Source organism: Salmo trutta, chromosome 21, assembly GCF_901001165.1.
Source record: "Salmo trutta chromosome 21, fSalTru1.1, whole genome shotgun sequence".
NCBI classification, from domain to species: domain Eukaryota; kingdom Metazoa; phylum Chordata; class Actinopteri; order Salmoniformes; family Salmonidae; genus Salmo; species Salmo trutta.
In genome coordinates, this window is record NC_042977.1 from 16872570 (window position 1) to 16944658 (window position 72089).

Below are 72089 nucleotides of genomic sequence, written 5' to 3' on the forward strand. Positions count from 1 at the left end.
GGAATGGTATGAAACACAAATCCTTAGAGATTCAACTTTTGAACCTGAGACCTTCGATTTCTTAATTGTTTCTGTAGAAATGACTACGGAAACAATGGGTGCAACGAGGATCATAAAATATCAACCGAACACTGGTATTGCCTACCTCCCATGGTTCACATGACTTGCTCACCTGTTGGCAAAATACCATATAACTAGGACCTTGAGTTTTGCCTGGCCAGTTCATTTGATCAGGCAGAACTCCTGGCTCCACTTACAAGATGTCTATTTATATGGAGCCTTGCCAACAGTTAAAACCTGACTGAGTGACTGCGGCCCTAAAGTGATAGTGCAGGGAACCTCATAATGGTTAACATTGGGAATAGTAGACTTATCGAAAAAACAGACCTTTTAGGCCTTTTCCCCCTCCAGTTAAGTGCTGCCTCACAGAAAGCTCCATTATTTTCACCACTTCACACACAACTGCGGCTCTGAAGCTCAGTGGAGGAGAGTCCACGATGGTGGTGGTGACAGAGCGTTTCTGAGTTAAGGAGTCTGTCAGCTCTTTACTCAGAGCTAAACGTCTCCTCTCTGTTTCGCACGGCGAATGGGCTTCGGCTAAGCTGCCGCAGTTGAGTAGAATGACTCAAAGGCTTAAAAGGCAGCACAGGCAGTTCTCTACTGTGTGTGGAGGAGTGCAGGAGGAGAGAAGCTTCCAAATCCAATGCCAAATCCAGAGATGTTAGAGTGAAGTCCAAAGTTCACTTTTTATCGGGCTAGTTGGCCAAAAATCTACTGTTCCGCACACAGACATGGTGTAGTTTTTAAATGCATTGGGGTCATGCGGGGCCTATACGTTGGCATGCTTCTCTCTATATTAAGCTATTAATAGGCTACATTTGGTTATTATGATATCAATATATGTACAAAAGTATGTAGACACCCCTTCAAATTAGTGGATCTGGCTATTTCAGCCACACATGTTGCTGACAGGTGTATAAAATCGAGCACACAGCCATGCAATCCCAAGAGATAAACTTTGGCAGTAGAATAGCCTTACTGAAGAGATCAGTGACTTTCAATGTGGCATCGTCATAGGATGCCACCTTTCTAATAAGTCAGTTTGTCAAATGTTTGATCTGCTAGAACTGCCCCCGGTCAACTGTAAGTGCTGTTATTGTGAAGTGGAAACGTCTAGGAGCAACAACGGCTCAGCCGCGAAGTGGTAGGCCCACACAAGCTCACAGAATGGGATCGCCGAGTGTTGAGTAAAAACCGTCTGTCCTCGGTTGCAACACTCACTTCCGAGTTCCAAACTGCCTGGATGCAACGTCAGCACAAGAACTGTTCGTCTGGAGCTTCAAGAATATGGAGTTGTCGAGATTGGCATGGAAGAACTTGACTGGCCTGCACAGAGCCCTGACCACAACCCGATTGAAGACCTTTGGGATGAATTGGAATGCTGACTGCGAGCCAGGCCTAATCGTCCAACATCAGTCCCCGACCTCACTAATGCCCTTGTGGGTGAATGCAAGCAAGTCCCCGCAACAATGTTCCAACATCTAGTGGAAATCCTTCCCAGAAGAGTGGAGGCTTATAGCAGGAAAGGGGAGACCAACTCCATATTAATGCCCATGATTTTGGAATGAGATGTTTGACTAGCAGGTGTCCACATACTTTTAGTGTATGTATTAAAAAGCTGTGTAATATAATTTAGCAATGTACAGTGCATTTGGAAAGTATTAAGACCACTTGTGTTTTTCCACATTTTGTTATGTTACAGCCTTATTCTAAAATGTATTAAAATGTTTTTTTCTCCTCATCAATCTACACACAATACCCCATAATGACAAAGCAAAAACAGGTTTTTAGAAATGGTTGCAAATGTACTAAAATGTATCACATTTACGTAAGTATTCAGACCGTTGTCTTGGCTGTGTGCTTAGGGTAGTTGTCCTGTTGGAAGGTGAACCTTCGCTCCTGGAGCAGGTTTTCATCAAGGATCTCCCTGTACTTTGCTCCATCCATCTTTCCCTCAATCCTGACTAGTCTCTGAGTCCCTGCCACTGAAAAATATCCCACAGCATGATGCTGCCACCACCATGCTTCACCGTAAGAAAGGTGCCAGGTTTCCTCCAGACGTGACGCTTGTCATTCAGGCTATAGATTTCAATCTTGGTTTCATCAGACCAGAGAATCTTGTTTCTCATTGTCTTAGAGTCTTTCGGTGCCTTTTGGCAAACACCAAGTGGCCCTCATGTGCCTTTTACTGAGGAGTGGCTTCCGTCTGTCCACTCTACCAAGCCAGCCTGATTGGTGGAGTGCTGCAGAGATGGTTGTCCTTCTGGAAGGTTCTCCCATCACCATAGAGGAACTCTGGAGCTTTGTTAGAGTGACCATCAGGTTCTTGGTCACCTCCCTGATCAAGGCCCTTCTCCCCCGATTGCTCAGTTTGGCCGGGCCGCCAGCTCTAGGAAGAGTATTGGTGGTTCCAAACTTCTTCCATTTAAGAATGATGGTGACTTTCAATGCTGATGGGGACCTTCAATGCTATAGACATTTTTGGTACCCTTCCCCAGATCTGTGCCTCGACACGATCCTGTCTTGGAGCACTACGGACAATTCCTTCGACCTCATGGCTAGGTTTTTGCTCTGACATGCACTGTCAACTGTGGGACCTTATATAGACAGGTGTGTGCCTTTCCAAATTATGTCCAATCAATTGAATTTATCACAGGTGTACTCCAATCAAGTTGTAGAAACAGGATGCACTTGAGCTCAATTTCGAGTCTCATAGCAACAGGTCTGAATACTTATGTAAATAAGGTGTTTCTGTTTTAGGTTTTTAAACATTTTCAAACATTTCTAAAAACCTGTTTTCACTGTCATTATGGGGTAGTGTGTGTGGAATGATGAGGATTTAATAAAAATAAAAAAAATATTAGAATAAGGCTGTAACGTAACAAAATGTGGAAAAAGTCAAGGGGTCTGAATACTTTCCGAATGCATTACATACATTACATACATTATTTTTATAAAGTGCGTCATTTTGAGGATCATTTCTTTACATTTCAAAATGGGCGCTGCCCCTTTTAAGACAATTGCGTTCCAGGCTATGGTAGACTAGCCAAGGCTAATGCTACAGTGTCTTTTTGTAGCTTTCTTTTATTGCTAGTATGTTCACTACTGAAAGTTTACTTTTGTAAATCACTTTCCCTAAAATAAATAACCTCAGGGAGTAGATTGTTGGGCACTTCTTTTTGCTCAGGACAGCGCGCACGTGCAGTTTGAATGCATCAACTTCTGGACTGCTAGGGTGCTCGAGAAGTTGTAGCCCAAAGGCTGGCAGTTGGCGATGTTAAAGTCGTTTCATCTTACCTTCCAAAAGCATTGTATGCAACATTTTCCACCACCATGCTAGAGTAGCTAATGCAACTTCCTAATGTTGCGCCTCACGTTCAGCCAGGGGTAAACAACAGATTGCTGCCAACTGATTTTCTGAACGTGACACGCATCATTTGAGACTAGCATTCCTAGATATTAGTCACTCTAGCGAATGCACGCATATTTTCTCTGTTTTTTTCCCCCACCTTCTCGCCATTATATTGAGTTAAAGAGGAAATCAACGCTTTGCAGCCTGAATGGAGAATGTTTTATGTACAAACCGGTCCACGGAAGATACGAGTGTATAGCAGGCTGCATACAATGCCTTTGGACGGTAAGATGAAACGGCTCAAATTCGCCATCTGCCGGCCTTTGGGCTAGAGAAGTTGTGACTTGCGGGAGCATGTTGGTGCATGAATAAACGGCCAATCGTATTGCTCAAATAAAAATACTTTTCTGTGTGTAGTCTTCAATGGTTTTCAATGGTAGACTGCGACAGAGTAGGTAAATTATTGATGCCAATGACTGAAGAGATCCACTAGGAGGAGAACGACTGCCCCCTCTCATTTTAGCTACGGAAGTTTAAGGCCAACCACGGTACTGCCGGCATTGTTAGCAGAAAAAAGGATCCCCCATTTTAGTGAATGGAAAAATTGCAATCTTTGAGCTCAATATTTGTAAAAAATAAATAAATCAAAGTCAAAAATGGTATCAATAATTGCTTCTAATTCACCAGATTTATGTGCTTGAACTGATTATTTTTTCACACACAGAATAAGGTATAAGGATAATTGAGTTGCTAATAACAGCCTGCAGTACCCCGGTGGGCCTTCAAATTGAGTTACTCATTGAGAGGGGGCAGCACTGAGCTAGCCTACAACGTCACTTCCTGTAGTAGCTCAAACTGCTCATGATTTGTCTCCATGAGACACCATCTTAACTGACTTTCTTTGGCTTCAATGTGGTATTGAGTCTTCACAAAAGAATAAATGGTGTCATGTGATCGATGGCTTTTTACATTCCTATATACAGTCACTGGATACACTAGCCGGACACACATTTTTTTACCGGCCCAGGGCCAGCAGGCCCTCGTTAATGTTTTGTATTGGGTTTTGTGAGGTTGTTGTTGTTGTTTGACACCATGGCTTTGAAATAAACTCTACTTTAACTGAATGTACAGTTAAAGCTGCAATATGTAACTTTTTGGGCAACCCGACCAAATTCACATAGACGTGTGAGTTATAGATCTGTCATTCTCATTGAAAGCAAGTCTATGAAGCGGTAGATCTGTTCTTTGTGCGTTATTTATTTATATGCTTCCCGTTCTTATGTTTAATTTTTGCATCTTTTACTTTCGGTTTTGTACACCAGCTTCAAACAGCAGAAGATACAATATTTTTGGTTATGGAAACAACATTTCACAGTGGTTTAGATGTTACAATGATTATCTACACCCCTCAAACTCAACTCTGGACCTCGAAGCCAGTTCCACTGCATTTTTACATTGTTCCCCTCTAGTCAGGGACTGATTGAGACCTGTGACACCAGGTGTGTGTGCAGGGGTACTCTGTTCTACCTTTATTATCAGGTAGACCAGAGTACCCCTGATCTACACTATAATTGCTTGTTTTGACAAATAAACTCATATTTCGCAACCAGGAAATGGCAGAGCGATTTCTGTATAGTGCATATTTAACAGAAATATATATTTTTTTCTGGGAATCCAAGCTCAGGGACTTGTCAAACACTCATATTTACTGTCTTGGCAACTGTCCTGTTCCAGATTCTAGGCCATCTAAAAGGTACCCTAGAAGTATCCTGGCAGCACATCAGCAGACAGACACTAACCATTTGTGACTCAAGGGTGAGGCTAAGGTCATGCTTGGTCTTGCTGGAGATCATGCTTGGTCATGCTGGAGGTCATACTGTTTTTAAAACAACCAGTTGTGGGGGATGAAGACTGGAAATGCTTCTCCTGAGAGCACTGTAGAAACTATAACCATATTGTCTATCTAGCAGTTGTAGATTTATAGTGTGGGTATGTGCGTTCATACTGACCCCTTAGCGAAACATGTTAGGGTGTGGGGACTAGACTTGTAGTTAAAAACCTCTGACAGACCGACCGTCTTATCTTGGAGGTTTCACCACCCAATTACAATAGAGAAATAATCTGAGGGTGAGCACTTTCTTTCATTCAATGCGGGGGGGGGGGTGTCCATCAGTGATGTTTCACTGTGTAACGTGTGACCTTGTGCTTCAAGGGTTGATTAACCCCCTAGAGTTGATTGATGCACCGGTGACAAGTCCTATATCAACATAACCTGAAAGGCCCCTCAGCAAGGAAGAAGCCACTGCTCCAAAACTGCCATAAAAAAGCCAGACTACGTTTTGCAACTGCACATGGGGAGAAAGATCGTACTTTTTGGAGAAATGTCCTCTGGTCTGATGAACCAAAAATAGAACTGTTTGGCCATAATGGCCATCGTTATGTTTGTAGAAAAAGGGGGATGCTTACAAGCTGAAGAACACCATCCCAACCGTGACACACAGGGGTGGCAGCATCATGTTGTGGGGGTGCTTTGCTGCAGGAGGGACTAGTGCACGTCACAAAATAGATGGCATCATGAGGTAGGAAAATTATGTGGATATATTGAAGCAACATCTCAAGACATCAGTCAGGAAGTAAAAGCTTGGTCGCAAATGGGTCTTCCAAATGGACAATGACCCCAGGCATACTTCCAAAGTCATGGCAAAATGGCTTAAGGACAACAAAGTCAAGGTATTGGAGTTGCCATCACAAAGCCCTGATCTCAATCCTATAGAAAAGTTGTGGGTAGAACTGAAAAAGCGTGTGCGAGCAAGGAGGCCTACAAACCTGACTCAGTTACACCAACTCTGTCAGGAGGAATGGGCCAAAATTCACCCAACTTATTGTGGGAAGCTTGTGGAAGGCTACCCGAAATGTTTGACCCAAGTTAAACAATTGAAAGGCAATGCTACCAAATACTAATTGAGTGCATGTAAACTTCTGACCCACTGAAAATGTGATTAAAGAAATAAAAGCTGAAATAAATCATTCGCTCTACTATTATTCTGACATTTCACATTCTTAAAATAAAGTGGTGATCCTAACTGACCTAAGACAGGGAATTTTTACTACGATTAAATGTCAGGAATTGTGAAAAACTGAGTTTAAATATAGTTGACTAAGGTGTATGTAAACTTCCGACTTCAACTGTAGATACTTTGGTACTTGTTCCCTCCAGCATCTTCACAAGGTCCTTTGCTGTTTTTCTGGGATTGATTTGCACTTTTCGCACCAAAGTACATTCATCGCTGCGTGGTCCCATGGTGTTTATACTTGCGTACTATTCTTTGTACAGAAGAACGTGGTACCTTTAGGCGTTTGGAAATTGCTCCCAAGGATGAACCAGACTTGTGGAGGTCTTGGCTGATTTCTTTGGATTTTCCCATGATGTCAAGCAAAGAGGCACTGAGTTTGAAGGTAGGCCTTAAAATACATCCACAGGTACACCTCCAATTGAATCAAAATATGTCAATTAGCCCATCAGAAGCCTCTAAAGCCATGACATAATTTTCTAATTTACCACACTGTTTAAAGGCACAGTCAACTTAGTGTATGTAAACTTTTGACCCACTGGAATTGTGATACAGTGAATTAAGTGAAATAATGTGTTTCTAAACAATTGTTGGAAAAATGACTTGTGTCATGCACAAAGTAGATTTCCTAACCGACTTGCCAAAACTATAGTTTGTTAACAAGACATTTGTGGAGTGGTTGATAAACGAGTTTTAATGACTCCAACCTAAGTGTATGTAAACTTCCGACTTCAACTGTATGTGTGTGTCCAGGACTGCTGCTTTCTTTTATCTCCTAGACATAGGACAAACACTTCAAAACCTTGTTTCTTATGATGTCTTTTTTTGCCATTTATGAATGCGTTTCTCTGGGCTTTAGTAGTAAAGGCCAAATCCAATATTTTATACCTAAAGGGGTCCTACAATTCAAACTCAAATAGCTAAATGATCTATTGTATGAACGTCTAAACTGTATTTGAAAGATGAGAGAATCTGTCCTTTCCACATTGGTTTTAGATTAGGTCACTTCGTCTCTGAGCTCAGAGAGGAACAATTTACATAAAGAAACTGCGTTACCCACAATGAATCACTCTCCTGACATATCCCACAGCCTTTTAAACCTGGAACATGAACAGTGGCGATAGGAGTAACTGTAAACAGACTCTTTTTCAGTTTTACATACTAGCTCAGGTTCATTGTACAGTCAGTGGAGCGATACATAGAAGCATGGAAAATACATCGACAGCTTTTTTGCTTTATAGGACCGCACAAGGAAGGTGATATTGGTGACCTCTGATCTATGAGCTAACATCAACAGACTACACTCACATGGGTATTCTTCTGATCCTCCAGCAGTTAGATGGGTGATGTAACAGTAATACAGTAACCATAACTATTGTAGTAAAGAAAATGAACAGAGCTCAGTGTTTCCTCATCAAATATAATTTTAATGAAATAATACTCACATTTTTTCGACGTAGATGGCAGATGGCAAAACAAGCCATTTATTGAAATAATGCAAAATAACTAACACTGAAAACAATTAATTGCCTTAATTTTTAAGTACTGTAACAGTTCCAACTCCCATATACTGAACCATGTATGTCATCATAACAACGTCATACACATTTGATCATGAACAGGGCTTGACGCGGTCTCACAGTCAAGCCCAGAGAGAAGACTGAACAATGTAGTAAGTTACCTTGACAGGCGTCCTCTGACAAAAATCAATAAAAGAAAAATTATGTATATACATTTTCTTACAGCATTTACACACATCTTAAAGAAAAGCCAGTATCACAAAATCCAACTGTCAATAAGAACATTATGGACAACAAACTAAACAGAAGCAAAAACCACGTAATGCTGAATGGTTTCATGATGCTGCCTGAACGTTATCGCCATAGTAATGCTGAGAGAGGGGTTAAGCTGGGGTTTCCCCAGGAAGGGGGCAGGGACTGGGTCTGGAATGTACCAAACAAACTCTCCTGGTACCAAAGGGGTGAGGCAGGTTTGGACTGTACCATGCTTCCACAGTCCTTTTTTCAGGGGAGTTTTTTTTCACACACAAAGCTCAGATGCATCAGAGAGAATTATCAGACTAAAGACTGGTTACACACTGAAGCGCTGCATTCACACCCGTATGGCTTCCAGGCTTAGTGTTGTTCAGAACGAAAGGACATTAAGAAGACACACCTAAAAAGAGCTGGCATCATAATGCTGGTCTAAACAGAGAAAGCAAAACGATGAGAGAGAGAGCGCTCCGCAGCTCGAAGAGACGGCACTGAACGGCAGCCATCTTGAAAAAGGCAATTTTTTCCTAAACCTGCTGCTTTAGCTGGAGGCCGCACTGGCGGGTTTGGGTGGAAGGAGTCATGCAGATTCAGAGGACAACAAACACTGAACGCGAAAGCGACCGCAAGAGCCATCCACGGGCGCCTTGCCTGATCAATACTTTGACATTCAGAGAGATTCAGTGCGCAAGTGTCCAAAGACCTTCATTGCATCGGTAATATATATTTTTTGTTTCTTCCCTCTCTTTTAGACATGAGATACTTTCTGCGACTCGCGTGCCTGTTTGATGCTGTACAGCCATTTGATGACGCGGGCGTTGCGTTCTACGGCCGAGATCCCGTAAGGCACGCGTTCGCTCGCATCTTCCTCCTCGTCCGTCATGTCCTCGTTGCTGTGCCGTGATTGGTCGCAGTCCGAGCTGATCATGCTGGCGCTGCGGAAGTTGAGGGAGATGATGTCGGAGTTGGCACGGGCGAAGCTCTCTACGCCCACACTCTCCAGCTCTTCGGGGTCCAGCCCACAGTAGTTAAAGAAGCGCTCCACGTCGGCACCGGCTCGTGCGTAACGGTCGCTCAGGTCCGACTTAGAGCGATGCAGGGACGGCCGGCGGGCCACAGAGCTCCCCAGCTCTAGCTCCAACTGCTCAGCTGGGGCGGCAGAGGAGGGCGGCGTGGGGGTGGCCTCGCTCTCAGGGGCCTGGGGGACGTTGTCACAGAGGGGGGCAAGGACTTTGGGGCTGGGCTTAGGGGGTACGGGAGGTGCGGAGCTGCTGCTACTTCGGGCCACCCTTAGAGGCTTACCGTTGCATAGCCTGCGAATGTCGGAAGAGCTGTGGGAGGCGTGGAGGGGTGAGCGGTTAACCTCGCCCCGCTCCTCCAGCAGGCGGCGGCTGAGGTTCAGGTTGCCCCCCTGGGCGTTGCCCCCCTGTGGGCTCCGACGGCCGGGTACAGGGGGAGGCACCTTGAGGGACTCGGAGAAGGAATGGAGGCTGGTGGGCTCAGAGCAGTCCGTAGTGGTGGGGATGGAGCGGTGGGGGGCCCAGCTCCTGGCCCCAGGCTTTAGAGTAGCGCTCTTAGCGTGGCCCTCAGAGGTCGAGCCGGAGCTGTTCAAGAGGTTCTTAAGGATCTCCAGATTGAGGTTCTCTCGTTTGCTGGTGGTGGTGCACGTGTCTGACTTGGAGTTGTTGTTGGATGCCTTGAGGTCCCCCCCACCACCACCGCCCCCATTCGCCCCTCTCTTAGCCACGGCAGGGCAGACAGGCGGCTTGGCCAGCAGCGGGGGCTTAACAGGCTCCTGCTTGGCGTTGATGACCTCCTGGCTCTTGACGTACTTCGACTTGTCCGCCTCCAGCCGCTCCACAGCGCTCAGCCGCTTAGGGTTGGGCTCCACCTGGCGCCGGAAGTAGTCGGGCCCTTTGTTGAGTATGCGCAGTGGGACGGTGGAGGCAAAGGCCGCCCCATGGCCGGGGGGCTTGCTATCTGCCAGCGGCGTCAGGGTCTCGGTGGGCATGTCTGGGTGGCTCGGGGTGGCCGCCGTGGTGGCTGACGCGGGGGGTGGCTCTGCTGCTGCGCGTAGGGCAGCCTGCAGGCACGCACATGAAGCCAGGCGAGCGGAGAATGGGGGCCGTCTCCACTGGCCTTCAACAGCCAGGTCTCATCCCCACAGAGCATCAATCAGCCCCTACTGCTGCCCTGCTCCTACTGCCCCAGAGTCTGCCCGCCCCAGGGTGGAGCGACAGAGACAGAGAGAGAAACAAGAGGAGTGAAAGAGAGGGAGAGTGGGGAGAAGGGAGAGGCAGAGCGAGTGCAGGGGCAGTGGTCCGGATCAGTAGGCCCAGGGGTGTAGGATTGTGGGAAGGAACAACCTTGTCTCACCTCCTTTGTTCGCCCACGACTGGAGGCAGCAGATCTGAAACAAAAAGAGACCAATCGCATTAGGGGATCAGGTGACATCACGGTCATAGCAACAGCATGAAGAACTGGGTCACATGCATGTACTTGACTGTTGAGGGGCACACTATATAAACACACACCTATAGGAACACATGCAGACACACACACACGCAAACGCACACACACTTAAACACAGAGGGAAATATGTTCCTAGTCAAAAGGAGGAAGGCTGAGTAGAAAAGCATACAGTTAGCCATGTCTTTTCCCTGCATTCTGCTCTAACATCGCAAGTGTTATGAAGAACCTCATTGTCTGTCAAAAGTCAGAGGAGTGCGATTATTCCAGCTCTCCCTCAGATACACACGCACACGAGAAAGTGCTGACACAGCCGCCAGTGGTGTGTTTTTCCCACCACAGAGCCAGAGAGAGAAGGGACTACGAGAGTGCGATCAGATACAGGAACAGAATGGCAGAAAAAAGGAATGAGAGACAGAAGAGAGAGATCGAGAAAGTGCAGAGTGAAATATAGGGTGCAGAGTGAAATGTAGACCAAAGAACCTCAAGGCTGTTGGGGGGGGGGGAGAGAGAGATCATAAATAAAAGTAATTACAGTGGCATCAGGGACAGGGCTGTTTGTGTGCCGGCCAATGGACAGGGAAATTGCAGTGACAAAGCAGTTTTATGGCCCCACTGTGTGTGTGCGCGCGCGAGTGTGTGGTTGCTCTGCCTGCGACGTCATACATTACTGAGGGGGAGGGAGGGAGTCTGGGGCGACGCGGGGCAGACGCCTGGACTGATTCAGTAAAACGTAAAACACATGGCTGGCGGTGGCCCTAATGTCTGGCTTACTAAAGAGTAGATTAATGAGTTCATTTCAAAAGGCGCAACCTGTACGTTTCACCCTGCCTGGGACTTGTGTGTAAACTGATGGTGCGATGGGGTCTTGGACCAGGCGGATAATAACCATTTGGTTACAAAAACATCATGCAACACCCAAGTAACAGATGTGATCACCTTCAAATCAGAGTTCAACTTCACACAATAGAACAAACAGTCCATCCAAAGTCAAATAACAACCCTTACGGGGGGGGGCCGGCGACGACTTCAATTAACCGAGGCACCTTTTGACTATTATTATCGTCTCAAAATCAGTGAAATTAACAGGTTTGTTACTGCATCAGCTACAACATAATGTAATCGCATTCTGCAAACATGTGACTATCCCCACCCCATCATATCAGGAATAATTTTTTCATAGAAATGCCTGAATCCAATATCTCTGACTTTACCCAGCCGAATCACTGTGATTATACATGTTTTCTCAAAATCAAAATAATCCACAAACGGGATGGGGGTGGGAAAGGACTAGTCCCAGACTAGATTTAGATCATCCAATACTCACTCCCAATTCCCCCCCGTCGTGCGGTGTAGAAACACACCACTACAGCTTATATCCTGACCCGTCAACCACACAAAGACCTGAAGTGAGCCCGCATCCCTCTATTTAGAAATATAAGTATATTGTTAGGGGCCTGGGGAGTCCCACAGCAATCTACACAGACATATTTGCAAAACTCAATCCAGCAACGGCACAGAGTCCCAGCTCCAGCCGAGACACGCCATTGGCCACGGGGTAACCATAGGGACCCAATTTCACCATCTAACGGTAAGACACTCCAGGTAATAAACCAAATTAGGCAACTGCCTGCCTTGCCCATAGGCCCATTGCCCCACCTACATTTTTTTCAATCAAATTCGTTTCAATGAAAGACATTTGTTTGGTTTAGCCTCGGATACAGATTCAGGGGCCTCAAACCCGGCTATATGAAAACACATAGCAGGACGTCTGAATGAACAGAAACACTGCCAGGCTCAATTTCCTCAAGTCTTTACTATAGATAAGGTCATGCTTAGACCTTAGATCTACAGGACCCTGTAGATCGCCTATATTAGAATGTAAACACAAGAGAGGCATATATAACTATGACCTATGAATGTTACGGGAGACAGAGGACCATGTAAAACAGCAGGACAACAGGCAACTGATCTCTCATTAGAAGGGGGTGGGTCGATGGCAGGGCCCATCCAACGAGGCTGCAATCTGCCACCACACTGTCTGCAGTCACACACACACTTCCCCATACTGTAATTAAGGAGCAGGAGAGGGTCAGAGCCAGCACTATACACAGTAATAACAGTGAATAAAGCCATGCTCTCCTCTACCCAATATACCAAATGACTATGATCCTCCCCCTTGACTACTAGGCTAGTCGTAATAGGATCGGACCCTTTTTTTTTATTTTTATAAATGTTCCTCTAAAATGACATAACCAAATCTAACTGCCTGTAGCTCAGGACCTGAAGCAAGGATATGCATATTCTTGATACCATTTGAAAATGAAACACTTTGAAGTTTGTGGAAATGTGAAATTCATGTAGGAGAATATAACACAGGTCTGGTAAAAGATAATACAAACAAAAAATATGCGTTTTCTATCATTTTTTTTTGTTTCCGTCTTTGGGAAAGAGAGAGAAAGGCCATAATATAATATTGCCGTTTAGGCGGAATTTAGATGTTGGCCACTAGATGGCAGCAGTGTGTGCAAAGTTTCAGATTGATCCAGTGAAGCGCTGCAATACTGGACAAGTATTGCCCAAATGTGCCGAATTGGTCAATTGATACATTTAAGTACATAACTAAAGAGAACATTCAAAAATGATATGGTAATACTCAATTTAAGTTTATACACTCCCAGGAATGTCATACATGGATCATTTGCTTATACACTAACTTTCACACATCTAGATGGCCGGGCAGGGTGGGTATGGAGCCAAAGACAGCAGGGGTTCAAACTTTAGAACCCAGTTCCTACATTTGAATATAAAAAATGATTTTATCAAACAAAACGTTTTATCTCTGGGACCCTCAGGGTGACAAATCAGAGCAAGATTACTGAATGTAAGTTCATTAATTTACCGTCAGAGGTGAATGTATCAAACCGGTCACTGTGATACACTTTTTGTTGTTGTTGTACACTCTCCTCAAAAAATAGCATGGTATTTTCACTGTAATAGCTACTATAAATTGTACAGTGCAGCTTAACAATATTTTAATTTATTAACCCTTTATTCAACTAGGCAAGTCGGTTAAGAACAAATTCTTATTTACAATGACGGCCTATGAACAGTGGGTTAACTGCCTTGTTCAGGGGCAGAACGACAGATTTCTACCTTGTCAGCTCGGGGATTCGATCTAGCAACCTTTTGGTTACTGGCCCAACGCTCTAATTACTAGGCTACTTACTAGGCTACCTGCCGCACCAATGGAATAAGACATGTCTATGTCCTGGAAAGTTTGCCGTTACTTACAATGTCATGCTAATCACATTAGTGCATGTTAGCTCAACCGTCCCGGTAATGGAGATAACGATCCCGTAGAGGTTAACCTCTTACCAGCTGTGGTGGGCTTTTGTCCCCTGCCTGCCCTGCAACACTCTCCTTGTTTAGTGGGGGGGTGAATGAATTTGTATTGTATGTACTGTGCAGTATATGCATGATGTCATCACAGAGTTCAGTACCTTTTCTCCAGGCATTCAATCAGCACCTAGAGAATGGAGAATGGATGATAATTGTTTTCAGTCAGTTACCTACAGTCATGATTCCGGTAATCAAAGAAAAAGTACCTATATCAGATAAGTCCACACACAAACGTGACGCGTACACACAAACCGCTCTCTCCCCCTCTTCCTATGTCTGAAGATGCCGATTCCCCCTAATTAATACCAATGTCTTTCTCCCTAATAGGCTCTCTCTATAACAGACCTATATTCTCCATAGATCGTATTATGATAGAGCAACACAGAGATGCATAGTGTCCTTTGACCAAAATGACCACATCTATAACAGCGGTATGCTCAGAATGTTCGACCCAACGGAATCCTTCATTCTCAGAACCGCATCAGCCTAACATTCCATTCTCCTCCTTGAAAATAAATTAAAGGCCAATAGAAAAAACCCACATAAGCTGAGAGGTCAAATCCATTGCTGGTTCTGGGAGACAATCCTTTTCTCTTTTCACCCCTAGGCCCCAAACACATGACGGTCATACGAGAGGGTGTTACGTACTAGGCAGTCAGGCATTATGGAATGACTGGACTTGTATGGCTAGAGGCCCATGTTCAGTTAAATCATGTTATTGTTGTGACGAAGTGAGACGGAATAAGACTTCAATCCAATATAGCTGCAGGACTAATGCATCATGCACAGGGAAGTACTGAATGCAAAATCCTAACTCATTTCAAAGCAAGGGTGGCCTGGTGGATGCAGACTACAGTGAAGTACACAATGTTACTACTAGGCTACTCAATTATACTGTAACGAGCTAAAGCACCTTCCTCAATCACTTTGGCTTGATAATAAAACGTACGGTCAGCTTTAAGGGGCAAGGGGTTAGACAAATGTTTTGCTATCGCTAATTCTCAAGACTCAGATGTTTGCAAATCTATTGTGTTTTTAATAATAGAAGTTAATAGGTCTCTCTGCAGTCTGATTGTTTTATACTGTTCAATTAAACTTCAACAAAAAAATATTTTTCAGCATTTTCATAAATGTTTGCATTTCCTGCACTCATTTGAGAATTTTCGCACGGCCAAGTAGGGCTGCACGATATTGGCAAAAAATGTAGGCCTTATTTTTAACCAAATGTTGCAATTGCCATTTGACTTGCGATTTAGGTCAAAACACTTGGGTAAACTGTTGGAATCATGGAAAAATAATGATTATTCTAGTTCTATAGTTAGAATATAAGCGGTTACTTTGAATACAGTATTGTTTGACATGACAACAAATGAAAATGCCAGGGAGGAGTTACTGTGACTGGGTAGTAACCAAAGTGTTGGTCAGTGTTTCCTAGCGGACCCTAAAATCTTTGTCAATATTAAATGCTTTCTCTTAGCTACTCCATGTAGCTAACATATTCATGCATTTCCAATTCCTCTTTGATTTAGAAGATACTGTTGCACAAACATGCTGATTTAGGCCTACACCGTTACTGGTATCAGGCTGTATAGCTAGCTACGTTTGCTCTGACTCAGTACATATATTTGCCAGCTAGCTAGCGAGCATGACTTAGCCACAACTTGCTAAGAAAAGACAAACTAGCTGTTTGCAGATGTAAGAAACACAAACTAATGGTGTAATTATAGAACGCTAGTGGATTTATATTAAGAAGCATGTTGCATGTGCTGCATTGAGCATGTAGACTGAAGGCAAGTGTCTCATGGTCGAGGAACAACAAATGTGTTCCTTGAGTGACGGGGCAGGGCTAGCTCGTGTGGAAAAAAGACATTGGGAGAGAGCAGAGAGAGATGATTCAAGTAGCGGAGTAAACTATAGAAATGGACGTTACACATGGCATATCACATTTAACAAACCAAACATTCAAATACTGTTATAGAAGGTAAAGTAAAAACCCAAACCTGTCCGTGCATCAATACCCGTATATTTTGTAATTATTAAGGATCAACCATTAGCTGCTGCTAAGACAGCAGCTACTCTTCCTGGGGTCCAAACACACCAAAGCACCCACATTACCTATAAAACAACATATCAAACACTGAACTATGTTTGCACTGAATGAGCTAAAGACAAAAAAAGTACATCATATAACATCCCTACACCACCACATATCCACAATAAATGTTCAATACCACGATACAACAATATCACAATGTGTGCGCATTCATGTGTCGGTACCTTCGGGTGTATATATATAGTAAAATACGGTATACCGCCCAGCCCTACCCCCACATAATGACAGTCTCTGTGTTGAGTCATTCAACTGGTGGTTGAATTTTAATAGGGTTTGGAACCCTACCCATCTGTCAATGTCTTGTACACAAATCGGCAACAGACAGCGGAGATTGTGGGCCAAAATATGGGCCAGATTATCATGTCATTTTAAATTCATTTAAATTCACTTTAATGCAAAAGACACCCTGTGACCCAAAACATGTGTCCTTATTTCCCCAAAATGTTTACAGATTTATGCAAGCCTTCCTTTTCCAGATATCGGGTTTTATTGAAGATGTGCTGGCACTGCTTCACTGGACTCCTGAGAGAGCTAAGACCCCATCCCCCATCACCTCTGTGTGTGGTTCTCGGAACATGGTTCAAGCCATCTACAACTTCTCTATCTGAAGTTCACATGCAGATGTTGTTACCACAGGAAACAGAACTGTCATTCCCGGGTTTCTCATCTCAGCGAGGTTAAGGGGGACAGTTTTTTTAGAGTGGGAGGGTTGTTATTTCTTGGCTCCAGGCCCAGAAAGGTGCTTTTGGAATGGGGGATTGAGACAACCCTTTTTGGGAGGGGGGGGGGGGGGGTAGTATATGGTAGATTTTTGTGGGTAGAATAGAAAATTGCTTTATTTCCCCCCAAAATATTGCAGTGACAGTTATGAACCGTCAATACTTTTTAATCTCAATACAAGGCTTTGGATGATCTCTATCGCTCTGAGGAGATATTGACGGCAGCCAGGACTTTGTGTGTTCGGCCAACAGACACTAAAATAGATCTGTAATAGATTGGTTGTTCTTGTACACTGCAGCTATCCCGTTACATCTTGGCCAACCCCGCAGCGTAAATAAACGTTCAACCATCCAGTCTGAAAACGCTTTAGAATTTCACATAAATCTTACAACAGGAAAAGACTGTTTCAGGCCGTCTGCTATTTTTAGCAAAAAGAGGAGTCTCAGTCCGTTTAATTTGATGCTCTTTGGAAGAACGGAGAGAATGCAGGCTAAAAACGTTCCGCGAAATGTGCCAGTTTTTCCATTAAAGCATATTTGTGCTGATACGACTACTAGCAGTCCTATGTTACTTGTTTTGGATGTTGAGATAATCGATGTTGATGGTACAGGAGGAGGTAAAGCTATGAATGAATCATCTGTGGTCCGAGGCAAACAGATGTAAAGGGTAGACAGACAGGGTTTCCTAGAGAGACAGAGAATGACAGAGAAAGAGAGAGAGCGAGAAAGAGACAAATACACACGTACCATAGTCTCTATGGGAATAACACATACGCGCGCACACACCCCCACACGCGGTGACCCACTTTAAACTGAGTCTCATGTGGCAAAGTAGTGAGACTATTGTCAACAATACTGTGTACTACACCAAGTTGATGGATAACATTGTCACTCCTAGTCCCACAGGATGTTGAGGCTTGGTCCCACTTTAAAACTAATTTACAAAGGCTTTATATAGCATGCATAAAGTCAACAAGTCCTTGATTAGATTCATCAGCTGTGTTAGTGGTGGGCTACACTCTTAGCACCTTTATATCTAGAACCTAAAAGGGCTCTTTGGCTGTCCCCATAGGAGAACCCTTTGAAGAACCCTTTTTGGTTCCACGTAGAACCCTTTCCACAGAGGGTTCTACGTGGAACCTAAATAGAGTTCTACATGGAACAAAACACAGTTCTACCTGGAACCAAAAAGGGTTCTCCTATGGGGACAGCTGAAGAACCCCTTTGGAAGCCTTTTTTCTAGGAGTGTAAAACCAAGCCTACACACCCTGTAGGTCTCCAGTATCAGGACATAGGACTTTTTAATACGCGTACTGTTTATGTGTAGTGGGGTTGTGTGTACTCTCACCCTGGGTGATTTATGTGTAGTGGGGTTGTGTACTCTCACCCTGGGTGATTTGATGACCCTCTCTCCTAAATGAATGCTGACCATCTCTCCCTCGCCTCTCTCGCACACACAACCCCCCCCCACACACACACAGGCTAGGTGAATGTGATCCCACCATCAGCAGGCCTAATGGCTGCTGACAGATATTGCTAATGGGATTGCAGGGGAAGAGGCTGTTTTGGGACAGTTTGTTCAGCACAGACACTTCTTTACAACGCTGCATGCTGCCAGCACATCACCTTCGACAGCTTTATTCACGCTAGCAGTAATGTTTATTTACTCAAACTGGTCTGGGTGAATGTAGAGACTAGTCGGTGTAAGACTAATGGAATCAAACAGAGCATTGCTTAAACTTTACTGCCACTGTTGGCTAATTCGGCATTGGTTATGGCGGACCAGTCTTCTGGAAAAGCATTGAGAGATATCGTATTCTCTCTCTCACCACGTTGTAAGAGCGTGTAATGGAGTCAATAGCCTAGATAGTCCATTGCTTAGCCATACTGATTTTAAGCCATAAAGATAACTTGAACACAATTATTTTATTTTTTATTTAACCTTTATTTAACTAGACAAGTCATTTAAGAACAAATTCTTATTTACAATGATGGCCTACCAAAAGACAAAAGACCTCCTGCGGGGACGGGGGCTGGGATTTAAAAACAATATAATATAGGACAAAACACACATCACGACAAGAGAGACACCACAACACTACATAAAGAGAGACCTAAGACAACAACATATTACGGCAGAAACACATGACAACATGATAGCAACAACATGGCAGCAGCACAAACATGGTACAAACATTATTGGGCACTGACAACAGCATAAAGGGCAAGAAGGTGGCGACAACAATACACAACACGAAGCAGCCACAACTGTCAGTAAGAGTGTCTATGCAAGTCCCATCCCAATACCTTCAACATCAGCAGACATACTAAGTCTTCTACTGCATGAATACACTCTAAGACACTAATTAACATTCTGTTTTGCAGCTGCTGTACACAGCATAACCTAATCAGCACTAGGAAGCAGACTGCACTGTAGACAGGCTATATAGTAATATAGGCCCAGCCCTACCAAATCACAAAACGGTAGGCTATATTGTGTCTGCCCTACACTAACATTATTCTGTAATTGATAGATCTGGTCCAATAGACTGACTAAGTTGAAGTAGTCTAGTTTGAGGGAGGCTGGTGCTGCGACTCAGGAGGCTGCTGCAGCTGCATACAAGCAGGGGCTGGCAGGCCGGCTGGCTAGACTCAGTTGAATCAGGTGTGTAGGCATGGATGGACATGGAGACGGGGCTCACCTGTTCAGAGCTCAGGTGTTGTCAGACTCTGGTCCATTGGCCAACTCTGAGTCCCCCTTGTCCTCCAACCGCTGCAGGTTGTCAGCAGGGGAAACAGCTGCGATAACACATAAGTCTGGTTAGATCAGGAACCACTCTTAGGTAACACATATAGGCTATATAGTACTAGAGACATACTCCAGCTCTAAACAGCAAGTAGTAGAATGGTTTTTCATTTAGGCTATACAACAGATGGTGTGGGACATGGACTCATGTCATTAGACCATGAGGTCTGGAAAATCATCGGACAAACTGAGTAAACAATCCCTTTAACGAAATCCAAGGGAACTCATTAGGTCTATGGGTACAACCAAAGACAATATGAAGATCGGAAGAAACTGCTTCTCCGATAGAAATCCCTGGTCACGCTTGTGGATGATGTCACGGTGAGGGTGGCTAGCTACGTTCACGCGCAGAAACATGTCACCGGGTCTAACAGTCGTCTCACGCCAACCTGCGCATGTGCAGGCCGTCAAATCAAAGCCACTCCTTCGGTATAACGTTGTTTTTGATGAAAATGAAAACGTGTCAGTTTGTCACTTCCAAGTGGTTGGAGTAATAACATGTTCAACTACTTAAGACATTGGCTGGAATCTAGGTTGAGAAAATGAACAACTAAAAGGAACGTTTCACTTCTCTCACTGACTTCTCTAACCTGGTCTGTTTTGGTCTGCTTCGCAAGCGTTCCCGGAAGTCTTGTGAAGTTGCGCCTCTGGGTATAGAAACTCTGATATACAACTACTGCATCTTCATTATCTCAACTCGGGTCTAGTCAGGTTCAGTGACATAGTCCATCAACCACTCTCCTAGATGCAGATGCTCTCGCTGTGTGAGCAGCACTTGTGCAGACCGATCAGACACTAGCGCTGCAAGCTGTCTAGATGCAGGGAGCACAGAGATGCATCAAACTCCAAAAGGAAGACGAAAATCTCCACTCTCTCATCAGAGGCATTTCAGAAATCAAGTTAGACAACACATTTCACAGGGAATGTTGTGGATAGGTGCTATGGCTTGCGTGTGACATTCTGAAAGCCTGTCACATTTCAAAGCTGAGTGTGAGGCCTCAATCACAGGTCTATAAAAAAAAAATAGATTATTTATCTTTCTGCACTGCTGAAAAACAGGGGAACTAGTGTGCTGGGCTGGAGCAAAAAAAGTGGGCTATCACCAAGCAATGAGGCCCTCGAGGACTTCAGTTGCTTACCCCGCTGGAAGAGAGGAGACATAGCCTGTGGAAGAGTACACTGTGTACTTAGTGCTCTACTCTTGAGAATCTACATCTGGAACGTTGAGTGAAACAGTCACAGTGTAGTTATGTTTATTAGGATCCCCATTAGCTACTGCACAGCCGGTTGCTACTCTTCCTGGAGTCCACAAAAACGTTCAAATACGTGAACAATGTACAGAACAGTTATAAACAAGAAAAACAAATAAAGAGTTATATATTGAAAAGACGCCAAGAGACAACAAAAATACTATTTACAAACAATCGTATATAAATATTCATATTCTTATATACAGTACAGTTAAATTAGATCTTTAGAAAAACGAGAGGCGCTCTGAAACAAAATGTTTATCTGTTTTCTTTAAAGCTAAACTTGCTTTTTGTCTGAGTAACCTCTGGTGGCAGAGCATTCCATGATGACATGGCTCTATACATTAAGTGTACAAAACATTAAGAACACATGCTCTTCCATGACAGACTGACCAGGTGAATCCAGGTGAAAGCTATGATCCCTTATTGACGTCACCTGTTAAATCCATCAGTGTAGATAGATGAAAGGGAGGAGACAGGTTGAAGAAGGATTTTTAAGCCTTGAGACAACAGACATGGATTGTGTGTGTCCCAGTCAGAGGGTGAATGGGCAAGAGAAAAGATTTAAGTGCCTTTGAACAAGGCATGGTAGTAGGTGCCAGGCACACCGGTTTGAGTGTGTCAAGCACTGCCACGCTGGAGTTTTTGTTTGTTATTTTACCCCCTTTTTCAATCTTGTCTCATCGCTGCAACTCCCCCAACGGGCTCCACCACCCAAAGGCCATCCAGCTAACTTCACACAACTGTGGGAAGCATTGGAGTCAACATGGGCCAGCATTGGTGCAACTCAATATTAGGTTGGGTGCAACTTGATATACACATACAGTATACAATGCATTCGGAAAGTAATCAGACCCCTTGATTTTTTCCATATTTTGTTACATTAGACTTATTCTAAAATGTATTAAATAAAAAATGTTCCTCAATCTACACACAATACCCCATAATGACAAACCCAAAACAGGTTCAGACATTTTTGCAAATGTATAAAAAATAGGTACCTTATTTACATAACTATTCAGACCCTCAAAATTGAGCTCAGGTGCATCCTGTTTCCATTGATCATCCTTGAGATGTTTCTACAACTTGGAGTCCACTGTGGTAAATTCAATTGATTGGACATGATTTGGAAAGGCACACACCTGTCTATATAAGGTCCCACAGTTGACAGTGCATGTCAGAGCAAAAACTAAGACATGGGGTCGAAGGGATTGTCCGTAGAGCTCCGAGACAGGATTGTGTTGAGGCACAAATCTGGAGAAGGGTACCAAAACAATTCTGCAGCATTGAAGGTCCCCAAGAACACAGTGGCCTCAATCATTCTTGGAAGCAGTTTGGAACCACCAAGACTCTTTGTAGAGCTGGCCGCCAGGCCAAACTGAGCAATCGGGGGAGAAGAACCTTGGCCAGGGAGTTGACCAAGAACCTGATGATCACTCTGACCGTGCTCCAGAGTTCCTCTGTGGAAATAGGAGAGCATTCCAGAAGGACAACCATCGCAGCAGCACTCCACCAATCAGGCCTTTATGGTAGAGTGGCCAGATGGAAGCCACTCTTCAATAAAAGGCACATGACAGCCCGCTTGGAGTTTGCCAAAAGGCACCTAAAGACTAAGACAAAGAGAAACAAGATGAACTCTTTGGCCTGAATGCCGAGCGTCACATCTTGGCATTCAGCCAGAGCCCGGATTTGAACCCCATCAAACATCTCCGGAGAGACCTGAAAATAGCTGTGCAGCGACACTCCACATCCAACCTGACAGAGCTTGAGAGGATCTGCAGAGAAGAATGGGAGAAACTCCCCAAATACAGGTGTGCCAATCTTGTAGCATCATACACTAGAACACTCAAGGTTGTAATCACTGCCAAAGGTGCTTCTACAAAATACTGAGTAAAGGGTCTGAATACTTACATTTATATATATTTGCAACATTTAAAAAAAAAATGTTTTTGCTTTGTCATTATGGGGTATTGTGTGTAGATTGATGAGGGGAAAAAACAATTTAATCCATCTTAGAATAAGGCTGTAACGTAACAAAATGTGGAAAAAGTCTAGAGGTCTGAATACTTTCAAAATGCACTGTATATACACAGTACCAGTCAAAGGTTTGGACACACTTACTCATTCCAAGATTTTTCTTTATTTTTACTATTTTCTACATTGTATAATAATAGTGAAGACATCAAAACTATGAAATAACACATCATGTAATAACCAAAAAAGTGTTAAACAAAAAAATATATATTTTAGATTCTTCAAAGTAGTCACCCTTTGCCATAATGACAGTTTTGCACACACTAGGTTCTCTCAACCAGCTTCACCTGGAATGCTTTTCCAACAGTCTTGAAGGAGTTCCCACATATGCTGAGCACTTGTTGGCTGCTTTTCCTTCACTCTGCTGTCCAACTCATCCCAAACCATCTCAATTGGGTTGAGGTCAGGTGATTGTGGAGGCCAGGTCATCTGATGCAGCACTCCACAGCCTAGAGGTGTGTTGGGTCATTGTCCTTTTGAAAAACAAATGATAGTCCCACTAAGCGCAAACCAGATGGGATGGCGTATCGCTTCAGAGTGCTGTGGTAGCCATCAAGGTTAAGTGTGCCTTGAATTCTAAATAAATCACTGACAGTGTCACCAGCAAAGCACCCCCACATGTCCTCCATGCTTCACGGTGGGAACCAGACACGCAGAGATCAAAAACTTTGTGATATTATATAGTTGATGTATTCACTATTATTCTACAATGTAGAATAATAGTACAAATAAAGAAAAACCCTTGAATGAGTAGGTGTGTCCAAACCTTTGACTGGTACTGTATGTTAGAACTTATTTTGAAGTTAGTATTTGCAATTCAAAAATAAATGTAATATTTTACAATGGTATATTGTAATTAAGTAATAAGGCACGAGGGGGTGGAGCTGGTATCACTGACAGAGCAATACACTGATCCCCCACGGAGTCAAGAAGCAGGGATACCACGGCTACCATGGCTACCATGGCTCCGCGTTGCTTTGTGCTAAAGAACAGCCCTTAACCGTGGCATATTGGCCATATACCACAAACCCCAGAGATGCCTTATTGCTATTATAAACTGGTTACCAACAACTAGAGCAGTATAAAGAAATGTTTCGTCATACCTGTGGTATACGGTCTGATATACCACGGCTGTCAGCCAATCAGCATTCAGGGCTCGAACCATCTAGTTTATAATTATTCATAACTTATTTTACTTTAGTTCCACATGGAGGACTTTTGAGAGAATACAATTAAATCAAGAGAGTAAAATAGCGGTATGGGCAATTTTGTTGACAAATAAGCCTAATAAGAAATAATTTGCATCAAAATTGAAAGTAAGTAGGCTAAAGCTTTTTCAAATCGGTTCTCTAAATTTTGTAACAGTATGGTGGCATAGCCTCATAATATCTGTTCTTCTTCCCTCATAAGAAACAGCAGATTATCTCACACACTGCAAAGAGCACAGCCTCCACACAATTTGCCTCAGCATCCCACGATGCAGCAGTGTAGGCAGGGCTATTTATAAACAGGGTTCCTGGCAGACGCCCCCACACACGCACACACACGCTGCCTCACCTTGAGTTGCTAACCCGCCTGACTACATCACACCCCAACTCATCCCCATCCCTAACATCTCCCAGAATGCTGTGTGTGTCGTTGGTGTTAATTATGGCCACAGAGAACAGGAGGAAAACAGAGAGGAGAGTAGCCCTCCCCTCTCCTTCTTGACCCCACCTCCACATCCTCCATCGGATATAAGTAGGACAGTGGGAGAAATAAGGTGGCTGAATAATGTCCTTGATGTCGAAAAGCAGGTCCGGGATCTGTATCTCCAAACATTATAGAAAGACCATGACTTTTAGCAGTGGGGATAATGAAACTGGCCCTAGGACTCACCCTTGGGGCACTCCATCTGATAGGTTACAGCTTAACTTTAGCTACTTTGACTCTCTGCTGTTTAGCTACACACAACAGTAAGCCTAGTTGTCGGAGGGTGTGCCATTTAGGTGGTTAGGCCTACACTGACCCTTCCCTAACCAGCAGGCCTCTGTGATCGCTTAATCTAGGCTAAATCTAATCTTGGCCGTAATGATTTTTCAGTGTACAATTAGACAATGTAGGCTAAAGGTTACTGTGACTTATGACTGTTTAGAACCGAGCAAGGCAGTGATCCTTTTGGAGATTCTAGTTTTTGGTTTCACCGTAGCACCGGATTCAACTATTCATGGTCTTGACAGAACTGGTTCAAAACCACAACTAGTTGAGTCAGGTGTTTAGTGTTCTGGAACAAAGGAGGTTGCACTACATGTACCGTATGGCTCTCCAGAATCATTGGCTTCCTCTGTTCCCTGTTCTAAACTCTAAAAAAGGTAGAAGATAAATGGGCCTACCTGATCAAATCCTAACCAAACGCAGAACTAACTTATGAACAGAGTAGAATGCTACTGATCTAACAGCTTTCCTTGTCACAGTTAAATCCATCCTGTTCTTAGCAGCGATAGTCACAGTTGGGATACATTATCTATCTGTTTGTTTACTAACACCAGCAGATGCAGCAAGGTGGGCGTGTTTGAGAATCCCTTTTTCTTGACTCAGTGGGTGATCAGTGTATTGCTCTGTCAGCGATACCAGCTTACGGTACAGATACCAGTTTACGGTACAGATTGACAGGAAAGCCTTCCCAGCCATAGATAGAACACTGTTTCAGATGAAAGCAAATGCATCCCAAATGCAAGAGAACTCAGCTGGCTAAAAGGAGAACTTCCAACCAGCCTCAGTGTCTAACAGTAGAAAAATGTCATCCTCATCACCAGTGGGTGACAAACTTAGAACAGAGGACAAACACCAGTGGACTAACATTAGCCTAAATACACCAGGAGAATGTTTGGGTCTTTGTTCTTTTTCTTCTTCTTCTTCTTCAGAATCATGCTGCTACCTTGCTGCTTGCCTGGTAGCTGCCTGTTGGCCTTTGTGGTAGAGTGGAAAAACACTGTAGCACTGAAGCAGTGAAAACACAGAAGCAAGGAAGGAACATCTGGGATGATGCTCCTTTGGCCAGCAGCACTAGGCCTAGCTAGCTACAGTACTTCAGGGTTTGGCAGGAGAGGGTGTGAACTGTGAGAAAGGAATGAGGGCTGCTTACGATCTCTGAGGGAATGTTAAATCACAACCACTTTTTAAGGTGTTTAGTCCAAGAGGCAAACAGATACGGTTTTCGGGCTGATGGACGACACTGAACAATTTATCCCTGAATCCTGTGTTTTGAATTAGGGAACAGTTTGAGTACAATAGTGGATGGATTTGATAGATTGCTCTTTTTCATGGTTTTGATCAAAGGGGAGAAATGTGGAAAATGGAGTTTGAATAGGCACCAAATCTCCAGTCATTAATATTTTTTTGTGCTGTTTGAGGTCGAGTCGGTTAAAAACAATTTACCAAGGTTTTTGATTTCAATAAAATACATTATGAAATATGACCTTATAATTATTACAAAGCCAAATAGCCCCATGATGGTAGTGACTGCTCGTTACTGTGTACTTATCACCTATAACCATCATTTATTCACATTACTTTAATAAAATATTTCAGTTGTGTATATTCCTTTAATTATTTAAATGACTTTATTTAATTTCTTAAAGTCATCATCTCATCTCTGCTCAGGCGGTAGCAGCCAGCCAACCATCTAACATTAGCTCTCTTCTCCCCAACGACTCATTGTATTTAGCTAAGCTAGTAGCTAGCTAGCAGCTGCCTGTGCAGCAGAGCTGTCTGACTAAATCCCTATTTCAGTGGTTCTTCAGTTGATAAGGCATACTTTTAAGCCTTCTGAATAACAAAAATCAATCAATTAGATGTATTGTCGGGTAGAGATACCTAAGCAACTGCTCACTATCCATCGTGTCTATCACGCTTGCTCTCCTTGTCTGTCTGCAGGCTCCACACAGGCTTGCCCGGGCATGAACCGATGAGAACAGGCAGCTGTAGGCGCAATGGATTCCGGTCATTGCAGTTATTCAATGTTTTCTGCCCTAAAAGCTGAAATATGTAACTTTTTGGGCGACCCGACCAAATTCACATAGAAATGTGAGTTATAGATTTGTCACTCATTAAGAGCAAGTCTAAAAAACAGTAGATATGTTCTATGTGCGCTATTTGTATGCTTCCCATTATGTTTCGATTTTTTGCGTATTTTACTTTTAGTTTCAAACAGCTGAAAATAGAATATTTTGGTTATGGAAAATATATTTCACAGCGGTTTAGATGGTATAATGATCAAAACTATGAAAAAACACATGGCATCATGTGGTAACCAAAAAGTGTTAAACAGAACGAAATATATTTGATGTTTGAGATTCTTCAAAGTAGCGACTCTTTGCCTTGATGACAGCTTTACACACTCTTGGCATTCTCTCAACCAGCTTCATAAGTCACCCTGAATGCATTTCAATTAACAGGTGTGCCTTTTTAAAAGTTAATTTGTGGAATTTCTTTCCTGAATGCACTTCAACCAATCAGTTGTGCTGTGACAAGGTAGGGGTAGTATACAGAAGATAGCACGGTAAAAGACCAAGTCCATATTATGCCAAGAACAGCTCAAATAAGCAAAGAGAAATGACAGTCCATCATTACTTTAAGACATGATGGTCAGTCAATCCAGAACATTAAGAACTTTGAAAGTTTCTTGTAGAGCAGTCGCAAAAACCATCAAGCACTATGATGAAACTGGCTCTCATGAGGACCACCACAGGAAACTACACCTCAGATTGCAGCCCAAATAAATGCTTCACAGAGTTCAAGAAACCACTACTAAAGGTCACCAATAAGAAAAGGAGACTTGCTTGGGCCAAGAAACACGAGCAATGGACATTAGACCGGTGGAAACCTGTCCTTTGGTCTGATGAGTCCAAATGTGAGATTTTTGGTTCCAACAGCCGTGTCTTTGTGAGACGCAGAGTAGGTGAACGGATGGTCTCTGCATGTGTAGTTTCCACTGTAAAGCATAGAGTGGGGGTGCTTTGCTGGTGACACTGTTAGTGATTTATTTAGAATTCAAGGCACATTTAACCAGCATGGCTAACACAGCATTCTGCAGCGATACGCCATCCCATCTGGTTTGCGTTTAGTAGGACTATCATATGTTTTTCAACAGGACACTGACCCAAAACACACCTCCAGACTGTATAAGAGGTATTTGACCAAGGAGAGTGATAGAGTGCTGCATCAGATGACCTGGCCTCCACAATCACCCAACCTCAACCCAATTGAGATGGTTTGGGATGAGTTGGACCGCAGAGTGGAGGAAAAGCAGACAACAAGTGCTCAGCATATGTGGGAACTCCTTCAAGACTGTTGGAAAAGCATTCCTCATGAAGCTGGTTGAGAGAATGCCAAGAGTGTGCAAAGCTTTCATCAAGGCAAAGGCTACTTTGAAGAATCTCAAATATATTTTGATTTGTTGAACACTTTTTTGGTTACTACATGATTCCATGTGTTATTTCATAGTTTTGATGTCTTCACTATTATTCTCTACAATGTAGAAAACAGTAAAAATAAAGAAAAACACTTAAATGAGTAGGTGTGTCCAAACTTTTGACTGGTACCTTGTGTGTGGTACCTGCTAATCTTACTACATTTGCACACACTGTATATAGATTTTACTATTGTGTTATTGACGGTACGTTTGCTTTAGCTTGGCCAGGTCACAGTTGTAAATGAGAACTTGTTCTCAACTGGCCTACCTGGTTAAATAAAGGTGAAATATATATATATTTTGTTAAATACACAAGTCATCAAAATAAGACATGCTGTGGCATGGAAACAGTGCTCGGTCTTATTCAACCAAGCCTTGATACATTTGGCGTATCCTCCAACATGAGCCTGCAGTCAGAGTCACACGTCTAGGGACATTTAAAGGGGCAATCAGCAGTTGCTACATCCATTTTTGGACTTATGAGTGAATGATATGTAGGCCTACTCATTGATTCTTGAAGAATAGAACTTAGAAATGCCTCATGAGCTTAGTTCAACTGTCGTACCCCATCAGAACCCAAAACATACGCTTGTTTTAGTGCCGCTTTAAAGAGGAACAACACGCTCAACTCTGAAATAGCGGGGCAGGTAAAAACATCAATGGTTCAATCCATAAAGTGGTACTCGTATTATGCTATGGCTTCATTACATCATTTATGACAACACTGAAAGAAAGAAAAAAACAACTAGATAAATCCTCAATGAATTTCCATTACACAGGTTCCGCTGCTTTAGATTGACCTCTGCAGCAGTATTAAGTAATACGATTAGGCCTACTCCGCATCCCACCAACACAAACACACAGAAAACATATCAGCACCCTCTGAAAAGCTCTTAGGGTTATTCATCTACAAGCTCCCAGTGCTGAAACACACACGTAAACAACAGTCACTTGACACACACGTCTGGAAATAGGCACCCACTCAGACACGATCGCACACTGATTACATTTCATTGGACACAGTGATGACTCGGGTTAGGCAATCAATGTGGCCCAGAATCTTGTTACGGACCACACACACACACACACACACTTTAGGCATTTAGCAGACGCTCTTATCCAAAGCGACTTACGAGAGCAATTAGGGTTAAGTACCTTACTCAAGGGCAGATAGTCAGATTTTCTTTTTCTCACCTTGTTGGCTCCGGAATTCGAACCAGCAACCTATCAGTTACTGGCCCAACCGTCTAACCGCTAGGCTACCTGACCCTGCTCACACCCACCCCTACCCACACCTCTCTTACTGCCGCCGCTTGCTGCTGAATACTTTTTGCTGACCTTTAGGGAGAGATGAAAACAAAGTCACCCCCCTTACCCTCCCTCCCTCCTGCCCATGGTTTCCCCGCAGGCACCGAGATGGATGGCCTGCACCAGCAGCAAGGACCCGCAGTGTCAGGATTAAGGGAGGGGGGAGCAGTCCACCTGTCAGACCGTGACATCAGCTGACGCGTGCCACTGACACCTGCAGCACCAGGCAAACACATGCTGCTGAGAGTTAAGATGTTGTAGACTGCAGCCAGGCTGGGCTCCCGAGTGGCGCAGTGGTCTAAGGCACTGCATCTCAGTCTAAGAGGCGTCACTAGTCACTGGTTCAATTCCAGGCTGTATCACATCCGGCCGTGATTGGGAGTCCCATGGGACAGCGCACAATTGGCCCAGTGTCGTCCGGGTTTGGCTGGAGTAGGGCGTCATTGCAAATAAAATTTGTTCTTAACTGACTTGCCTGGTTAAATAAAACATTTAAAAAAATGTTTTTAAAAGCCAGACCTAGGCAATATTTTCCACTGATAGTGTTTTCAGTTTTTTCTAAGTAATATGGCCTCTGTTTAATACAATAACTCTTGATTTTACCTTCTCTCGCTCCGTTTCTGTAGGATGTTTATAACCCCTCTTTCACCCCTTTCCCTCTCTCCTCTCTAATCTGATTATAGGCATTCAGTGGACTGTTACTATAGTCAGACATGAGGGTGAGCCAGGCAGGGTATCAGCAGCCGTATTATATTTTTCAGAAATGGAATCATCAGGAGACGACGCGAAGCAGCCATTCTTTTAATAACGCTGCCGAGAGGACAGACACAATGATCTCAATCCAGCCCCGTAGACAGACCGAGCGTGTCCTTACGGTGTGCGTACATGCGTTCAATGTTTATGCGCTACGTGCGGCAGGCTTACTAGTGTTGTTCATGTGATATCAGAGCCTTAGTAGGGTAAGACTTTTTGTTCCTATTTGGGTTTTTGCGTGCTCTGATTCCAGACTATTTTTATTGCACCCAAAAAAGGAATTCAAAACCCAATGTCAGCCCCAGTGTCCCTATATGTAAGTGTGTGTGTGGTGTGTGTGTGTGTGTGTGTGTGTGTGTGTGTGTGTGTGTGTGTGTGTGTGTGTGTGTAGACTAGTCAGCCAAGACATAATGGCGACGGAAAGTGTCTGCCTGCCATGACCTCACGAAGCAGTGAACGCTAGTGTAACAGGCACTCCAGAGCACATGTGTGGGGAGTCGCATGTGCATGGGAGTAAGTGGGGGAAAGATACAGCACGACGATTCAGGATCGGCTAGGTCTACGTAAAAACATTTTTTCCCCCTCTTCTTTTAAGATTTTCATTTTGCACAACATTCTCAAGAGTCATTGCACTAGTTCAAGTAAGCAGTAAGACGTATGCCCAGAACATCTGTCTTAGATTGTCCCTAACAGTAACCGTACCTGATGGTTCAGTTCATTATGAACATGTGTGAGAACTGGGTAGACTTCTGTGCAACAAAGGACCTACAGAACCACAGGAAAAGAACCATCTGTGTAGTAAGAGCCAATACAGGGATCCCTTAGTGAGGTAAGTCATGTTATTTAGACTGGAGGCCCATGCAGGTGGATTATGTTCTCGTGTTAAAAAGGAGGTTAGTCCCGATCAATCAGCTGCATGGTGATTCATCCGTCATGTAAACCAGCGCAGACACTCAACAATAAAAAAGAGGAGCTCAATCTCCGCCTCCGTATTTTATGACGTCTTTAACAGTCTGATTTGATTGAAAACTGAAGGAGAGAGGGACGCCCCCTGTGCTGTGACAGTTGTACTGGTCACATATTTGAGCCACACTGAAATCGAGATCGACACGACAGTCAAGTGGTATCTAGAAGTTAAAAGGGTATGAGAAAATAACACTTCTCGCACATACATAATACAGAATTCAACAATAGGCTGTGTCAATTTCATGCACTTTCTTGCAATGTTGTTGCTATTTTGCCTAAGACTGAAAACCCCTGAATATTGGTTTGAACATGGCCATGAGACTGACATTCTTGGAAAGGGACTTAAGGCTTAGCCATAGATACTGGTACACTGGCAGGAATTCAAGGGTGAAGATAGACCTGTGTAGGGCCTATAGCAATTGCTAAATAGTCACAACAGCTCTACTAGTCTGTATAAAAAGAAAAACTTTCCACACCGTCAAACTATGTGCCACAAAAAAAACATTCCTAACAGGTTGTAGTCCTAACACCTTGCCTGATACAAGAAACAAGCAAATTAGCAGACAAACTTACTGCTTGAGCAGCTCTTCTTGGCAGCCCAAATGTTGACAAGCACTTTCCAGAGCTGCCGTATCAGGAAACACAGAATCACGGTACACATCGTAGACTGGCGTCCTTCATAAGGATGCCCGAATTGGAGCCTTTTACAACCCAAATGGTACAACCACACATAGGAAAATAACTGAGTCGGACATGAGAACCTGCTGTCAGACACCATTAAACTAATACAGTCTGATCTACCTGCCACCTTAATCACAGCTTAACATCCTGCCTCGGGCCAGCTAATGCTAACGTTAGCCAAAGCATGTGGCAAAACCCTTATGACAAGATTCGGCAAGGCCCTTGTTTAACCTCAACAAGTCAACACAGAAAAGACAAGCAAAGGTATCGTATTCTTTATTTTGAGCACGGGAAGGATAAGATCACTTGGACATTCTGATAAGGTGCACGAGAGAGAGATAATCCTCTTGCTGCAGACCTCAACACAGATTAGGCCAATGACTCTCAGGGTAATGTTCTCTCCCAAGTGGGATGATGAAGAGTTAACGACATAACAAAAGGCCAAAACTTCGAGTTAACCTTGACCCTGTCCACAGGTCCGAAAGACTACATGAGGTGAAGCCTGTGGAACACACCCACATCGACAGACAGATAAGAGAACACTCAGACCAGAGAATGAGGATCCCAACTGAGTTAAGACGCACAATGCAAAGCGCTTTCTATTTACACTGGCAAAGTTAGCACGGTTCATTTGAAACAAACTGGTGTGGGCTAATATCATTAGAAAATAACAGAAATCTTCAAAAGTGAAAATGAGAAACTTAAAACGCGGTCATTCAGGCCACCCTGTACCTGACCTCGCTAGCCTAATTGCTTCTCCAAATTCAGCAATCCACTTTTTGCATAACCTGACCCTGCTTTTTTGACTACCCTTCAGAGTCATTTCACTCTAACACTCAGGGTAAATGTTAGCCATAAGCACAGATCTAGCAGCAGCTGGCTTCCATAAAACCTAACCTGAAGCATTTTGGGGGAAACGCTTAAGTCAGTGTCTGTACGAGCAACTGCATCCTACTTAAAGCCCTACTGCGCTAACTATGAGAGACAACCTGATCAACCAAGGTGGACCCACGTACTAATGTACTAGCCTACATTTAGCCTTCCCTCCAGACATAGGGTCCGTTAGCCAAAATAGTTGAGTATTAACTTGGACAGGATCTGTTTTTTTTATGGCAGAGAAACCAATTTGGCTGAGGGGAGCTGTATCCACCAACCTGAATAAGTGTAATCCTCTTGTTTTGGATCCCCGGGAAAGTCTGTAGTCTGGACGACAGTCAGTCTGCATCCCAGGGGACGTCCAAGCAAAACTGAAGATAGGCGTTTTCACATATTGAGGGTGTTGCTGAGCAAAATATACTGTATATGGTAAACCTTTACAGGGAACACTTGGCCTCCAGTCAATTCATATTTTCAACTATTTTGTCGGCGTCGTGCTTGATCAGAACGACCCTTAGCTGTAATCAGTTCCTATTGTCCCAATACACCGGGTTACAGAGTTCACGGAGGAAGATAAGACAAAAATGGCCCATCCACAAATAATAGGCTAACAAAACAACCCTGGCTCAACTCAGAGGGTTAATAACTAGGGACAAATGCACACAAACTCAAAAAGAAAGGTGAGCCTTCCTGAAACACCCGTGGTCTCAGTCTAAAAGTCTTAGAGAGCCAACCGGATCATGGACCCAAAAGGTCTTAAGATTAATAGGTTACGATGCTATACCACAGATAAACATTATGGGTGAAGCAGGGATACTGTAGTGTACCATGACGTGACCTCAAAGTAATCCTACGACAATGTTGGGTACAAGTCAGTTCGGAGGCTGAACAGAAACAGCTCATTTCTTCTTTCTTTTTTTATTGAGTTCAAATGGAAGCCCAATCCTGTCCCAGGAAGACCAGTCTCCATTAAGAGCAGTTCTGTCAAATATTTTGACTAGAGAGGATGCACACTTGTAGGCGGAAGGTGGGTTTTTTCTCCTATTACTGTTATATTTCCCTGGTAAGTACTGCAGAGATCACAACTCATCGTCATAACAACACCAGCAAGAATCTCTTTGTCCCTGCGTTACTGGATATGGGCAGGTGGAGTTGTGACTGGAAAAAGTGAGGGAGGCAACCTTAGGGGGCAGAGATACTGATACTGTTCTTTGGGCATCTTTATTTTACATTGAGGGACGACAGCAAAGCACATTTAAACAAAATAGGTTTATGGAGGAGCAGCCTGCTCCTCCATAAACCTATTTTGTTTAAATGTGCTTTGGAGGGTCAGGGAGGGGGCAGAAAAGAACAAGTTCTAACTGGTTCAAGGTCAAGTGCTCTATCAACTGCAAGTCCGCTACAAGACGGAAAACATGAAAGTCATAGTTAGGACAGGTCTTCAGTTGTCAACGACACCTGGAACGAGAAGACCAGTCCTACTGAAGATAGGAGTCCATTGAAGAGCACCAGGTGTGTTCACCTGTATGCATCCACCTGAACCTCACATGCCACGACAGGCCCTTTTGTTCTCTGATTCGCATCTGAGATTCTGCTGCTACAGCTGAGGTTACAGGATGCCTCAGGTGCTGAAGGAAAACAATAACAACAGATTTAGGTTATTTGCCACAAATTGCAAGTCATTTTCGTCAATGGACAAAACATTTGTAAAATCAGGCACCATTTTTTTCCCTCCTGTATTTCATTTATCTGCAGCAATGTAGAGTCTGGTTTCAGCAAAAATGATAAAGAATGTTCCAACAATTGGACAGGCTGACTTAATTCGAAACCTAAATCAATACGCCCTTACAGGTAGAGAGCAGTTAGTGACTTTATCCGAATACTGTCAATGTCACAATCGTCCGCAATGCTACTGTAGACACAGCTCTTCTCTATCCCTCTGCACTGCTTGTTTGCGTTTGGGAAATAGGGAACTGCTCGTGACCTGGCACCCTTCAACTGTTCCTGTGGCGACCTTTGGTTGAGACCATCTGCTCAGGCTTGGTACAATAGGGCCGTCTCATCAGTACCTTCTGGTGGGTCGTTCACACTCACAGCAGTGCTGCTTTATAATCCCCCTTCATTAGACTTGATGTTGGAATAATCTCACGACTCCGGTAGCAATCCCAGCCATCTGTAAATAAGCCTTTACACCATACCCAGACGACGACGGAGGACAACAAACAAATACACCTTACAGGGTGCAGATAAATAAAGCAGAGTTCAGGGTAATATTGCTACTTCCTGAGGACAGTTTGGCCTATCCTTTGTAAACAAGACGTTTAATTTCAATGGAATCACCATAAAAAGAAAAAAAAAAGCTTACATGAATGTCAAAAAACATCTAAGACAGGGGTTCCCAAACCTTTTCACTCAAAAAAGTGCCACGTCCATTTGGCACAAGTACTGTCGATGACAAACTGTTCACACCCCTCTTGTTGGCGGAGATAATGTTGCCATTTTAAAGCAAACTTCCTGCAATTCTACACATCTTGCCATGTCGTGTGTTCATGTGATATCGGACTCAAAACATAACAACAACAAAATCAATGGGCTAAAAGACCTAGCTAAAAAAACGATAGCTGACATGGACTAGTTGATCTGGATATTTCTGACAAGTTATAAATAGCTCTCCGAGGTCTGCAGTGACAAGATGACCTGATGATGCATTACCCAATTTCAAAATGGCACCTTGTGCATTCTACTATTAGAACGGCAACATTTGTGAACCACTGACCTAAGATAATACACAGCCATGAATGTCACACAAATCGTCCAGCCCTATGTAGGCCTATCAGGGTTTGTTGTTTCTTAGAGGGTGAAAACAGTCGAGAGTGGCATTTGACCTCATGCATATGAACAGGTCTGCCTGAGAGACCTCTAGAGAGACAGCCTGAGACCCAGGAAGGGTTAACGCCAAGCAGAAGCAGGGCAAAGGTGAGGCATAAGCACAACCTCAGCAGGACAAATGTCACTCCGGATCTAATCCTAAGACTATACACTGCCAAGGCTTCGGGACTTTGAAAATCAGTCAGTGTGTGCACAAAGGGCCGTGATGTGCACCCGCCTCACATAACAGCACAGCAGAACTCAAGCAGCTTAGAAGTACACTCACTAAAATGAAAAGGTCTTGGCCTACCTCACAGAAAAAAGGAGGTTCCTGAATCCTGAATGTCCCTGAAAGTATCTCTTCACAATCAAGCACAAACGAACAGACTGCTTCTGCCTAGGAGTCCTTGTACAGGGCTCTACACTAGTCCTGAGCGATTATCCAAAATGTCAAACTACAAACTGACAAATGTGGTTCAATTATTTGAATTGCATTTTGTTTGGGGTTTTTCTGTGAGCTCAATGCACACATTGCACAGTTTCTCTAGAGATAAATCAAATCAAGCCCAAATTGTGCGATGTAGTAGGGAGTTGTAGTTTCCCCACAGGCCAATATTCTACATAGTTTAGCGGAGAAAATGCGGTAATTAACTACACTGACCAGAATCCATTGCGCACCTACTTGTCCGGTCTGTGTGTTTCCTTTATGGCTGCTATGTTAGGTTAGTGAGGGGCAGACAAGGAGAGGGAGAGAAGAGACATCGAGAGGGATAGAGAGCGGTTGCTTCACGAGGTATCTCTACCTGAAAATACATTATCTAAGTGACTGATAGAAGGAATTCAGTCATAAAAGTATACCTTATTTACTTTGAAGGACTACTGAAAATCAGGCAGCATAGGAAGCAGCTCTATAGAGATGAGATGATGACTTGGAGTGAAATAATAAAAGTAATCTAATATACACAACAAATGAAATATTTGATTAAAGATTTGTGAATAAATGATGGTTAATAAGTGATAAGCAGTCATGGGCAGTCACTACCATCATGGGACTTTGATTATTGTTTTATTTTAGAGAATTCAAACCACATTATACATAATGCCTTTCATTTTTACTGTGATCATTTTTGTATAATCTAACCGAATCGGACCTCAAAAAGCACTAATGGCTCAGCACTACTCTACACCAATGTGTTAGTACAATACGCAGATGTTCAGTAGGCCTATTTGCCAGGGCTCAGGTGTGTTTGATTGGCATGTTACAATGTGTTGGATGGTCATTAGAGGTATCTGGGTTTTTGTAGTCAAATTGCCTTCTGGGACACCTCACACTGGTGAGTGTTAGGCCACATGATCAGGCCAGCTAGTTTTCTTGTTTCTCTGGAGGCAGACGCACTCGACTAAAAAAAGATTTTAGAAAAACTGCAGGTAGGGCAACCGTTGACTGGAGGCAAAAGACAGAACAAACAGACATGTTCACCGAGTGTGGAAAAGGCCTGCTGGGTGCACGACGCAGCTGCGTCTCCTCTCCATTGATGTGTCAGGAATCAGACAGATGGGTTACATGCGAATCCTCTGCCTCCAGAGGATTCACATGAGCCGGGAAACATGAGACTAGGGCCACACTATCACAACCGAAGAGACGAAACGACCGCCCCACTATCCCAAACTAGCCTATAAAATGGACAGACTACCATAAACGTGACTTAGTAGGCTACACACGAACATAACAGAAACGTTATCGGAACTGAAACGGCCACACTATAATTAAGCAATAAGGCCAGAGGAGATGTGGTATATGGCCAATATACCACAGCTAAGGGTCGTTCTTAGACACGACAACGCGGAGCAGTGAAAAGTACTTGGTTTGGGTATACGGTCTGATATACCACATCTTTCAGAAAAATCTGTATTCTGGGCTCGAACCGCATGGATTATAATCTCTGATATGATAGGACATACACAACATGACACAGACATAAGCTACGCTATCACAACCAGTAGCCGCAGTACTACAACCCTAACTTGACACTACACAGCCACATTTTCACATAGCTTAACCTTCCGGAAAATTCTAATGATCCAAAATGCATGTGATCACCACCGCAATCTCAGAATTAGCCCAGCTAACTCAAACAGCCCAGACATAAAACAGGCTAGCTGAGATGACATGCACACTCTAACAACTATTACAGTGGTACTATTCAACCTAGCCATTATCATACACTTTAAACAGTACATTTACTCAGGTCTGAGATAACAGCCACCATACTAACTTACAACCAGCAGAGAACATTCCCGAACAGCAGCAGCTGCGAGGTTTTATCACAGCTTGTTTTAATGCATTAAGCATACGCCAGATAGCCGGCATCACACCAGGCCCATTGTAATTAGTGTAGTTAGAGATGATTCTGGTCAACCTTCAAGGCCCCCACCGTCTACAGTAAATGCCCCCCCCCCCAAAGTGTTTGTACTCTCTTCCTCCCCCTCTCCCTTCTGAGAGCCAGCTTTATACCAGTCTCAGTAAAACCCCACTGCTACTTTAAATCCATTCGTGAGAAGTGGGGGTCCAGCTGAAACCTGACATGCTTTATTACATACACCCTCCTCCCTCGCTCTTTACACTGCCCTCTCTCCCCGTTTTTCTGCTCCCTCATGGCTCATATCAGTGGAGCTGTCCTAGTGAACGCTGTCTGACCCAGTCTATCTACTGCTCCTCAGACTGCAAACTAACATACCTCAGCCACTGTACCATGTAGGCCTACTCGTGTACAAGAGTGCACTATTGTTTGAGTACAGAAACTGAGTTTTTTTGGGGGTTAGCAGGATTGACCCCCACTGTACTTACACTGACAGAACATAACTTCTCTAAGAGATGCTGCTATGCCTGTAATTTGTGTACATTTCCAGGAACCTTGACTATTTAATGCCACTGCTAGTGGCAACCACACTTTGACTCCAAATGTTCATGACACAAACATAGCCAGCTGCACACTCAACAAGTAAGGCCCAAATAATTAAGTCTTAACAAATGTCCTCATCAAAACGTGTGACGTCTCGCTGACCACCACATCATGTCTGATTAGTCACGGCTGACTTGGTCTCAAACATGTCACTGCCAACCTCCAGTCCTGGGGCAGAGAAAGGACCTGCCTACATTATAGAAAAGAGGAAATGTGGTATAGGTGCTGTCGAACATAGCAATCCACTAGCTATTTGATGTCTGATATGTATTTCAAGGACCCCAGACTAACCTCCGTACCAGTCACCATAAGCTGCTTTGTGTCCCTTGAGATCAGTAGTAGATGGAATGGACCACCATGTACATCATAGATTTACCTCTGCTATTTCATATAGCCAAGGCATAATCTGTTAGGCCTAAACCTTATTGAGTGGCAAGTGATTGTGCTACAATAATTTGTTCCATTTTTTGTTTAATAACCAAAATCACCACAGGCAAGTCTAAACTTCAGATGGCTACTATGGTCTTTGGTCCTGATCTGAAAGCTCTGGACTGGTGAAAGATAATTTCCAGTAGGCATCCAGCGTCTTCCTTTCACGATTCACCTACCCTATCTTTTCAGACTAGTGCAGATGAAGAGGAGAGTGAGGGGGAAAGGAAGCTTCTTACAGACCATTAACATGCACCCAATTTTACATCAGACAAGCAGGATGAGGGGGATCATGGGGGATACAAGTAGTGATGGAGAGAAAAATAAATGTTTACATATCGCAATATTATTTTGGATGACATATCGATACTTTGACTCCATGTCAATTATTATAATATTGTTTTTCGCTAAGTAGCGTTAGCTAGCGCTAGTCGGCTGTACCGGAGACAAAACTCCGGTATTTTTCATCCTATAGCTTATCCTCCATCTTCTTTTTAAATTGTGAGCCAACAGGTTTTCAGCGCTTTTATTTCCATGACTGATCAAAACTCATTTTATCGTGCTCTCTGGTCCCTCTGCAGCAGACATATATAGTGAGCAATATGTTTGGAACATCGAATCGCAATACATACAGAATCGTGAGAATCGTAATACACATCGTATGGGCACCTAAGTATCGTGCTAATATCGTTTTGTGAGGTCCCTGGCAATTCGCAGCCCCAGATACAAGGCCTGGCTGTCTCTGTTCAGGCTGTCTCTCAAAAAAAACAGCAGAAACGCAACCTTTTACAGCTGGAGCAGATCTTACTACTCAGCAGGACGCCAAGCAATAAAACAGAATGTTGAACATAAAACATCAGCATCCCAAAAGACCTGCCCCTCTCTTCTGAGGAAGAATATGAACTTTGGGAGAAAAACAAAAAAGGAAAAAAAAAGTGTCTAACTAAGGTTCTCAACCCTCTGGTCCGTTGACCAGCGCCGATCCTTGTGATGTTGCTTAGGGAGCTGACGTTATTTCATCAGCTCTCAAGAACTAGGTTTAATCTCAGCTACAAGGTTGTGAACCAGAGTTTGCCGGTCCCTGGCACAGAAAAGGTTGATAAACACAGGTCCACTCAGCCCCTCGTTGGAATGCTGGTCTTTTACATAATACTCATACTCTCTGCTTTAGTAGTCTGCTGATTCTCAGAGTAATATGATGTAAAGATTCTCATGTGACTTGCAGATTGTTCCAGGTCAGGCATTTGCAGCAGCTGAGAGCTTCACTTCTAAAGATCGCTTCAAGCAAACTAAATGTCATCAAAATCCCGCTCCATCGTGTGAATCAGACTCACCTCCGCTTCGCATATCGCTGGAATGAAGACAAAGCCGGGAGATGTTTCCACGTTTGAGAAAGAAACTCGCCCTGGCTAACCTATTGGATAATCCATCTAGGGCTGGGTTATATGAACAAAAAAGAATATCTTGATTTTTTCAAACTTTCATACTGGGTGATTCACGATATACAGATGAAGTTGGAAGTTTACATACACTTAGGTTGGAGTCATTAAAACTCGTTTTTCAACCACTTCACAAATTTCTTGTTGACAAACTATAGTTTTGGCAAGACGGTTAGGACATCTACACTGCATGACACAAGTCATTTTTCCAACAATTGTTTACAGACAGATTATTTCACGTATAATTCACTGTATCACAATTCCAGTGGGTCAGAAGTTTACATACACTAACAACAGCAAAGGACCTTGTGAAGATGCTGGAGGAAACGGGTACAAAAATATCTATATCCACAGTAAAACGAGTCCTATATTGACATACCCTGAAAGGCCGCTCAGCAAGGAAGAAGCCACTGCTCCAAAACCGCCATAAAAAAGCCAGACTACGGTTTGCAACTGCACATGGGGACAAAGATCGTACTTTTTGGAGAAATGTCCTCTGGTCTGATGAAACAAAAATAGAACTGTTTGGCCATATTGACCATCGTTATGTTTGGAGGAAAAAGGGGGAGGCTTGCAAGCTGAAGAACACCATCCCAACCGTGAAGCACGGGGGTGGCAGCATCATGTTGTGGGGGTGCTTTGCTGCAGGAGGGACTGGTGCACTTCACAAAATAGATGGTATCATGAGGTAGGAAAATTATGTGGATATATTGAAGCAACATCTCAAGACATCAGACAGGAAGTTAAAGCTTGGTCACAAATGGGTCTTCCAAATGGACACTGACTCCAAGCATACTTCCAAAGTTGTGGCAAAACGGCTTAAGGACAACAAAGTCAAGGTATTGGAGTTGCCATCACAAAGCCCTGACCTCAATCCTATAGAAAAGTTGTGGACAGAACTGAAAAAGCGTGTGCGAGCAAGGAGGCCTACAAACATGACTCAGTTACACCAGCTCTGCCATGTGGAATGGGCCAAAATTCACCCATCTTATTGTGGGAAGCTTGTGGAAGGCTACCTGAAACATTTGACCCAAGTTAAACAATTTAAAGGCAATGCTACCAAATACTAATTGAGTATGTAAACTTCTGACCCATTGGGAATGTGATGAAAGAAATAAAAGCTGAAATAAATCCCTCTACTATTATTCTGACATTTCACATTCTTAAAATAAAGTGGTGATCCTAACAGACTAGGATTAAATGTCAGGAATTGTCTAAAACTGAGTTTAAATATATTTGGCTAAGGTGTATGTAAACTTTCAACTTCAACTGTATATCTAGATTTTATGTTCTCTATAAATAAGCTTTGTTATACAACTAAAGGTCAAGTACACTGCATTTCAAACAGTCAACAATAATCTAATGAATTCAGGGCTTCTTCAATTATACCTAGGCTAAATATAAGCCTTCCACAACCATAAGTCTGCCCATGTAAATGCCCTTTTTGTTACAAATTTAACCAGAACCATGCAACCATTCACATCTTGTAGCAGGCATTACATAAAATTAACACAGGTCTCAAACGATCTCTGAAGCACAAGCTCACCTGCTAGGACGTAGCCAGTTAATCTTTATATTTCAAGTTTAGCCAACTTGGATCTATTTGCTAGTTAACAAGGCAGAACAGTTTAATTGTTATGAACACACCCTTCTGTCCTTCTCCAACTGTTTGAACAGCAGGCTAGCTTGTCCACTTTGTTCAGATGTTGAAATCAAGTGGCCTACATTCTTTCTCAGAATGAGTTGCCAAATCCTTTGTGTTTTATAAATATGCAATAAGCATTAAAACTGACTAGGCTTCTTGTACAACAGTCTTTGGCTAAACTGCTACAAGCGGTACGTGGTACCCCAATGTCGTGCGTGACATACTGACCATTCATTTTCCACAATCAGTGTTCATTGATACTCCTGTTTTAGTAGTGTCTACTCTGTGCTCAATTTGAGCAGTTGAGGGTATCTTTAGAAAAGTTAACGCCTCCTCTGTTACAGTAAAATAATGTCTCAATGTGTTTGTGTCCATATGACCAATTCTGTTGGTCAAATTGCGCAAATAGCCAGTGTGTCTGTCCAGAGCTCACTGGCAGGGGAAACTCTTGAGGGTCCATAATATTTTATACAATGTTGCAAGTTTGCTAGCTTAGGGCTGGACAAAGTTGATACAATGTTTCAAGTTCATACATGAAGGGACACAAGTGGCATTTCCCGTATATTTGATGAGGATCTCCAAATTACAAATGTACGGTCCCTTATTAGACGTCCGTGGGTGTTAAAATTAACCGACCGCCTCTCGGTGTCCCCCAGGGTCCAGTCTTCCGGGAAGTCATCAAATTAAGTCTCTAGGACATGTAGTTTCCGCGTTATATATATTATTTTTTTATTTGGGACATTTTTCTGCTGTACCGGAAAATTCCACCAGATGGCGACTGGCTGTATATTGCAAATTGACAAAACATCACCAAATGGACATGGCCATTTCTCGTAAACGGAAAAGACTTTGAAGACTAAACTCGGTGAGCACAGGTTTGGCCAAATGTACTTTTAGCCCAGAAACAAGATGTTGTTGAGGCCTCAACGCTCTTCGAGTTAATGCCCATTTTCTGGGATTAAAGGTTGAAAATGGTAATACAGTGCTAATTTGACCGCTACATGTCAAAGTACATAAACCTACAGTGTAAGGAAAAATAGAACCAGCCATGTATCCAACATCCATTTGATGATGGTTAAACAAAGGTTTTTGTTTTTTTTAAGTTATAGATCAAGTTGCGCGTGTTAACCTGTCTGGGCTAGGGGGCAGTATTTTCACGGCCGGATAAAAAAACGTACCCGATTTAAACTGGTTACTACTCTTTCCCAGAAATGAGAATATGCATATTATTAGTAGATTTGGATAGAAAACACTCTGAAGTTTCTAAAACTGTTTGAATGGTGTCTGAGTATAACAGAACTCATATGGCAGGCAAAAACCTGAGAAAATTCCAAGCAGGAAGTGGCCTGTCTGAGAAATTGTAGTTCTTTCTAGTCCCTTTCGAAACTACAGTATCTCTGGGGTTACGTTGCACTTTCTAAGGCTTCCATTGGCTCTCTAAAGCCTTCAGAAAGCAGATTGAGGCATCTCCTGTCTCTGGGCAGAGTATACTAGCACAGTTTGTCAGTGGTCTGCCTAGTGACAAAGAGATTGGAGATGCGCGGTCCCGCGACCAAGCTATTTTTTCTTTTTCTCTTTGAATGAACACACTATTGTCCGGTTGGAATATTATCGCTATTTTACGAGAAAAATACCATAAAAATTGATTTTAAACAGCATTTGACATGCTTCTAAGTACGGTAAAGGAACATTTAGAATTTTTTTGTCTCAAAATGCGCTCGCGCGCTACCCTTTGGATAGTGACCTGAACGCATGAACAAAACGGAGGTATTTGGACATAACTATGGATTATTTGGAACAAAAACAACATTTCTTGTGGAAGTAGCAGTCCTGGGAGTGCATTCTGACGAAGATCAGCAAAGGTAATACAATTTTTCTAATAGTAATTCTGAGTTTAGTGAGCCCCGAAGTTGGCGGGTGTCAAAATAGCTAGCCGTGATGGCTGAGCTATGTACTCAGAATATTGCAAAATGTGCTTTCGCCGAAAAGCTATTTTAAAATCTGACATAGCGATTGCATAAAGGAGTTCTGTATCTATAATTCTTAAAATAATTGTTATGTATTTTGTAAACGTTTATGGTGAGTAATTTAGTAAATTCACCGGAAGTTTTGGGTGGGAATGCATGTTCTGAACATCACATGCCAATGTAAAAAGCTGTTTTTGGATATAAATATGAACTTGATTGTTATACAATACATGCATGTTTTGTTCAATGTCAAAGGTTAGTGCTTCATTTAGCTGTGTTTTGGGTTTATGTGACATATATGCTTGCTTGGAAAATGGCTGTGTGATTATTTGTGGCTATGTACTCTCCTAACATAATCTAATGTTTTGTTTTCGCTGTAAAGCCTTATTGAAATCGGACAATGTGGTTAGATTAACGAGAGTCTTGTCTTTAAAATTGTGTAAAATAGTCGTATGTTTGAAAAATTTAAATTATTGCATTTCTGAGGTTTTGTATTTCGCGCCACGCTCTTCCACTGGCTGTTGAATAGAGTGGGACGGTGACGTGCCCCCTAGCCCATAGAGGTTAAGGCAGGTTTCGGAGCTCTACGTGATTTTCTGTACGCTCACTCTCTCTCACACACACACACACACACAATGTGGAGTGACACTGTGGGGCTTACAGACACACAGAGCCTGCAATAGTTACCTGCGTTTGAACCATCAAAGAACCGTCAGACCTAGAGCTCTGAAACTTCATAAACCTGTTATAGGGCTTATGTCGGTAGTGCACGGTGAGTTGTGTCGCTCTAGAAGGTTCTCAAGCCGAGAAACAGCTTTGTCCATTTGCAATAACTTCAATTCATTTTTAACGTCGCGAAAATGACGACATTTAGAGAAGTCCCAGAATCACAAGACTAGGTGCATTGATACCTCCTCGGCACATAGAGACGGACCCTAAAGTTTCTGTCCGATAGCCCTTTCAGGGACCCCGTAGCAAAGCCCGGAAAATGTGAATTTTCACACTAATTAAGGTCGCTGGTCGGTCTATAAATTACCTATCGAGACAAAATTCGGGATTCGGGGTCAGTATGTGAGATTGGGAGATTGGTGTCAGTATGTATACGTTTGGTGTCAGTATGATATCTTATTGACTGATGGCTGACCTAATGGCTGTATAATACATCAACATCAACAAGGAACCACTATCACTGCTCGGCCATCCTGAGTTCAGCGAGCCAGTCAATTGGGCATTTCTGCAGTATATTAGAGCATGTCCAATTTGTCATGTTAAATGCCCATTGTAAGACATCGCAAACGGACAGTGTACAATTGTACATTTCCAATGTATTTAATGAGGGATTTAACATCAAATGCACAGGCTGAAATCAACACCAACGAGCGATTGGACAGTGTCCATTACACATATGCTATATTGTCAGTGTGAACATGCTCTTCTGCAAGTTGACAGTGTCCATTGCCAATGTATATCCATAACGACTTCCCATTAGGAAATGGACATGCTGAATCAACATCAACGAGAAATTATTGCTTCCTATGATCAAACATGACAAATAGACCTTCTAGGTTGATTCAGGGCTTAACATAGTGATATATCATTTGGTCAGTATATATGCCATTTGGACATGGTTCACTGACTTTTGGGTTGGGAAGCCGACTTCCTATGACCATATACGGCAAATGGACAAAACATAGGCCTTATGGACAAACTCAATCAAATAAGACAAACGTATGTCCATACGGCTACATATGTATAATTGACAAAAAAGAAAAGGAAAATCTTTTTTTTGTTGTTGAGATTTTGGAAATTTCACCCTTGGGACCAGACTTTGTGACCATTTCACATACAAAAATCTACGGTGGAGCGCACTCGCCACCTTTGGGATTTTTGGAGTATGACACTTGGCATTTGCCATGTTCCACTTGTAATATGTTTTTGATGAACTGCCGTCCATTTGAGTGGTATTTGCGATTGTGTACTTGGTTCTCCCAATGCCAATAAGATGCCATTCATTTTTGTCCATTTCATGGGGGTCTTCCCTTGCCTTGCAGACAGGCCATGCGTAGCCAATGTGATTTATTTTTATCAGGATATTGTTTTTATTTGTTGGCTTTATGTAGGCTATTTTTACAGAGTTGGCAATGGCAATAGAAGTTACTTTTAGATTTGTAGCATTTTCATTTAGATATAATTGTTATTAACCACGACAATGATTTTGAGATAAAGACTTTATTATAGAATAAATGTTCTACGAAAATGTGCATAAGAAAATCATAACTGCCAAGCAAATCAGTAGAAATGGTAAGAAATTGGCAATGGAAAAGGTTGCTGATCCCTGGTTTAGCTTATTACAGGCAACTTTGGGAGCGTAATGGCAGAATCTGCGAAGGCCAGCAGCAGGAGGTGGTTCGGGAACATTTTTTTTTGGTTAGGCGATCTTGATCTCTGGCTCCCTTGAGTTATTTGTGTGTCTTAATTATTTAATCACAGTGTGCTTAAAGCATCAGACAAGCTCAGTGGCTTACATATACAGTAGTTGATTTTATTAAAACACATAGGGTGCGTCTATATATGGAAATATAACCTATGAGTTTTTGACCAGTCGAAAGAACGACTCTGGGGGGGGCACAGCCTAGTCAGTATTCATAACAAAAAGTATCTCTACCTCAGTCACAGGGCACCCCACCCCACGTCCTCTTTCCCTCCCTGTCCCTTAGTTCTCTCTCAGGCAGAGCTGCATGCTGACTACTGTTCATGTTCTGTCTGTCTGACTGACTGCCTGCCTGTGTACTCAACTGTTCCCGCTTCACAGCATCCATTTCCACTGAGCCTCTCTGCTTTGACCATCATGGCATTCCTCAGAAAGCCAGGGCTCCACCATCCCCTGATCCCTGAGCTAGTACCAGTCATGACAGGGACTTAGACTACTGGTCTTTCACTATAGGCAGGCTAATATGGGGTTGAGTATTTAGGCAAATAGTTAGGCTACATATCTGAATATGTCCAAAATGTGTAGGCTTCGGAACATATTTCATGTGAGCTATTGATTTTTTCATGCGCAAGCAAATTTGTAGGCTAGTTTATCATCTTCATGCTTTGTTTTCTTCGTGTAAACTGACAGATATTATGGTGGTCATGTTGAATCATTTTGATGGGATGGAGAGGCAGCAAGCACATTATTTGTGTTAGCATGCACATTGTGTTTTCATCTTGACATTGGCCCTCGCTGCTGGCCATTGCAAAGAGTGTAGGCTAGCCTAAATGATATCCTTTTGCAGGGGGGCAACAAGCATGTAGTGTATTATAGCACAGCGTAGCCTACTACTCTCAACTAGAGGTCGACCGATTATGATTTTTCAACGCCGATACCGATTGGAGGACCAAAAAAAAGCTGATACCGATTAAATCGGACGATTTTTTTTTTTAAATACAAAAATATATGTAATAATGACAATTACGACAATACTGAATGAACACTTATTTTAACTTAATATAATACATAGATTTAATTTATTTAGTCTCAAATAAATAATGAAACTTGCTCAATTTGGTTTAAATAATGCAAAAACACAGTGTTGGAGAAGAAAGTAAAAGTGCAATATGTGCCATGTAAAAAAGCTAACGTTTAGTTCCTTGCTCAGAACATATGAAAGCTGGTGGTTCAATATTCCCAGTTCTTCAATATTCCCAGCTAAGAAGTTTTAGGTTGTCGTTATTATAGGAATTATGACGCGTCGACTATTTCTCTCTATACCATTTGTATTTCATATACCTTTGACTATTGGATGTTCTTATAGGCACTTTAGTATTGCCAGCCTAATCTCAGGAGTTGATAGGCTTGAAGTCATAAACAGCGCTGTGATCAAGCATTGCTAAGAGCTGCTGGCAAACGGAGTAAAGTTTGAATGAATACTTACGAGCCTGCTGCTGCCTACCACCGCTTATGTCAGACAGCTCTATCAAATCAGAATTAATTTAAATATAATAAAGACAGAAATACGAGCCATAGGTCATTAATAGTGTCAAATCCGGAAACTATCATTTCGAAAACAAAACTTTATTCTTTCAGTGAAATACGGAACCTTTCCGTATTTTATCAAACGGGTGGCAACTCTAAGTCTAAATATTGCTGTTACATTGCACAACCTTCAATGTTATGTCATAATTATGTAACATTCTGGCAAATTAGTTCGCAACAAGCCAGGCGGCCCAAACTGTTGCATATACCCTGACTCTGCGTGCAATGAACGCAAGAGAAGTGACAATTTCCCTAGTTAATATTGCCTGCTAACATGAATTTATTTTAACCAAATATGCAGGTTTAAAAAATCTATACTTCTGTGTATTGATTTTAAGAAAGGCATTGATGTTTATAGTTAGGTATATTCGTGCAATGATTGTGCTTTTGTTAAATCACCCGTTTGGTGAAGTAGGCTGTGATTCGATGAGAAATTAACAGGCACCGCATTGATTATATGCAACGCAGGACAAGCTAGTTAACCTAGTAATATCATCAACCATGTGTAGTTAACTAGTGATTATGTTTAGATTGATAGTTTTTTTTATAAGACAAGTTTAATGCTAGCTAGCAACTTACCTTGGATCCTCGCTGCACTCGCGTAACAGGTGGTCAGCCTGCCACGCCGTTTCCTTGTGGACTGCAATGTAATCGGCATTCAAAAATGCCGATTACCGATTGTTATGAAATCTTGAAATCAACCTCTACTCTCAACTTCATATCCATTGTTGTGGGAATAGTGGGATAAATATAATTTTACCACTGTGATCCCGAACATCATTGACCTGGCATTGATCTCGAGGCCCATATGTTAGAGATCTGGTTTTGGACCCAGAACACAACACTGCAGTCTTTTCTCTCTCTGTCTCAAACAAAGGCATGGTGTCTGTGCCAGTCATGACCGTAACAAACCGTATTCTTCACTGTTCAGCGTTCCTCACAGCTAACACGTTTTTGTGAGAAACACTAGAATCAACAGCTGTGGTTGTCTTGACTGTGCCAGCCTGGGTGTGTGTTTGGTCAAGCCAAAAAGGGGAAGAGTTTATCGGTGAGAGACTGGGAAGTGTTTAATCTTAATGTGATCAACAGGGGAATTCAAATTGGTTAATTACACATCAGGGATGGAATGTGTTGACGTTGTCATAAAGTGTTGCTTCGAGTTGGTAAACTACATACACAGTCAGGGTTTTAGCCTAAATGTTTAGCTATTGATGTTATGCAATATGCATCACAACAGTGTCCAGCTTTAAAACGATAAGGCCTGGGCCAAATGCATCTGTTTATGACCACTTGCTTCACGTCGCTGGTCTCTGTTATGAACCTGTTATGCGTGTATCATGCTTCACATACTGTCATTAGGCTACTTATTCTGTCAAACTAAGTCATGTTTATGACTTATGCAGGCAGTATGATGGAACATCCAAATAATGGGTTCCTGCTAAAGTCATCCAAGCCTAATGCCTTTCCCTCGTTTTGTCATGACCATCTATTCACACTGACACTTACCAAAATAATTTTACCACCCCATCCTCCCAACGAACACACCGACACAGACACACACTCCAATCTCAATATTCATAAACCTGTTGTGTGTAGCTGTGTACCAGGCTCTGTAGATCAAATGATTCAGACAGAGTTTAAGGGCCCAGCAGCTATTCACTGTGAAGTGTGAGGAGTGGGTATACAGACAGGTGCACTAACGGATATGACATGTCAAACAGAACAAGTGAACATGGTAGCCTATATTTACTCGTTACTATATGCATTCCATGCTACAGGCCTAATGCTAATATAATATTACCTTCAAGAATAATCAATGCAAACTTACACTTGCTCTTCATTTCCCACTTATCTCATGATGACACAGTGTCTCAGCCTAAAAACGCAGACAAACCAGACAAACACCACAATAATATCTCAGAGGAGCCATAACATTGCCATGTACCCAGTGGACTGGCAAGTCCAAGTGTTCTTGCTTGTTAGTGGGCAATTACTCGAATTATGTCACATCTCATAACCCCATACAATAACGATGCCGACTCTGCAATCCCCCCCCAGCGCTCGAGCCACCCAAACCATCATCATGACAAAATGTTAAAACCTCAAGGAGCGACATTGAGGTTTAGGAGCATAGTTTCATTGTGACCTGCTGCTTCAGGCTGGTGCACAATGCAAAGATGCAACGTTGTATCACCAGTTTAGCTAAATGACAGCCACCTGTATGGTGCAATGTGAGCCAAAAAAACAACCCGAGTCGGCTACGTACGAACGTTGGCTCGTGATTGCATGGCAGTTGAAACACGACGTCGCACACTTTTAACATTTTCATTCAGACTGACCTTTTCATATTTCTGTCGTAAAAATGTAAGTGACTAGCCGACATCATTAAAACAGCCGTGTTGATGTATAGCCTACGTTGGTGGATAATTCTGGGGAAAATAACGACTGGACCTAAGCATGTATGTCTACGTCAGTCAGTGCGGAAGATATAATCGTAGCAGGTAAACCATAGGTAAAACACTTACCTTGATACCCAGCGGAGGAAAACAAAAGATGCTGCGGTATCTTACCGTTAGACGGAATGTGTGGGGATGGCCTCAAAGCTTCAAGAGAAACGCCAAACAAGCTCATTCAATGCAATCTACAAGCGACTGTACAGTCTGTATCCCTGCGCCATGGAAGTGGGGGGGGGGGTGCTAGGACAATATTCCGAGTTGTCTTGCATATAAATCATCAAAGAATGATTAAAACTCTTATTCCTACATTATTTCGTGTTCATATTGATGGATTGTTAACGATAAATGATTGTGTTTGAGATTCGAGAATATGATCTATTCTCAGTCGATCTGTGCACCCCTACCATCGTATATGATGTGTTCCATTTTCTCTTAAAAGATACACCTCCTTTTTATGAACGCAAGGCACAGTTAGATCCATAGAAATAGAATGAATAGAACGGCCTTGGAACCTCTAACCCTGAGCCTTCGCTAAACCCCGCTTCACAATGTTGGGCAACCAATCGCAGCGCTCCAATGGATCGAGTCAGACACCTCGGTCAAGCTCACGTTTACATCGTGAGGGCTTTGGCAAGTTTAAATGGCTAAATAATTGAACACTGCACCAGGAGTACTTACTACTGTGACTCCTGAAATGCAGCCTGTTGATGAAATATTTTTCTAATATGAAATTATACTTTTGTTATTGTTTGCTAGCTCAGTCTCACTAACCACTTAAAATACCTTGTTTTCTCAAAATGTGTGTTAGCTAGCTAACTTAGCAATGTTATGATTAAAACTCCCATCTGCTGTTGACATCAGCATACGATTTGAGAGCACTAGTTAGCTCCAAAAGTGGTTATAGCTTTGAATGCATGCTGACCAGTGGCGACCCGCAGGTAGGGCAGAGAGAGCCCCATCTGTTTTGAGCCCCACCTGTTTAGCTAAAAAAAAAAAAATGTTGCCTGTATTGCATGTTATTTTGGCATTAATATTTGTCACATATCAGTTTGAAAACAATGTAAATATATATATATAAATATACATTTAGTTAATAAAGCCGCATACAAACTTGGACTCTTTTTTGCTTTCTCGATTAAGGCAGCTCTAAAATGCAGGTGTTTCAGCCTAGCTCAGTGCTTTCTGTGCTGGTGGGGCAGCCAGGGGAAAACACGGAGCGTTGGGGTTGGTAATGTTTTTTAGTTGCTCCGTGATTGGCTCAGTGTTCTGTCACTCACGAGGGCACTACGTCGCTGCAGTGAGCTCTACAGGTAGAGCTAGAAAATTCAAGCCCCTTGGGTGCTGCCATAGAGTTACATTAGAAGTTCCCATCCAAGAAGGCTCAAGGTCATTGGCAACACATACAATTACGTCAAATCACATTATATCTACAGTAGCTTTGATTGGACTGGTTAGAGTGCTGGGCCATTAACCAAAAGGTTGCTGGATCAAATCCCAGAACTGAGAAGGTAAAAATCTGTCGTTCTGCCCCTGAGCAAGGCAGTTAACCCACTGTTCCTGGGGCACTGTGGATGTTGATTAAGGCAGCCCCCTGCACCTCTCTGATTCAGAGGGGTTGGGTTAAATGGGGAAGACACATTTCAGTTGGAGGCATTGTACAACTGACTAGGTATCCCCCATTCCCTTTTAAAATCTTAGCTAGACAAGCAGTCCTCATCATAAATCAAGTCGACAATCCTTGTCATATGAAAATGAATAATGAATAGAAATTATAGATAAAACGTATCGGTGCTCATCGGCCATTAGACATAAACATTACACAACAAGTTGGAAATTGCAAATTTAACAATGAGTGGTTTGGAAGGAATCAGTGGCTAACTGCAAGCATTGCAAAGCAATCACTAGCCTGCTATTCAGTGGAGTGGGTGTTTGGTCCAAGTCTGGGTTTAAGGGTCTCTTTTCCAAGCTTAAAAATGACAAACATTCAACATTGGCCATGCTGTCAATCCAGCATGACTTCTGCCATGTTCAAAACAACAAAACTCAGAACTGGGAAATCTTAGACTTCTGAGACCTCGGGAAAAAATGAGCTCTGACTGGGAAAATACGTTTTGAACAGTCATCCAACTCGGAATTACAATTAGGGAACTCGGGCCTCTTTCTAGAGCTCTGACCTGAAGATCCCTGATGTCATCATGATTCGACCTTGTTGTTTTCCTGAGTTCCCAGTTGTCTTGATAGCACCATACATCCAGAGAATGCCAGACTTTAGTAGCTGTTAGTAGCCCATGTGCCTCACCCTAATAATTTGGTCCCTTTTCCCCGCATAATTTAGCCTACTGTTCAAACTTGGTGGTGCACATGTAGCTTATAGCCTGTTTTAGAGAAATGTCATCATCATGTTTTGTAAGAGCTTTCATTGTCTGCTTATATGCCCCCTTTATTTATCCTGATACTTTCAGAAAGACCCATGCTCTGAATTCTGTCGTTGTATATTTCAAAAGTGCTGAACAAATAGTTATATTGTCAACGTCCGTTCTAGCTCGCCCATTAATGTTTTCATCAAAATTACTGATTTCTTGTTATCCGCTCCCTTATGCCATAGTTTGTACATCTCAATTGTCAGTAGAAACCACATTTGTTTAATGTCAGCCATATCAGCTATGTTTTTTTTAAAGTCAGTAAATGAGTCTGAATTAACTGTTTCGCTGCCAGACAAGGCTCCGCTGATAGCCAGGTGTAACAGTAGTAACGTGTTGGGACTGTTGTTGGGACAGCTTTATGTAGACCCTAACAGTTTGTGTCACTCTTACAGTGCAATGAATGTATTGTTTAGTGTTATGTTGTGTAGTTTTTTTTTGCCCCACCAAGATTTACATGCTAAAATAGCCACTGATGCTGACAGTGAATTCATAGTCATTCTATGAATGTACACTACAAAATTTTACCAGGTTCCTGTGAAGCAATTTTAATGACAGTTCAACACAACATACCCAAGGGTTTCCTGATTAGCAAGGGGTAGTCTGTGTTTAGTTTAATTGTGTATTAGAAGCACAGCTTGAGATAATTGTGAAGGGTTTTCTCCACTAGTTAGAATGGGGAATTGGGCTTCCTGGGAAAATGTTGTCGAAGGTTGCAACAGTAACTAAAGGGGTGGGGCTTAGTGAAGGGTCAACTCATGGGTACACTCGCTATGGCTACCTGGTATTGTGATGCAATAATTTCCCATGGTAATGTAGAATGCTTATTCAAATGATGTTAACTGATGTGAAATTGAATGGTTTTTTTTAACAAATCACAGCACATATTGGTTGGGTACACTTTCTGCTTTTACTTCCTGCTTTGCTCCTATAAGTACACTTGCAAACGCTGCCAGTCCACCCATTATGCCATCATTGACTTGAATGTGGAGGCCCCTTCTATCCATTTTATTTCTATGGGCAAATCATGCTGGCCTGGTATGCACATTAATCAGAGCATTAAAGTAACTGTCCAGTGTTTCCAGATTTCTATTAAATATGAGTGATTACAATTTAATTACAATGAGTGAAATAGTTTTCCTTCTAAAAATTATTAAGTATATTAAAAAGCTGTTTTTCTGTGTTTAAATGATTGGGGTGTACCCTAAAAACAGAATGGTGTGGGCATATAATGGTCGTTAAAAATATTAACGCAAGTCGACCTCTGATTAGCCAGCTGGATGACATCATCCTCTATGAGGAGATAGCAAGCAGTCTGTTCGAGATAGGTGGGGTTTATGAAGTGTTTTTCTCCATTTTATGCTTTGGCTACAAATACGATTATAGGACGAGTCAACAACATTATTTGTGTATGAGTTAACAGTATATTAACTTTTAAAAGTGTGATTTTCAGTAGGCAGTTACTTTAATAGAGGAAGTAAAAAAATAAAGAAATATATATATATATTTGACACTATCATTTAATGGTTCAGTTAACCTTTTCCCTAACCATATCCCAGTGATCCTCAGGCATTGGCATATACATTACTTTGCACATAAATTATTCTCTCCATCTCATGCTAAATTGAATTCATTAGGGAGCATGATCCAATCTGTGCCTTGAATTGAAAGAAGTACCTTGTGATTTGCCTTTGTGTGGTGTGCATTTTAACAAGATATGATAATGTCAGTGTCAGTCGGTGCCGTTTAAGATTAGGGGGGACAATTTTGTATTTTTTTTATGAGCATGGCCTTATTTCTATTACAGCAGAGGTGTCAAACTCACTCCACACAGGGCCGAGTGTCTGCAGGTTTTTGGTTTTTAGTTTCAAAGCCCTAGACAACCAGGTGAGGGGAGTTCCTTACTAATTAGTGACCTTAATTTATCATTCAAGTACTAGAGAGGAGAGAAAATCCACTGAAACTCGGCCCTTGGTGGAATGAGTTTGACAAGTATTATAGCAAACTGGAGGACTGTCATTCATATTCCATTCTAGCCTACAAATGAAAGTTTATATCGTAGGTGCACAGGTCTAGAGACAAATTGGAGTAATCAAGGTGAAAGACAGTGACACATTAAACACCACCTTGCAAACTCTTGCCTGCGTCTAGATGATTTGGGGTGTATTCATTAGTCCAAACAGTTGCAAAACTTTTTGTTTAGCAACTAAAACAAGTTTATTTTGGACAAATTCAGGTAGGTCCATCCCTGTTTGGTTCCGTTTAAGAAATATTTTGCAACATATTCGGCAGAATGAATACACCCTTGATCACCCACACACACAGTTCACTTTCATAGCAGCCACATATAGCATCATCATTTTGCTTGTTGTATAATTCCTTCTCACATCTACGCGCTCTCCTCCTTTCACCATTTCCCTTCGTTTGTGGACTTTCAGTGCACAACAGCCGTCTGTGACTAGGCTCAAAACCCTATCCAAGCCAAACCTTCATAATATAAACGCTAACCGCTAGCCTACATCATTGTCACCATATTAGCTAACATTGTGGCGCCAGGGTAGCTTAGTGGTTAGAGCGATGGACTAGTAACCGAAAGGTTGTGAGATCGAATCCCCGAGCTGACAAGGCACAAATCTGTCGTTCTGCCCCTGAACAAGGCTGTTAACCTACTGTTCCTAGGCTGTCATTGAAAATAAGAATTTGTTCTTAACTGACTTGCCAAGGTAAATAAAATGTAATAGTCAACAAACTATAACTAACACATTAGGAAACCCACAATCTAATCCATGTGTACAATGACACAGTCTACAGCAAGCAGTTTAATAAATTAATCAAACTGAAGTGTACCTTGACTTGGTAGAGTTGTGATGGTGAATAGCCTTAGCCAGCTAGCTAACATAACTAGCATTCCTCTCCTGTTGAGTAGGCTGTATTAGCTAAGTAGAATTAACAAAATATAGCTAACTCTCACTTTGCTGCTTCTCTTAAATTTTTTAAAACCTATTGTCTTTCGCTCTCTTTGAGTCAACAACTCACCACACTTTATGCAAAGCAGTACTAGCTAGCTGTAGCTTATGCATTCAGTACTATATTCATTCTCTGATCATTTGATTGGATGGACAACATGTCAGTTCATGTTACAAGAGCTCTGATAGGTTGGAAGACGTCCTCCGGAAGTTGTCATAATTACTGTGTAAGTCAATGGAAGGGGTGAGAACCATAACGTCCTAGGTTTTGTATTGAAGTTAATGTACACAGAGGACAGAAAATAGCTGTCCCATGGCTGTACCATGGTGCTACCCTAGATGGTGCTGTTGAGGCTACTGTAGACCTTCATTGCAAAACAATGTGTTTTAATCAGCTATTTGGTGACATGTGAATGAATATATGTTTAGTATAGTTTTATCTAAAAAGTGAAATCCTCAAATTATATCACTGTGAATACAAGCAGACTCATTTGAAAACTCTTAAGAGTCTGGTTTCCTTGTCATTTAGACATGCCAATCACAGATTGGTACAAATTACCTATTTTTGTCTCAGGGGCCTCAGTAAACATCCCATCTGCCTTTTCACCAGCCTCTTTGATGTTAATTGCTGCAGGATTTATGGAGATGCAACAGGATTACAGCTCCTTTATTCCCCCTCTCACTAAAGGGATCTTCAGAAACACATGGCGGTAAGCTCTGTTCCACTGTCACACAAATAACCATATAGGACGCCCTCCCCTGTGTATCCCATGCCAGGCCTGCTGGAACCCTACCAGTGCCAGGCTTGTCCTACAATGGCATCAGCTCCCTCTGAGCTGAGGGGGATGAGTACCATGGGCACAGACACTCCAGGGGTTGCCATGACTGCGTGGGGGGCGGGGGTATTGTTGGGAGACTGTCAGAGTGAGGAACAATGAAAATTGAAACGTATTAAACAATGCTTGGACTGAAATCAACAAAAGGATCTTACTGGATTTTCAGACTCAATGAGCCGTTCCTTTGACGGGGATATCCTTAGATGCTTCTCTGACAGAGGACATCTCAGGACAGACATTGAGGCTTTTGGTATTGAATATCTAATATAATGGGAAAGGGTGTCAGATACTATTTTCTCATTCTGCATCTCAATTCACAACATATTCTGTATCTTATAGTGCACTACTTTTGACCAGAGTTACATTAGAGCTCTCTATTGAATTATTTGGGCAACAAGGTGTTATGTGAGGTTTGATGTCCATCTGGAGAAATGGGAACAATAGATCAACAGGAAGTGGGCCAACCACATCTGATGACTTACAGGTGCATGACAAAGAGTCAGGACATTTAAGGTGGTACCATAACACCACTGATTCTCCCACAAAACACAGCAAGAGAGCAAGGCATTGACAATAACTGCTTCTCTCAGACATACAGTATAATGTCCAGTATGATGTCCGGTATAATGTCAAGGGTTTGCACTCAAAAAAATAATGAATCAATCATAAAGAGATCATAAATTGGATGTCAAAGGACCTTTAATACGTCAAGCATCAACAGTTTGCCTGGTATCACATCCCTTCAGTACAACACCTCAGAGACCAGACAGTGAGATCACCCCCTGCAACGCTACTATCTCACCTCCCTCACATGTGACTGCTGGCATTACCAGGTCTGACCTAGGCTTTGTCACAAAGCACCCAGGGTGTTATTGTAATCATTGTGACCAGCTGCTGTGTGGGATAAAGAGGGGGTGGACGGGTACGTGTGGGGGAGTGGAACCCTTTGAGAAAAAGTCAAAGATTGTGTGGAATTTAATCAGAAGTGAGCCCCCGCACAACCACCCCGTTGGTCTCATTGTCCTCCTTGTCAGGAGGAGGGTCTTGAAAATCAATCCCGCTGGCATGCTGCCATGTCTAGCCCGTGACTGTGCAGTGATTAGAGAGAGAGGGATAGCGTGAGGGAGAGATGGTGAATGTGAGGGATGGAGAGAGAGAGGTGGAGAGAGATAAAGGGAGGGAGAGTTGGAGAAAGAGAGAGGATGAGGTGTAGAGACAGAGGGAGAGAAAGAGAGAGAGAGAGAGACATGGGTGGTGGGGGTTTCTCCAATTACATTGAATGAACTACAGGACAGAAATAGAAACCCTCCAACCAAAAAAGGCCTGTTGTGTTGATGCTATCCTCAATGAAATGATAAAATATACAGACCACAAATTCCAATTGGCTATACTTAAACTCTTTAACATCATCCTTAGATCTGGTATCTTCCCCAATATTTGGAACCTAGGACTGATCACCCCAATCCACAAAAGTGGAGACAAATTTGACCCCAACAATATGTGGGATATGTGTCAACAGCAACCTTGGGGAAATCCTCTGCATTATCATTAACAGCAGACTAGTACATTTCTTCAGTGAAAACAATGTACTGAGCAAATGTCAAATTGGCTTTTTACCAAAGTACTGTACGACAGACCACGTATTCATCCTGCACACCCTAATTGACCCATAAACAAACCAAAAAAAGGCAAAGTCTTTGTTGATTTCAAAAAAGCTTTTCACTCAATTTTCATTGAGGGACAGCTATACAAATTGATGGAAAGTGGTGTTGGGGGAAAAACATAAGACATTATAAAATCCATGTACACAAACAACAAGTGTGCGGTTAAAATTGGCAAAAAACACACACATTTCTTTCCATGGGGCCATGGGGTGAGACAGTGATAAAGCTTAAGCCCCACCCTCTACAGCATATATCAACCCTACTAGAATCTGAAGTCAAATCTACTGTTTGCTGATGATATGGTGCTTCTGTCCCCAACCAAGGAGGGCCTACAGCAGCACCTAGATCTTCTGCACAGATTCTGTCAGATGTGGGCCCTGACAGTAAATCTCAGTAAAACAAAAATAATGGTGTTCTAAAAAAGGTCCAGTTGCCAGGACCACAAATACAAATTACATCTAGACGCTATTGCCCTAGAGCACACAAAAAACGATACATACACGACCGTTCAAAAGTTTGCGGTCACTTAGAAATCTCATTGTTTTTGAAAGAAAAGCAATTTTTTTAAATCCATTAAAATAACATAAAATTGTTCAGAAATACAGTGTAGTCATTGTTAATGTTGTAAATGACTATTGTAGCTGGAAACGGCAGATTTTTTATGGAATAGGCCCATTATCAGCAACCATCACTCCTGTGTACCAATGGCACGTTGTGTTAGCTAATCCAAGTTTATCATTTTAAAATGCTAATTTATCATTAGAAAACCCATTTGCAATTATGTTAGCACGGCTGAAAATTGTTGTTCTGATTAAAGAAGCAATAAAACTGGCCTTCTTTAGACTAGTTGAGTATCTAGAGCATCAGCATTTGTGGGTTCGATTACAGGCTCAAAATGGCCAGAAACAAAGAACTTTCTTCTGAAACTTGTCATTCTATTCTTGTTCTGAGAAATGAAGGCTATTCCATGTGAGAAATTGCCAAGAAACTGAAGATCTTGTACAACGCTGTGAACTACTCCCTTTACAGAACAGCGCGAACTGGCTCTAACCAGAATAGAAAGAGGAGTGGGAGGCCCCGGTGCACAACTGAGCAAGAGGACAAGTATATATATTTTTTTATTTAACCTTTGTTTAACTAGGCAAGTCAGTTAAGAAAAAATTCTTATTTACAATGATTGCCTAGAAACAGTGGGTTAACTGCCTTGTTCAGAACGACAGATTTTGTCAGCTCGGGGATTCGATCTAGCAACCTTTCGGTTACTGGCCCAACACTTTAACCACTAGGCTCCCTGACGCCCCATATTAGAGTGTCTAGTTTGAGAAACAGACACCTCACAAGTCCTCAACTGGCAGCTTCATGAAATAGTACCCGCAAAACACCAGTCTCAACGTCAACAGTGACAGGGCGACTCCGGGATGCTGGCCTTCTAGGCAGAATTGCAAAGAAAAAGCCATATCTCAGACTGGCCAATAAAAATAAAATATTAAGATGGGCAAAAGAACACAGACACTGGACAGAGAATACCTGTCCACTGTCACCAACCCACACTTAAGATAAGCTTTGACTATATACAGACTAAGTGAGCATAGCCTTGCTATTGAGAAAGGCCGTCATAAGCAGACCTGGTTCTCAAGAGAAAACAGGCTATGTGCACACTGCCCACAAAATGAGGTGGAAAGTGAGCTGCACTTCCTAACCTCCTGCGAAATGTATGACCATATTAGAGACATATATTTCCCTCAGATTACACAGACCCACAAAGAATTTGAAAACAAGCCCAATTTTGATAAACTCCCATATCTATTGGGTGAAATACCACAGTGTGCCATCACAGCAGCAAGATATGTGACCTGTTGCCACAAGAAAAGGGCAACCAGTGAAGAACAAACACCATTGTAAATACAACCCCTATTTATGTTTATTTATTTTCCCTGAAATGTTTTTATTCTTTTGGAACTTTTGTGGGTGCAATGTTTACAGTACATTTTTATTGTTTATTTCACGTTTGTTTATTATCTACATATGTTTCCCATGCCAATAAAGCCCTTAAATTGAAATTGTATTGCATTGAAAAAGGGATGGATGGATGAGAGAGAGAGATGGCTGCAGTTACTGTCTATTAACACTGTTTTATCTATTAACGGATAAGTCAGGCAGCCTATTGTCTGTCTACAGACTTGATTAGACAGCAGGGTATTTAAGGAAAGGCGGGTGCTCTCATCTCTTTTAGACAAATCACAGAGATGGTCTAAAATGTTGCATAAACTGAAAATAATTAGATATGCATTTGTCTTGGTTTACATCACCAACACAAATGCCTCATTGATCCTATAGACTGCAGTTGAGCGCAAGGAATGGCGACATCTAGGATTCTGATCTTGTGGCCTCGTCTTGTGCTTGTGGTTTGGGTGTCAGATCACATTCATTGCATAGTATGGCTCTCACAAATCATGTTCTCCCAGTGCCTATAAGCGGACTTAATAAAGAGAGATCACAATTTTGATGAAATTAATATTTGTTCAAACAATAGACATACTGTAGCAGCTACAGATCTAAATCCCTTATCTTCTAATATCGTAGCATGACTCACTGTGTTATTGGATGTTGTGAAAGCAGACAATATACTGTACAGACAGGAAGTCCAATAGTATCAACACAATATCTAATTTAATTTAGATTTCCCCTCGTAGCCATTCAGCGTAGAGCCCTGTTTATTCATTTTGGTAAGGGAGATGTAAAGGAATGGGGAATGTGTCGAGATTCATTACAGTAAGTACATGCACTGGGCTGAAAGGGAGGGCTGTTTTCCACCCAATACACTGTTACTTAGCAATGACACAACCAGGCTGGAACACCAGTGTTATTGTCATGACATTGTTACTCTTTTTCAATTTTTCTCTCTGCATTGTTGGAAAAGCCCCATAAGTAAGCATTTATTTTACTGTTAGTCAACACCTGTTGTTTACGAAGCATGGGACAAATACACTTTGTTTTGATTTGATTTGATTTGATTTGACAGCCACATACCCAAAAAAAGGCCAAACATTATTCTGATCAAGGAAAAAAAAACATGTCACATGATGTTAGAAATATGTAACATGGGTGTTAGGGGGACATGAAAGACACTTGAGCATAATTGACAGGTTCAAATGAAGAGGATGTATTTTCAAGGATACTCCATTGAGGCTTACACAACAAATAATGAATTCAACTAATTGAAGTTGGTCAGTGACCATATTGATATCAGGATTAATCTATTCTAAACGTCAGAGCCGAGGGGTCTGAGTGTAGACCAACACGGTTGAGTGAGTTTTCCCGTATGGATTGGCCCAAAGCACGTGTTGTTGGTTCATTGAACACTAATATGGAGAGCAGGCATTGTCAGATTAAGTCTGCATTCAGGAATGCAGTGAGATATACAACAAAAACAATATCAGACACCATTTAAACCGACGCATAAACCTTAGTTAGTTAGGAACCTCAATCTATTTTTTTTTAAATCTGGAAATGTTATTGAGTGACGTCACTTCATCCAGGTGTGGGGTTTACTGTATGTTGTGAAAGGTGTGTTCCTTATGTTAGATGTTGTTTCAGTTTTCCCTGGCAAAGCAGTTCATCCGTGCAGTCTGAACGTGTTTAAAAGCCCTGAAACTATGGTGGTTATAGGGGCAATTAGATAACAGTGATCGCACCACCATTAGCTGTCAATCGTCGTACTACAGTAGATTAACTACAGTGTGTGGTACATTCTTGGCCCCATTCACAATCCGGTAAGTCCTTTTCCATGGAAGACGGGCCCAGGTTCGTTTTGCCGGCGGATAATTGAACTCAATGGCAAACCTTGTTAAAAAGGCTGAGGTCCGTTTTCATCCGAAACGTGGAAACAACAACGCATGATAAATGATGTCACCGTCACTACCGTCACCTCTACAATAAGCTGTTTATGTTGTTGCAAAAGCTGTGAAGAAGTCGTTTTTTACTGTGTATTTTTGAGGAGATGTCTCACTCAGTCTCACATGAGTTGGATGGAGGAGGTCTTTTGTGATAATGCCAGAAAAGACAGTGTTTGGAGGATATATAAGCACAGGTGTTGTTAGGCCCGAGACTATTGACATATTTTCCTTAAAAATGTTATTTTGATGAATTTATTCATATTATTTAATCCTTCCATGAGATATAGTCTCGCAACAAATGTAGGACTCCTACCCAAGCCAGCTGGTCGTTCATTCTATTGGTTCGGTTGCCAGAGACGCAACCCAGTTGTTAAGTCTTTTTGTTCTAAAGCTATGGACGCGACCCAGTCGTTTGTTCTAAATGTTCTGTTGCCATGATGGCTGGCAACGTTCTTATCCCTTGCTTGCTAGCTAGCCAATTTTGGCTAAGCCAGTCATGTGAAACTGTGCAGCCAGAATAACAGTAAAGTATCTGCATTTGCGTTTGTGTAAGATGTTTTCTAGTTATTGTTTTGGGTACATCCATAACAATGAGCTAATGATGTGCGCTTTCGCCTGACATAGAACATTTGCTCTCTTGCCAGGCCACTGTTCCGAAGACATAGCCAACTACACAGCTAACACAATCACTTCTAACTGAAGCTGGAATGACAGCAAACTAACTGCATTTTCTATTGACATTTCTTTGTATATATCCATAAAAATGATGCTGATTAATGATTTTGACTGGCTGAGAAAAGCTGCCAGCCTGTCTGTCTTGTCCTGACTCTCGACACGTTCAACACTGAAGTGGTCCAATGAAGAGGACGCTAAACTACAGGACTGTTTCTCTAGCACAGACTGGAAAATGTTCCAGGATTCATTCGATAACATTGAGGAGTTTACCACATCAATCACCAGCTTTAGTAGTTAATAAGTGCATCGACGACAACGTCCCCACAGTGACTGTACGCACATACCCTAACCAGAAGCCATGGATTACAAGCAACATACGCACTGAGCTAAAGGTTAGAGCTGCCGCTTTCAAGTAGCGGGACACTAATCCAGATGCTTATAAGAAATCCCGTTACACCTCCGACAAGCCATCAAACAGGCAAAAGGTCAATACAGGACTGAGATTGAATCCTCTGACGCTTGACAGATGTGGCAGGGCTTGCAAACTATCATGGATTACAAAGAGAAACCCAGCCACAAGCTGCCCAGCGACGTGAGCCTACCAGACGAGCTAAATGCCTTCTACGCTCGCTTCGAGGCAAGCAACACTGAACCATGCATGGGAGCATCAGATGTTCTGGATGACTGTGTGATCTCACTTTCCATAGCCAATGTGAGTAAGGCCTTTAAACAGGTTAACATTCACAGGAATGCGGGGCCAGACAGAATACCAGGACGTGTACTCAGAGCTTGCACTGACCAGCTGATGAGTGTCTTCACTGACATTTTCAACCTAATCCTGACCTGGTCTGTAATACCAAGCAGACCACCATAGTCCCGGTGCCCAAGAATGCCAAGGTAACCTACCTAAATGCCTTTTGCCTTCAACACTCACATCTATAGCCATAAAATGCTTTGAAATCTGGTCATGGCTCACATCAACAACATTATCCCAGACTCCCTGGACCCACACCAATTCGAATACCGCCCCAATAGATGACACAATCGTTATTGCACTCCACACTTCCCTCACCCATCTGGAGAAAAGGAATACCTATGTAAGTCTGTTCATTGACTACAGCTCAGCATTCAACACCATAGTCCCCTCTAAGCTCATCACCAAGCTCAGGACCCTGGGACTGAACGCCTTCCTCTGCAACTGGATCCTGGACTTTATGGCAGGCCGCCCACAGGCAGTGAGGATAGGCAGCAACAGATCCGCCACGCTGACCATCAACACGGGGGCCCCTCAGGAGTGTGTGCTTAGTCCCCTCCTGTATTCCCTGTTCACCCAAGACTGTGTGACTGCGCACGACTCCAACACCACCATCAAATTTGCTGACGACACGACCTGGTAAGACGGCATGACTGCGGCTCTTCCCCCCTTAAGAGATTAACAAATTTGGCATGGGCCCTCAGATCCTCAAAAAGTTTTACAGCTGCAACATTGAGAGCATCTTAACTGGCTGCATCACCGCTTGGTACAGCAACTGCAAGACACCCGACCGCAAGGGGCTACAGTGGGTGGTGAGTACGGCCAAGTACATCACTGAGCCCAGCTCCCTGCCATCCAAGTCCTCTATAACAAGCCGTTTCAGAGGAAGGCGCAACCTGCTACTGCACAGCAAGCGGTGCCAGTGCACAAAGTGTGGAACCAACAGGCTCTTGAACAGCTTCTACCCCAAGCCATAAGCCTGCTAAATAGCTAATCAAATGGCTACCTGAACTACCTGCATCAACCCTTTTTTGAACTACCTCTCTTGCACTGACTATGCACACAAACTCACACATGCAGTACTTAAATCAAAATCTAAATGAAATCAAATGTATTTATATAGCCCTTCTTACATCAGCTGATATCTCAAAGTGCTGTACAGAAACCCAGCCTAAAACCCCAAACAGCAAGTAATGCAGGTGTAGACTTAAACTTAAACTGACATACAACATACATGGGCTCCCGAGTGGCGCAGCGGTCTAAGGCACTGCATCTCAGTGCAAGTGGCATCACTACAGTCCCTGGTTAGATTCCAGGCTGTATCACATCCGGCCGTGATTGGGAGTCCCATAGGGCGGCGCACAATTAACCCAGTGTCGTCCGGGTTTGGCCTGGGTAGGCCATCATTGAGAATAAGAATTTGTTCTCAACTGACTTGCCTAGTTAAATAAAGGTTACATTTAAAAAATTAAAAACACACACACACACTACATACGCCCACACACACATAACATGCACACACATGCATACTGATGCTACACAGACTTTCACACTCACCCCATGCACTGCTGCTACTGCTCCACATACGCTACAGCTTAGTCTATTTATTATCAATCCTGTTGCCTAGTAACTTTACCCCTAACTACAGTATATGTACATAGCTAACCTCAATTACCTCGTACCACTGCACATAGCCATGTTATTTTTACACATTATTGTTATTTGTTATTCACTGTGTATTTATTCCTCGTGTCACTATTTATATATATATATATATATATTTATATATATATATATATTTATATATATATATATATATATATATATTTATATATATATATATATATATATTTATATATATATATATATATATATATATATATAAACTTTAACTCTGCATTGTTGGAAAAAGACCTGTAAGTAAGCATTTCACTGTTAGTCTACACCTGTTGTGTAAGGGGTGCGTACTGGCGGCAGAGAAGTCAGACACAGGAGAGCAAAAACTGTGTTTCCAACGGCGCAGTTTAATCATAAAAACCCACTGGAAAACAGAACAATCAATAAATGGGTACAAAACCCGACGCACACCAGACATAACGTGCACAAGCACTTACAATAAACAATTCCGGACAAGGACATGGGGGGAACAGAGGGTTAAATACACAACATGTAATGAATGGAATTGGAACCAGGTGTGTGGGAAGACAAGACAAAACAAATGGAAAATGAAAGGTGGATCAGCGATGGCTAGAAGACCGGTGACGGCGACCGTCGAACGTCGCCCGAACAAGGAAAGGGACCGACTTCGAAGGAAGTTGTGACATGTTGTTTATGAAGCATGTGACAAATAACATTTGATTTGATTTGACTGTATACATTTCAATGAACGACCTCATATCAAATGGATGAAATTACAAGTGTCTTGTGTATTAGACAGATATCAGTGTGAGGGCATTTCCCGCAGCGTTGAAATATAATATGATGGAAGCTCTCTCTCTCTCTCTCTCTCTCACCTGTTGTTTACAATGCATTGAACGGATAAAATGTGATTTGATTCGTCTCTCCGCATTCTCCCCCTCCCTCTCTCTATGTCCCTCTCTGTCTCTGTCTCTCTCCCTCCTCAAATCCCGTGCACAGTAAGATAGAGTACCCATAAAGAGACGCACAACACCTCCTCCCAGGGAGAGAGCTCGTGCTTGGGGGCAAACCTCAGAGGAAGCCTGGGTTTTGCTGATTCAATAGCAGCTCCCTGCTACAATGGCACCGAGGCTGCATCTGCAACCAATCCCCAGTATAATGTAGGTCATGTTCCCACACTCTCTTCTCCCAGAGAACTGGCAAGACAACAGTACTGAACGGACCCCACTCACAGAAACTCACGCATCCACCAATCAGGGCCGGTGCTGGGCTCTGTCTGGTATTTATAAAGTAGAGATGTTCTCTAAGGTCACAGTAAACTAATGATTTGTAAGTCTGGAGCATTTATGATGTATTATTCATAACCTTGGGTATTGCTCGAGACCGGAGGAGAACATTTGAGGTTGCTCATCATATCGCTGCTTGGATGTTGTTTTTAGAAAAACTCACTGACACGGGAGTATGACTACACAATGCAAAGATATGGTGCCGTTGTGCAGTGCTATACCAGAAATACCAGGTGGTTAGAGTAGTTCAAAGCCAATATTCACAGTGTCCTGACCATGCAGTTCATAAGATCAGAGTAGCATGTGAGGTAAAGAAAAGGAGAGAGCAAGAGAGGAAAGGGGAGGGTAGAGAGTGTAGAGGGATTATATAGAGCGATGAGGTGAAAAGGAGAGGGAAAACAATGAGAGAGGGGAGAGTGAAAGGGAGCGAGAGAAAGAGAGAGAGAGCGAGGGAGAGTGATCATTGTGCTGATGCTCTCCTTCTTTCCACATTCCTCATAACAGCCGCCCCACTGATCACAGGGCCCCGAGGAGGAAGTGCTCATTCAGGAAGGAAGCGTCTGCTGAACTAGCACCAGGAGAGCGAGAGGGAGGAGGGCAAGAGGGAAAGAAAGCTGGGAGAGAGAGATAAGAGAGAGAGGGAGTGTGTGTGTGAGAGCGAGAGAGAGAGAGAGAGAGAGAGAGTGCAGGAGGCATGCATGTTACAGTGATACACAAGATGTATCTAAGTAATCTAGATTGTATCCATGTTAATCTCATTTGGAATAAAACAAAATGAATGAACTACAGTCAAAATTTGTTTTGTTTTGGTCTGAAAACTATCATATTGGCCTCTTACAGGGTTTTTTCATTTTTATTTGACCAAGTTAAGCATCTCTCTCAGTCTGTGTAAAATAACTGAAACAACTAGGACAAAGGTCATAGAGTTGGGTTAAAGGTTAGAATTACAGTAACAAAGGAAAAGGGTGGTTGGGGAGTGCTAAACTGCGTGGCCAACATGAGGAACTGTACCGTGCCTTCTCCCTCAGCTTAGCAGAGATGATGAGTTTATAAAGAGGGGTCAGAGAGTACAACCAGAGGACATTCAGGGAAGAGAGAGACAGAGTGTATTGAATCATGAAAGATTGATATCAAAACAGTATTGTGGCTGAAATTTGAATAAACCGCCCTCGATGCACTCACTAAAGGTTTGCTTTTAGCGGCACTCTAAGCCTTTTCACTCTTTTATTCATTGCATGCTATTTGTCTTGCCCTCCAATAAAGTATACATTTGGTATTTACACTGTGGTAAAAGGTAGCTAAGTGAAAATGTGTTTATGTGAGAGACAGAGGGCATTTTTTGGGGCCAGTTCTTTTCTGACAAGAAAAACTCTGAGGCGAGGTTAGTCATAGGCCCTATGGCAGGGGTTCTCAAACTTTTTGGGTCCATGACCCTATTTTGATATCACCTGGTAAAAAAAGTGATGAAATCAACAGTGAATGTTAACTTTTTTATTTGGGGCTATGACAGTCTATTACAAATCAGTCTGACTGTAAGACTACTTTACAATCTGAAAAGAACACCATCATTGCTTTTAATTATGTTAATTTTTCCCCCAGTGTGATTTGATGCCTGGCCTTGTCCAGTCTCTTCTAATGAATCCTGTGTGACTTGTGAGCATTGCAGAGAGAAACAGAAGACATGTACACTACCGGTCAAAGGTTTTAGAACACCTACTCATTCAAGGGTTTTTCTTTATTTTTGCTATTTTCTACATTGTAGAATAATAGTGAAGACATCAGAACTATGAAATAACAAATATGGAATCATGTAGTAACCAAAAAAGTGTTAAATAAATCGAAATATATTTAATATTTGAGATTCTTCAAATAGCCACCCTTTGCCTTCATGACAGATTGTACACAGCTCTTACACAGCCTGGAGGTGTGTTGGGTCATTGTTCTGTTGAAAAACAAGTTTAGTTCCACTAAGCCCAAACCAGATGGGATAGCGTGTCGCTGCAGAATGCTGTGGTAGCCAATCTGGTTAAGTGTGCCTTGAATTCTAAATAAATCACTGACAGTGTCACCAGCAAAGCACCCCCACACCATCACACCTCCTACTCCATCTTTACGGTGGGAAATTCACATGCGGAGGTCATCCGTTCATCCACACTGCATCTCACAAACACAGTAGTTGGAACCAAAAATCTGAAATTTAGACACCAGACCAAAGGACAAATTTCCACCGGTCTAATGTCTATAGCTCATGTTTCATGGCCCAAGCAAGTCTCTTCTTCTTATTGGTTTCCTTTAGTAGTGGTTTCTTTGCAGCAATTCGACCATGAAGGCCTGATTCACGTAGTCTCCTCTGAACAGTTAATGTTGAGATGTGTCTGTTTCTTGAACTCTGTGAAGCATTTATTTGGGCTGCAATTTCTGAGGCTGGTAACTCGAATGAACTTAACTCTGGGTCTTCCACTCCTGTGGCGGTTCTCAAGAGAGCCAGTTTCATCATAGTGCTTGATGGTTTTTGCGACTGCACTTGAAGATACTTTAAAAGTTCTTGAAATGTTCCGTATTGACTGACCTTCATGTCTTAAAGTAATGATGGGCTGTCATTCCTCTTTGCTTATTTGAGCAGTTCTTGCCATAATATGAACTTGGTCTTTTACCAAATTGTCACTTCCTGACCAATAAAGTGGTCATTTGTCATTGTAGTATGGTCAGGGCGTGGCAGGGGGTGTTGTTTCTGTGTGTTTTGGGGTTTGTTTGTTTCCAGGGGATATGTTCTAGTTTTCTTTTTCTATGTTCATTTTCTATGTGTGGCCGAGTATGGTTTCCAATCAGAGGCAGGTGTCCTTCGTTGTCTCTGATTGGAAGTCATACTTAGGCAGCCTGTTTTTTCCTTTGGGTTTGTGGGTGGTTCTTTTCTGTATAGCCTGTCTGCCTTATGGAACTGTTTCATCGTCTGTTTATTTTGTTTTGAGTGTTCTTTCAAATAAAGAACAAAGATGAGCACTATACCCGCTGCATTTTGGTCACCGTTCATCGACACCTATGACACAAATAGGGCTATCTTCTGTATACCACCCCTACCTTGTCACAACACAACTGATTGTCTCAAATGCATTAAGAAGTCAACAAATTCCACAAATTAACTTTTAAGAAGGCACACCTGTTAATTGAAATGCATCCCAGGTGACTACCTCATGAAGCTGGTTGAGAGAATGCTAAGAGTGTGCAAAGCTGTCATCAAGACAAAGGGTGGCTATTTGAAGAATCTCAAATGTAAAATATATTTTGTTTTGTTTAACACTTTTTTGGTTACTACATGATTCCATATGTGTTATTTTATAGTTTTGATGTCTTCACTATTATTCTACAATGTAGAAAATAGTAAAAATAAAGAAAAACCCTTGAATGAGTAGGTGTTCTTAAACTTTGACCGGTAGTGTACATGTTCCTGAGAGTCCTAGTTTTCAGGAATGGGTTTTTATTAGCTTATAGCAGACATACTCAACAGGCGGACCAAATCAAATCAAATCCGGATTCGGACCCAGAACGGGGTCAATACAGACCGCCGGTTGTTTATTAATTATTTATTTTTTGGGTGTGGGTGGGGACTCAGTGGGGGCCTCGACCACTGGTGTCATATAAGCCCACATAAGACAAAAAATTGTAGAATTGCTGGAAATTACCTTTCAAACTGCAACATTTTCTCCCCGCCCCATGGCAAAATGTGTAGAATTACAGGAAATTAGTTTGAAAACTGCAAAATGTTATCTCTGCCAACAAGAAGGGTTTGAACAGTCTGGGGTCGCATGGGTTGCGAGGTGGGGGTTTGTTACTACGTCGATAAATGACAATATTCACCCGAACCTTTGCCACCTAGGAAATTTGTGTGACTGGACCTTCTCAAATAGTACTTGAGTACCCCTGGCTTATAGCTCCAAACATTCAAAAGTTAGAGCCACATTTGTTGGAAGATAACAGAACACTCTGTGTTTGTCACAACCGCATTTAGTGGATATCTATGAACCAAGTGGCACATTTTAGAGAAAATCTGAGTTTCTCTTGCTACCCCATTTTCAAATCAGGCGGTGTCACGCCCTAGTTTGGGAAAACGCTACTCTGTGGGCATGGAGTTCAACCTTGTCAAATCACATGGTCAGAAACAAATCTGTGTATTCGTTTCTTCTACACCAGAAGTTCAGGAATTTCTTTCACTGGTGTTACTCCCTATAGTTAGTCAGAACAGGAAGTGAGTAAAGCGGCATGGAGCTGCAGTCACCCCATATGGAGATCATTAGTGATGATGAGTTGTGAGACCCTGACAGCCTCACTCAAAAACTTTCACAGCATTTTCCACAGAGGAGAAGAGCACGGTACAGTACAGTCAGTCAGTGCCAATCCAAGAGAGAGGATTGTAATTATGTTAATGATGAATGTAGGTAGTCCAACAGCAAAAACACTATTCAGAATGATTTAGTGTAATCTCCCCTCTACAGTAGGACTTGTTCCCTTGTCAGTATCACCAGGATCAGGGCTCATCCAGGGCCAGGCAGATCCACACAGACCCCAATACAACCAGACTAATAACATTGGAATGCTATGAAGAGTGGAAAGGACGTTATTCTGTATGTATGTATGTATGTATGTATGTATGTATGTATGTATGTATGTATGTATGTATGTATATATATATATATATATATTTTTATATATATAGATATATATATACACACACACACACACACACACACACACACACACACACACACACACACACACACATATACATACACACACACACACACACACACACACACTGTGTATTAGGAAAGTATTCAGACCCCTTGACTTTTTCCACATTTTGTTACGTTACAGCCTTATTCTAAAATAGATTAAATCGTTTTTTTCCCTCATCAATCTACACACGATACCCCATAATGACAAAGTACAAACTGTTTAAAAAAAAATGCAAATGTATTACAAATAAAAAACTGAAATATCATATTTACATAAGTTTTCAGACACTTTGCTTACATTTACATTTTAGTCATTTAGCAGATGCTCTTATCCAGAGCGACTTACACTAGTGAA

At 42.4% G+C, this 72089-nt stretch overlaps 1 protein-coding gene across 9 annotated transcripts; it reads right to left on the reverse strand.

Moving 5' to 3' along the window:
- Positions 1-7889: 7889 nt before the first annotated feature.
- Positions 7890-51080, reverse strand: LOC115156827 (protein FAM110B). 9 transcript variants are annotated; one of them, XM_029704546.1, is made up of 4 exons: positions 50984-51080; positions 19661-19757; positions 10632-10665; positions 7890-10469 (listed from the first exon to the last, which is right to left on the reverse strand). In XM_029704546.1, exon 4 carries the CDS (start codon positions 10264-10266, stop codon positions 9004-9006), a length of 1263 nt encoding a protein of 420 aa, XP_029560406.1. In that variant the 5' UTR covers positions 10267-10469; positions 10632-10665; positions 19661-19757; positions 50984-51080; the 3' UTR covers positions 7890-9003. The 9 variants fall into 9 exon arrangements, with proteins under 9 accessions (XP_029560406.1, XP_029560401.1, XP_029560402.1 ...); XM_029704541.1 differs by adding an exon at positions 50242-50289 and having other exon boundaries at positions 7890-10665; positions 50939-51080; XM_029704542.1 differs by adding an exon at positions 50242-50289 and having other exon boundaries at positions 7890-10665; positions 50984-51078.
- Positions 51081-72089: the final 21009 nt, after the last annotated feature.

Excerpts from the sequence above, each read along its gene's own strand:
- LOC115156827 (XM_029704546.1), bottom strand. The coding sequence starts at position 10,266 with ATGCCCACCGAGACCCTGACGCCGCTGGCAGATAGCAAGCCCCCCGGC.